Source organism: Arvicola amphibius, chromosome 14, assembly GCF_903992535.2.
Source record: "Arvicola amphibius chromosome 14, mArvAmp1.2, whole genome shotgun sequence".
Classification (NCBI taxonomy): Eukaryota; Metazoa; Chordata; class Mammalia; order Rodentia; family Cricetidae; genus Arvicola; species Arvicola amphibius.
The window spans coordinates 49,881,524-49,953,612 of record NC_052060.1 but is presented as its reverse complement, the minus strand read 5'-3'; the positions used below and the strand labels follow the sequence as shown (position 1 = coordinate 49,953,612).

Below are 72,089 nucleotides of genomic sequence, written 5' to 3'. Positions count from 1 at the left end.
GGAGCACAGCCCACTAAGCCATAAGCCAAAGCCAGACAGTGACTCACAGTTCCAGACCCTGGTTCTCTCTCCTGGCCAGGGAAGTGTTCGTGTTCTGAGCATTCTGAGCTGGAACAGATCCTCACATAAACACTCCCTCCCCTTCCACCCTAAGCAACTTGGCGGCCCAGAGACAATTGTAGAGAACACACTTTCAGATTCTTTTACATTAAGTTTCCAAAAATAAAGGCACAGACTTTCCCCTGTACATTTATTTGTCAGGATGGCTACAGGGGCACAGAAATCAGTATCATCCTGGGGCTGAGACTCTTCAGGCCTTGATCTTTCCCATTTCCATAAACATCATGGTGTGGTATAGTTAGCTCAGGATCCTATGGAGTTCTCTTGGCATATTTACACAGCTCAGATTCACACTGGTGCGTCAGGATGCTTTAAGGTTTGGAGAACAGGTTCCCCTACTGACAAATAGCATAATTAGGCGTAATGTCTTAAGTGAACATATTAACTTGGGCTTTTTACCGTGTGTAAACCTTGGCTTCCGCAATAACAACCTAATCTTGTAGGGGAGCCATCTCAGGCTTCACTTGAACACAGTCAATGCGTGTCCACCCAAAGATAATGCTCAGATTGGCTTTATTTATATCCTCCTTGTTAGTCATGCAGTCTGTGTGCAAACAAAACAACATTATTCTTATCTCCTCAGAAAGTTTAATTCCTTAGCAATTAAAAGCTGGTACAGAAAAGGGCCAGGCACCAGAAAGAGGCCCTTCCTTGCACAGCACATTCCCTATGAGTCGTTGGAGGGGACAGCCCTCACAGATAACTGTCCCCAAGTTTGCTGGATGACTGCACAGCCTTGTTTTTGAATAAATAGTTTACCCATGTAAGGATTAGCCTGCTGTAATCAAATAAGATAAAACAAGCAAGGAGCTCTGTGAAGTACCCTGTAGAAACTTGCTGTCCTCAGGCTCCTGCCAGAGCCCATTTTGCCTCCTGTTCCCTGTCCCCTCCCCTGTCTGGCTTGTCTGGGGAAGGGGGAAGATTGCCTCTGGGCCAGGCTGCTGCTATGGCCAAGAGTTCTTGGTAGGAAAATGGCTCAACCAAGCAGCTGGTAGAGGGAATTCTACTCGGCACAGGGATGGGTCTGACCACTTTCCTGGTCATCTTCGGGTCAGGGAACTTAAAAATAGTGAACCTGTACTGTTCTGCCAAAAACATGCTCTTTGCAAGATGTTAATGATGGGGAGATGGGGTGGGTCTGGGCTGTGTGGGGAAGTGGTAAATCAGAACGATTTGTACTTTCTGCTCAAAAGTCTTGCAAAGTCACAATGGCAGAAAAATAAATAACACTGTACTATACTATTGAAGGTCAAACCAGACAGATGACACTGACTTCACCTGAGACTCTTCACATGGGGGTCACCCAACTCTGTGGGGTTGAGACGCGAAGTTGCTTTATGCCCTTTCCTTCTCTGTACTGGGGCCTGCTAGGCGGGCACCACCGCCGAGCTGTATACCTGATTCGAAAGGCTGGTAGAGGGATTGCTAAGACTTGGAAACCTTTACCAGGAAGGGGAAACAGAGGCAGAAAGTCTGTTTCTCTGTATTTTGGTAGACACCCCTGGAGAGTGTTAAGGGGCCTCTTCACCCAGCTGACGTCCTGCTTGGTTCAGCCCCGCTGAAGTTTTACCCGACTGTCTAGCACCCAACACATCCAGCTGTTGGTTTAGCATCGCACGGGGCACTTACCACTGAAATATTTCCCTTCCATGGCTCAGTTTTATATAGACCAGTCGCAGTGTATCAAAACTAATCAGCAACTTTGGAAATAGATTGGATCTAAAATACGTGTGATTGTTACAGCAAGAGTAGATTTTAGGGCTAAAAAGAGGCTAGACAGATATAAACCATGACTGTACAGAAATTCTTTGGCGGAGACCTTTTCTCACTCCCAGGGAGACAGGAAAGAGTTAAATCATAAAGCCCCAGCAAGGCAGGTAGGAGAACTTTTAATCCCAGCTGCTGCCCCTGGGGGTGGGAGGAAGAGATATTTGATAGGCCAGAGCAGAAAGTAAATATAGAGTAAATTACTTCCATGTAATTGGGGAGATTATTTCAAGTAGATTGCAACTTGGAAATGGATCACTTCTTTTCAAAACGCAGGGTGACTTGTAAATTTCCCATCCTGGCTCCAAGGTGGCACGGAGGGAAGGGGCAGTCTCCGGCTTTGGAGGCTAGCTGCAACGGATACATTCTGTAAAGTCGGAGCCAAACGTGTTAATACTTGTGTTCCCCAGGCCTGGGCAGTCGTTGTTGGGAACAGACATGCCGGGAGATGTGCAATGTGGCCCACAGAAGGATACCACCTTAAATAGCTGAACTCTGAGCCCTGGTAGATAGAAAACAGAGAAGCCGTGCAATTAATGTAATTGCCCTCCTTCAAGGAAATAGCCAATTTGATTGGAAATGGGGTGGAAAAGCCTGAGAGAGGATCTGTGTGAGACACCTAAAGGAATTGTTATATATTAAAAAAATATTTATATATACAATGAATGAAGAGCCGCAAATTTCTATTCTGTTCTGGTGCCAGCATGCCCCTGCCTCTGTCAGTGTGACTGTCTTTGTAACGCCCATCTCCTCAAAGGAAGTACCAGAGAAGCTTGGTGAGGTTCATGGTCATATTCACCTCTCATTCAACTCTGAGCCATTCAGCTTTTTTTTTTTTTTGTGAACTGGGGGTGACTAGGTGCCTGCCTCTCAGGCAAAGGATTTTAAAAGCTCCATGAGAAGAAGCCTGCGAAGCCCCCAGCACTTACTTCTTCTTATGATTAGCATGAGAGGCACACCAAATAAATGATTTCTCACATGGGGTGATGTTTAGCCTGCCTACCGTTCTGTTTCTCGCGAAGTTAATTCTGTGTAGTGTCCAGAATGGAAAAGTACATTCCAGATATGGCCTGATAGTGCACAGTAGACTATTCTGTCCTTCACTCTAGGCTTTACACTTTAATTAATGTGATCGAAGATTAGAGTGTTCTACTTATGGCATTTGAGATTGCCTGGCACAACCCAACGGCCCCTGCCTCTCACACTCGATCCTTTGTTATTTCACTTTAGACTTAGATGCTGGCTCTTAAACCTTAAAATCACATTACATGCGATATTTCTATAGTTAGTTCCTCTTTTTGTACAAACAGCCCATGCACCTATACATACAGTCATTCATTCTAAAAACCTTTAAACAATGTATTTATCATGAGCCAACACAGTGCCTGTTGCTTGCCGTGATTTGTGAGTTCCTTGGGGTTCATGAAGATATGCACTATCTCTTGATATTCACGTCTCCAGGGTTTGGTACAAGGCTTGGTGGAAAGAGTGAATTCTTTAAATGTTTATTGTATCCATAAGTTTGTTTCTGAAAGTGTCTTATTGAGAGGGAGACTGTTTAAATCAAATGTTAGCCCTGTGTGTGTGGGTGGGGGGGAGTTGATTGGTTATGGGATGAGATCCCATGAAGCCCTGACTAATCTCAAACTCATTCTATAGGCAAGGATGGCCTTGGACTCTTGGTTTTTTTTTTTTTTTTTTTTTTTTTTTTTTTTTTTTTTTTTTTTTTTTTTTTGGCTCCACCTTCTGAATGCTGAAACTATGAGCATTTGTCACCACTGTTTTCTTAATGTCACCTATTATGATGGTTACTTTTAAATGTCACCATGCCACAACTTAGAATCATTTGAGGATTGAGTCTCAACTGAGCAATTGACTTTTTTAAAGTTGGTCTGTGGGCATGTCTATGGCAGATTGTTTTGATCGTAGGTAGATGTGGGCATAGCACTCTTGAGAGTGGTATCATTTCTTGTAGGAGGCCCTGAGCTGCATAGGAGAGGAGAAAGCAAGGTAGGAGCAGAGGCAAGCATCACAGGCATATTCATTTCTCTCTGCTCGTGATTGTGAATGGGAATGGAGGAGCCACTTGAGTCCTGGTCTTCATTTCCCCCTCAATGATGGGCAATCATTTAAAACTGAAAGCCACATAAATACTTTTCCTCTTCTAAGTTGATTTTGGCTAGCATGTTTTGTTTGTTTGTTTGTTTTTTTTGGTTTTTTTGAGACAGGGTTTCTCTGCAACTTTAGAGCCTGTCCTGGAACTAGCTCTTGTAGACCAGGCTGGCCTCGAACTCACAGAGATCCGCCTGCCTCTGCCTCCCGAGTGCTGGGATTAAAGGCGTGCGCCACCACCATGTTTTATCCCAGCAATAGAGATGAAACACACACACACACACACACACACACACACACAGACACACACACACACACAGACACACACACACACACACACACATCACTTTCCCCTTAAATAGTATATGTACTTCCTCCCTCCCCAGGGATATTGGGCTACTTAAAAATATTGAATCAAAACATGATTGCCCAGTTTTACTCAACAGTTGCTTCATTGACTCTTCTTGTTTTGGTTGGCTCATCTCTTTTTATCTGGTTAATATGATTGCCTTTGCTTTTCCTAGTCCTTGCTATTTTACCCATTGCCCATCAGCTACAATCGTGACTTAGAATTCACAACTCTTTAACTAGAAACTCTTACTTATTTACTTATCTATTTATTTATTTACTGTTTATTTAGTATTTGTTTTTTTGCGACAGGGTTTCTCTATGTAATCACCCTGGCTGTCCCAATACTTACTCTGTAGACCAGGCTGGCCTTAAGCTCACAGAGATCCTCTGCCTCTGCCACCTTAGTGCTGGAATTAAAGGCACTGTCACTGTCACCACCACTGCCTACCTGGCAGCTGTCATCTCTTAAGAATGCATTTTAAGAAATTAGATTTTTTTGAAGCTTCTTAGAGCAGAAGTCAGATGGCATGATGTAGACCAATAGTTACTGAATGAAGAAATGGAAAGTCTAATAAGGACACATATGGAGTCTAGCCTGGTGACACATATTGATGCTGTATTGATTCCTACAGAATGAAAGAGAGCTCTTCAGATTCTCTAGACCATGAGCAAGGACAGAGAGAGTCACGACGAGTGTGTTGTTGAGGATCCCATGGCATGAGCCAAGTGTTCTCTTTCATTCAGGTAGGCCTGGTTGCCAGGGGAGGACCACGGACTTCATGTGGCTGTGCACAGGTGATTGGACATGTTAGGGAGGTACATCAGACAAACCCAGCTTGTCAGCGTAGGTGACAGGGATTTGAAAAAAACTGGCCCTGCTGCTCATCAGAAGAGTAATCTACCAGGGTGCCAGAAGTCAAAATTCCACAGACTCTCAGGGATTTCTTGGTTCTTACTTCGGCCTTTGAGGTCTTTGCAGAGCCTTCCAGGATTTGGTTCTTGGCTTCTCAGATGGTTTTCTGTGCATGGTTGAAGTTGTGGGGAGATGGCTGAGGCTCTGAAAGCTCTTCATCTCACCTCAGTTGAGTGTTCCAGAGTCTGTAACAAGCTCAGATAGTTCAACACACTCCTGTACCACCACACTCAGAAGAACTTGGCAAGGTTCCTGAAGATAGCCCTTATTCTTAGGAGCATGAAGGATGGGTTTAAGGAACCATTCAGAAACATTATGGGCCCTGACTTAAAGCTAATTTTCCAAACATGTTCTAAGTTTTTACTCTGCTTGAAAGCTCATTTTTGCATATTTTGGAATGAAGAATGTGACTTTTTTTTGAAGTGGGACACTAAGAAACTCCCACGTTATTGTTAGGTACTATCCACTGAATCCTCCCTGGTTTGTCCAATACTGCTAAACCCTTTCAGTGTTAGATGAGGTGAAGGATGCCCCTGAGGGTCAAAATTCATCCTTCAGTGAGGCGTGTTTCAAAACATTATCCTGTATTCAACCATTGCAGTGCAGAAGAGAGTTCCAAGGGAATGTCTTCATTTTTAACATCATATTGGTTGGAACTAATGAATAACAGAATCTAGAACTACTCTGTTGAAAGAACACTAAGACCACTTACATTGACATGTGTAGAATTCCTTCATATACTATATCTTTCCTCTCCTTATAGTTCTTTGAGAAATGAATCCCTTTTCCTGGGTTAGTTTTCCTATAGTGACCAAGAAGTCTATATCTTTCTGCATGAATAGGATTGAAAAAGAGTGTCCCACAAAGCTGTTCGTGTTCCATTTGACTAGGAAATTACAGCACTCACTATTAGCAATTGCCCTGAGTGAGAAGATAAACAACAGAAACAATATGAACCCTACATATGAGAATGGTGTTCTCCAGTTCACGGATAAATGAATTAAATTGCACAGCTACATTCATAGCATGCTTAGATTATATGATCTCATCTATTTTTGTAACTTGCTCTAAGGACAGGTAATACTATTCCTGTTTAAGAGATGGAGACATCGAGACTCAGAAAGCAATGATTTACCTCAGTCAGCGGACACAGAAAAATCAGGTGTGGTATTAGCTCTTCCAGATTTTCATAACACAGACATAATCAGATGGCTTTTTGTGCTATTTTTATGTACGTTCTGGGTATATCAGGCTTAGAGCAGATTTGTTGATGTCAGATCATTTGGGTTCTAATTCCTGAGAAATCTCCATTTAAACTGATGACTTGTCCACTGACTGAGTAAAAATTTTCCTGGTAAAGAAATTTCTAAGTTGTTCTAGCTCCACTGTCATCTGCCAGCTTTGCATTTTGATGTATTAATGTGCATTTTTGAAGTTCTGCTTGTTATAGTCTTGCTTTAAGGAGGGTGTTGTGGTTGAAATGAACAATGACCCCCCCGAAAGGCTCTAATAGTTAAAGCCTTGGTCCACAGTTGGTGATGATGTTGGGGATGATTAGGAGTTCAGCCTTGCTGGAGGAAGTACATCACTAGAGGTAGTCTTTAAGCTCTCTCTCTCTCTCTCTCTCTCTCTCTCTCTCTCTCTCTCTCTCCTCTCTCTCCTCTCTCTCCTTTATGCTTCTACTTGAAGATGTGATCTTCAACATCCTGCTCATGCTTCAATGCCTGCTGCTGTGCCTCTCATCCATGATGGTCTCTTATCCCTCTAATACAGATGGCATGACTTTGAGGCTAAAAATAGCTATTTTAGAATATCAGATTAAACTAAATTTGTAGATACATTATAGGCACATCATCAGAAATTCTACTTTATTATGAAGATTTTTATTTTTTTATTTATTTTTTGAACATTTTGAACTATGATCATGGTTCTTTGTTACCATAAGTTTGAGCTGGACTTGGTGGTGCAGGTCTATAAGCAACTCAAAAGGTTGAGACAGGAAGATTGCAAGTTCAAGTCCTGCCTGGGATACAGAATAAACTCAGAACTGTCTTGAACTAATTAGTGACCTGGATATGGAGGTAGCTCAATAGCAGAGAGTTTGCTTAACACATATAGGGCTGAAGGTTCAATCCTTAGCACTAACAAAAAAATCACCACCTTGAAAAAAGGGCAAGGACCTTGAGACTCATGCTGTAGGTGCAATAGGGGTCCATGCAACCTCTGCTTCCATGATGCTCTTTAAAGACATAGCAAGTTACAATGAAACCATTATGGTGAGCCTTAATCCTACAGGACTGTAGAAGAAGAACAAGGAGTATATGAACAGTGGATACTGGGTGAAAGCTTCCATCTGCATGACAAGACTTTAGAAGATGCTAACTCTGTTAGCGTCTTGGATAGACAGGTGGGCATCCAAGCTGTGAGAACAGGGCTTTCTGTGGTTAAGCCTCTTCGTCTGTGGTGCTGTGTGAGGAGATCCTGGTAACTAATACTGTAGTGAAAATCATATGTAGTGAAGTGAGGGGCATGTGTGGTCTAGCCAGTTATCCAGGACAAGAGGTGAAAGGGCTCATAGAATAGGCACATTTTATAGAGCTGGCATAGTAAGAAAGAACGGCCTAGAAACAGCACAGAGGGGACAGAAGGGAGAAAGACACTGTCTTTTCCTTCAGTTGAATGTTGTCATTCCTTTTGTTGAAGTTGTCTTTGTCATTTAAAGTCTTTCTCCTTTTTGAATCCACATGGATCAAGTTAATAAGATGTGGGCTTCCAGCCTGAAGACTCTTCACCGCAACTTTCTAACTAGAGTAATAGGTGTAGTAGTTACTTACCTTTCTCTTTAGTTGGCTCTCCATCTGAGGGTCAAGTCCATCATGATGGAGAAGGCTTGCTGGCAGGAGCGTGAGGTGACCCGTCATACGGCACCATCACTTCGGAAGCGAGGAACATGCATGCTGATCCCAGCTACCCGCAACTGTTTATCTTCTTCCAGCGATGGCCTCCTTTGGCAATATTATGGCTCCTTTCCTGGATTTTAGAACATCAGTCTGAAGTGAGCTGTCAAGGTTCATGGCTGTTAATCTCATTGGCCATCACATCACTTTATGTGACAGACGAGAACACCTCTGTTATATTATATGCTCTATATGCTGAGAATTAGGTGTGAATTCCTCAGAATAGAGAACCACCAGTCACAGGGAGTATTCTCTTCCTTGAGAACTTACAGCGTTGGATTTGATTGGAACCGTTATTTCAAATTAGTTTCCTCCATCTTCCCTCTACCCGTGCAGGTCTGGGTGTGACTGACAAAAAGAGGCCACATTGCAGAGAAGGTATTCTGGCTAAAATAAGTCAGTGCTACCAATAGGAACTAATTTCTTTATATAAAGAATAAATTCTTGACCTGGAGAGATGGTTTCATGGGTATGAAGGACATAGTGCCCTTGCAGAGGACCCAAGTTTGTTCCTCAGCTCCTCTGTCTGGCTGTTCACACCTGTAGCTCTAGCCCCGGTGGATGTGACACCCTCTTCTGGCTTCTGTAGGTACATTACTCAGGTGTGGACACACACACACATACGTAACTAGAAACGAAAATAATTCTTTTTCTTTACTTTTGGAGGTGTATGTATGTATGTGTGTGGTGCGTGTGATGTGTGTGTGTGCTGTTGTGTGTGTGGTAAGTGTGTGATGTGTGTGTATGGTGTGTGTGTGCATGTGGTGTGTATCACTGTTCCTTTCTTTATGGAGAAGTGAAAAGGCCGTAGGTCTTGAGAATAACCAGGATTGCTAGATACTGTTAATTGAGTTTCCACTGAATATTCTGTGTTCTGAGTTTATGGGTAGAACTTCTATACACTGTGGCTAACATGTCCCAGTGGTGGGGTACTGTGGAGGCAGGGAGGGTTTTCCAGGTGGGAAGAAGGGCAGGGACCACCAAGTCTACCCATGGATACTGAGCTTGACCAGCCTGCCTTCTCTAGGTGTCCTGGGAATGTGCTTACAAGCTCAAATAACATTTCTTTTCTTTTCTTTTAACCAGATGCCATGGTGTCTGACATTCCATCTGTAATGATTCAGTCTTTTGGCTTTTCTTCTTTCTCTTAAAATGGAAATTCTCTGGGTTTGTGCAAAATGCAAAACCAATTAATGAATCTCAATGCAGTACATGGGGGTACTTGTTTTGTGGTCTGGAAAGGGAGGCTTTGGAAGTTCATGGGAGGGGATGGGGGAAAGCTACTGAGGGATGAATGGGAGAGTGCAGACAGCGGGGGAGGGATCGGAGACACAAAGTCGTGTGTGTGTGTGTGTGTGTGTGTGTGTGTGTGTGTGTGTATGTGTGTGTGTGTGTCCCCGGAAAGGTTTGAAGGGGACTGCCTCAGCCCATTCAGTATTGTTTAAAAAAAACTGCGTCCATTTGGGACTGGCATTGATGCAGTTTGCTGTTTCAATAGCTGAACTAGGTAAGATGTGAAAGGCAGGAGTCAGGGCAGGTGACTAGCATTGCAGCCAACAGCATGACTGGTGACATTGTGATACTTGTTTGGGCACAGAGGCCAGATCATGAATGGCTGACCTGCTCCTCCTCTTTCCCCAATTCAAATGTGAAAGACATTGTTTTTTATAATTCCTTATTAAAATTTGTTTATTCTTTAAGTAAAATTTGGTTTATTTGTATTCATTATTTAGTATGTCTGAGTACATGCCCACTGTGCACATGTGGATGTCAGATGCCCCATGTGGCTCCTGGGTGTGTGAGGATCCAATCTAAGTTCTCAAGCTGGGTAGCACGTGCCTTTACCTGCTACTTCATCTCTTGTCCCCGTTCCTGATTTCTGTGCTAAGTCAGAGAGTTTGCATCATGAAGGCTCAAAAGACCATTTTGTCCTAACATCTTCTTTCCTCTTTATGCATAGAAAAAGCTTTTTAGGGCAAAGACCACTGGAGATGTCTGTGTGCCTCTTCCGGGTGTAAGTCACTGGCCTCTCATTTCTTCTGGACCAGGATTTCGGTGCACAGATCTGGCAGGAATACGACCCTGCTGACTCTACTTGGGGAAGACAGGAGCCTTTGGCAAGTTCTAGGCGGTGGGCTGCTCTCCATATAAGCCAGCCTCTTTGCTTTTGGCCAAGGGAAGGTCTAAGCTCAGTTGCTCAGTGAAGTTACTTAGTGCTCAGGGGAGTCCTACGCACTTGGGCAGACTCATGTTCAGAAGCAGACCCTGGTTAAAAACGAACCGTGCAGGTGGGGTCCTGGGAGAAAAACGCAGAGCTGCGGACAGACAAGCTTGCACCTCTTCCTCAGGCGGCCATTTGTGTCCTCACGGAATTCACCAAATGGGTTAGTTACTGGTTCCCTGAACGACGTGAGTTTCAGCCCCTGCCTTGACTGAGTGGGAGCGCGTTTTACTTTTCTTCCGACTGCTTTTTCATGTTACCACAGGCACATTCAGCCCACAAATTTCTGTTATCTAATCAGGTGCATCGGTCCGTGCTGCCGACGAGAGTGGAGGAACGCCCCTCTGACTCAGATTTTGCACAAACAAAACTAAGCCTTGTTAGCAAAGGGAGGCAGAGCACCCAGGGCTGTTCTGATCAGATCTGCAGGGCAGTGCGAGGGGAGGTGAGGAGCTTTTACAGCAAGATAAGCACCAGGAAGCCCCAGCTTGGTATGCTAAATAAAATTAAAATGTCAATATTTACACATGACCTTCAAGGTTCTTACATGCTTGTTTCTTAGTGTTCAGGGCAGCCTGCGTTTTCTTTAGTTCGTTACCAACAGCTTGGAAATTCATTGTGAGGACATAACCCAAATGTTGTCCAAATGTTCCTTCCAAATGGCCATCCCCAAGTACCATTTTAAAGGCACATGACCTTTCTGTGCTGATGGGAGGTCTTGCCCTGCCTTCCCGCCGGCAGGGGACATTACCTAAAGATTCTGTCCACTAATGATGAAGACAATATCATCTGCTTTCATTTCTTGATTAAAAAAAAAAGACTTTTAAAGACAGGGCCTCATTTTATCCAGGGTGGTCTCAGACTTAATCTGTGGCCACATAGCCTAAATTGACCTTGAACTTCTGGTCCTCTAGCCTGTGTTGGGGGTTTAGGCAGGTACCATGTCTGTCTAGTTTTATGCTGCCTAGGATCAAACCTAGGGGGTGTGTGCATATGTAGGCATTCTACCGACCAGGCACCCCCAGCCCCATGCAAGCCCCCTTTATAGGCGTCCTGAAACCTTACTATTGTGCCTTGCACAGTCAACCTCTGCTTGTGTGCTGACACAAACGTATAAATGCGATCATAACGGTTGAAATGTAGTTAGAAACACAATTGAGAACATCTGTATTGTAAGCAGAAATAAATTAGAAATACTGAAGTGTTTTGTAGCTGTGAAAAGGAAGGAATAAAAAAATAACCCACAGTACCTGGATTAAGCGGTGATAAATAATGCATAAAGCAAAAATCTCATTACCCCCTGTGTAAACTCCTCCCTCCCAATGAAATATATTTTATGAATGTAGTAACGCTGTAATAACCAAAGCATTTGTTTTTTCCCCCACAAACTTTCCATTTCACAACTGTGAGATTGTTTGGATTTACAAGTGTGGCTGGAAACATCCCTGAGGTTCCTGGGGTTTGGTCTCTTCCTTATGACCTTCAACTCCGGGAGTTTGTGCAATGCCATGTTATCCATCACCTGCTTCGCACAGGTGAAAGTTTCCCCAAATGAAGCCCTGTAAGCCCAGACAGGGCTGGAGCAGAAATCCTGCCAGCCTGGAGGATAAGGCCTTGGGGTTCTTCCATGGCCTGTTACCCCACCTGCATGTGTCTACTGCACCTGGGCCTCTCCTGGGTTCAGGCTGCTGGCAATGAGACCCAGTGCATTTCTGAGGTCACCACAAGCAAGGTGACAGCTGTCAGATACGAGCACTTTGTTCAACTGACCTATGGGATCAGCAGAGTGATGGCCGGAACTGTTCCCTAGGGCACCTTACTCAGCCTAGCTGGGAGATAAAGGTTCTCTGCCCGCCTGGCTCATTCCTGCAGCCTGCTGTCCCTGCTCAGTTTTCCTTGTTCACTTTGTCTTTTGTAAGCCCATGGAGTGACTGGGGACACCAGGGGAAAGAGCAGCATCTGAAGGGTGAATGGTGGTGTCAACAATAAAAACCGGTTCTCCTGGGTGAGGCAAGGTGAGCACTAGATCTTTAAGATATACAAGAGCGAGAAACAGCCCAACAAGCTGGTTCAGCGACATTTTTTTATATAATAGGAGCCAGCCATCCTATGCCTACATGTCTCCTATCTTGAAAACTTAATGATTCCTTCTGAACTTTAATCACTGAATTACTGTATATCCCATCTGGCTTTCCGAAGTCCTTGGATGGGCTCCTGAGCTAGCCACAGAAATCCCTGCAGATGGGCAGGCCCGGCTGGTATCCAGGTCTGTCCCTGCCCAGTCCCAAAGGGATCACAGCTGAGCAGAATAACCCTATCAGTTCCTTTCCATCATGATGTCACTTGTGGACTCCTTTTGGAGTCCTAGTTAGAAACTCATAGATTCCCCCCTACACACACCTTGTGTGTGTGTGTGTGTGTGTGTGTGTGTGTGTGTGTGTCTGGCATGGGAGTTAGAAGTTATGCTACTCTTGCTATGGGTGACATTGAACATTGAACCAGACAACTCTTGCTTCTCGTTTAACTGGAAAATGGAGATAACACGACTTTTCTTTTTTTCTTTCGATAGGAGCTAAATAAAGTCGCACAGTAAGCGGGCTTTGTGTTGTTTACAGCATCAAATGGTGTGGCATGATTCGTAAAAGGGATGATTTCTCCGACCTGCATCCCAATACAGGCCGAGGAAGAAATGAAAGACAATTTCTAAAGACGGCTTTGAAAAAGAATCAAGAGCACCTGGCATCACTGTCCTTGGCTGTGATGGCAGCTGCTGTATCTGCGGCCACTTGTTCTTATGCGTTCACTAGAAGCACAGCCCACTGAAGCATCACCCAGGACCCAGAAGCTGGAGATCCTGTGTCTGGTGCTATCTCTGCTTACTCCAGCTTTCTTGTGAGTGCCTCCAGCATTTTGAAATCTTTATCTCATTTCCTCTGTTCCTAAGATAGAGGCACAAGCCATCTCCTGAGATAGTTGTTGGGGGAAACAGGATTGGAAAGGATTCCCTAAAATAGCTTTTAAGGACAAACTTCCGTGAAGGACGTAAATCATGCATGCTGTCCCCTCTGTGCAGAGAGTAGGCACGTCTCCACATACCCCTAGGATCTCAAGCTGATAACGCAGCACAGACCTATGGAACCAGGACAAGGCTACGGTTCTGCTCCTGTAGCAATCTAGGTCTCCAAGTCTGCTAGGGTGTAGAGAGCAGATTGCATCTTCAGGAAAAAGGTTAAGCGCCAATGTTTTGGACAGGAGGTGGTTTAGACGCATTTTTTTAAAAGTCCTTGAATTTACCTGATGGTTTTTGTGCCCTTGTGTAGACCGTAGCCCATTTCAGGTTATGAGTAAATTTAACACCACAAACGAGGTCATTTGAAACTCTCCATCGGTTGCTCCGCCTCCTCTGCTGCCCTTTCAGCCCGGATCTTCTTCACTAACGTGGCCACCTGTGAGGCTGCCCTTCTGATCACCAAGAGTGAGAGCAGTGCTAGTGGTTGAGAAGTGTTGTGAAACTTTCGCAGGACAGCTGTGGAGAAATAGAAGTTTCCAAAAACATCCATTACTATAAGGTAAGAGATTTATTTATTTGTTAACGCTTTTAAAGCAATAGTTTGTTTTGAAATAACTGCCGACGTATGAAAACTGCCTTTATGCTCAGCAGAGTTCCTTTGGGTCCCTCGCCCTACTTTGGTTTATATTTAATCTCTCCCATGTCTTGATGCAACCACCAGGAGTAAAGAATTAACTCTAAATACAACATTGTTAACCAAGCTGCAGGCTTCATTCAGGACACATCAATTGTATGGCAAATGTCCCCTTCCTGTCCCAAAGTCCTGCCCAGGAGCCCTGCATTGCTTTGAGCTATTCATTCTCCCTAGGTGGCTTCTCACTGGCTTCTGGTCTCCTCAGCCTTTGCAATCTTGGCCTTTTTCAAAGGGTATTTACTCACCAGTGACAGCGGTAGAATGTCGCCTAATTTACATATGCTTAATGTGCTTTCATGATTGGGATGAGGTAAAGCAAGACTACCACAGAGAGATAACGTCTCTCTTTTGATGGCCCCTGAACCAGGGATGCACAGGCAGCCTTAAGCAACCTGTTACTGATTACATTAAACTCAAGGCTTGGGTAAACTGAGGACTGCTGGTTTCCCCACTAGATAGCTACTGCCTTGCCTCTGTGCTAGATAAGTACTTTGAGGGAGTTATTTTGATTTTATTCAAGCTCTGTTGATTCTTTTTAAATTTCCCTTTTTATAATATAAAGGAGGGAATGCCTCAATTTCGTATATCTGATCTCTGGCACAAAGACTGGTGTACTTTGGATGCTTTTTTGGGTTTTGTTATTTTTTTCTCATTTAATGTTTTTTATAAAAGGCATCTCCTGTCCATTCTAGATATTTCTTCATTGTTGTGATCAGTTGCATAGTACCCCACATTCTGAAGACTCCCCCCCCCCCCAGTGTATTCGTTCTCCCACGCTTGGATGTGTGTTTCCAATGCTTTGCAGTTACAATCAATGCAGGAATAAATGAGTTCATGTAGATACACTTTTGTATTACTGGGGCCACAGACCCAGGAAGTGAGAGTACTAGGTCAAAATGAAATGTGTTAGTGCAGCCCACTGTTCCTGTACAGCTATTATGTCAATTCAAATTCTCAGTAGGAAACTATGGAGATAACAGTTTCTCTATAGCTTCACCAAGCCTTAGCAAAATGCACATCTATCTCCTTTTTGACTTTTTCCTAATTTTTAAAAATCAGTACTTTGATCTTTACTTCCTATATTTTTGAGATTTCCATGAATTCAAGGACTGTTTGTCCTTTTGCTCTAGTATGTGTTATGAATATTTCCCCTATTCCATTGTCATTATTTGACTTTGTATATGGTGCTTTTTGTCATAAAAATAGATTTTTAAATCATAGTTAGAGATCTTTTTCTTTACTGAAGTTAAAGGATAACTTAGTCATTTTCCGATGTATGGTTTCAGCTTTTATATTTAGAATCGTAATCTACTCTGAGTTTATTCTAGTGCTGCAGATGAGATATGGGTCTCATTTGATCTTTCTCTCCCAAATGACTACCTAGTAGTTTCAAACTATTTATTTAAAAGTTTCCCGTTGCTCCAGCGACTTTGCTCCTTTTGTGATACACAAAATTTCTTTAGATACTGGATATAATTCTATACCAATATTCTACTAGTATTTTTGTCCATTTAACTAATCTCTATTCCTGCTCCAGCAATACTCTTGTTTTATAAGATTTGCAGAGTTTTAATCTCCTATTATTTTTCCATTAAGTAAGAGAGTGATTTTTAGTACTAATTATCACATTGAGGAAATACTCATCATTTTCTATTTATATTCATAGCACTACCATTAATGTATATTAAATTTTTGTCAAATGATAAATTTTTTCTTAGCAGTTTTTCATTGAAACTATGATTGGTTTAAACTGTCGTCAGTTTGATGTACTCTAGAGTCACTTGGAAGGATTTAGGTTGGACTGTGAGCACCTCCATTGGAGATTATCGGGATTATGTCAACTGAGGTAAGAAGGCCCATCCACCGTAGGTGGCACCATTCCCTATGAAGGGATTCTTCTCTACCAAAGAGTGGAGAAAGTGAGCTGAGCACAGGAATGCATGTACAATTCATTGCTGCCAGCTCTTGGCTGTGGATGTCATATGACTCGCCGCTTTGGTTGCACGGATGGTTGTGGATGTAAAATGGTTGCTACCACCTTGCCATCTCTACCACGATGGACTGTAATCTGACATTTTGAGCCAAGTAAATCCTTTTTTCTTTGATCTGGTTTTGTGGGGATTTTGTCAGAGCAACATAAGAGGAAACTAAGAAAAGAACAACAAAAAAAAATCGTATTTTTCTCATATGTTTTACCAGAATGTATGTATGTGCTTCACTTTATGTGCCTGGGGAAGCCAGAAGGAGGTGTTTGATTCCTTGGGATTTATAATCACAGATGCTTTTGAGTCAGCACGTGGGTTCTGGGACATGAACCATAATCCTTTGCAAGAATAGCCAGCGCTCTCAACCACTAAGTCAGCTTTGCTCTGGAGAAGGGAGCATGGTGTTTCTCCCTCAGACACCGTTCCTCTGATTGCATCTCCCATGAGCTGATAACGATGGGCGATTTTCTACTTTAGCTCTTTCCCTTATTTTCTTTGTTTATGTTTGTTGTATTAAAAAGATTGAAATACTTTCTTTCATTTTGAGTGTTCTGGAACCATGGAGAGAACTTGGGACCAACTGATACTTGAGGATTTCTTCTTCCGTGAAATCATCCAGCTTGGCGATTGTTTTTGTAAAAGCATTCCTTGATATTCTTTTTTATTTTCAGCATGGAAATTGAATTGATTTCTAGCTCAGTTGGCTCAATGTGCTTTCTTGAGGATATTATCTGTCTTGTAAATTTATTTACATAGAGATTTGGGACTTAGACTTGTACTTTTAAAGTGTCTTTTCTTTCACTATTATTTTTCCTCTCCTAATAAACACCCCCTTAGTTGATGAAGCTAAACAGTGGTTTACCTGTCTTGTTAACATGTTCCCCAAGTTGCCCATTCTTTAATTATACTTGTTGTCTATGCAGCCATATATGAATTTCCATTTCCCGTTATTCTTACTCTCCAGTTGCAATATTTTTAAATTGCCACAGTGCTGCATTTTATTTTGGCTTTATATGCACATTTTTATGTTTTTAAATGACTGCTAATAAGCCCCTCTTTGTTGATTTTTTTTCCAGCTATAATTCAATTGCCTAAAGATCATTTTATCAGGGACAGTTTGTGGGCACAGACTTCTGTAAGCCTTTGTATATTAAATGCTGTGCTACATATTTCTCCTTTTTCGTATTTTTAAACCTTTAGAACAATTTTATTCAACTTTTGGCTTGTTTATATATTGCCTTTCCAAACTCTGATGCCAGTTGAATTTGTTTGCTGATAAGTTTTATTTCTCTCACTCTTTTATGCTCCCTCTCTCACTCTCTTGCTCTCTTGCTCTCATGCTGTTCCTTTTTTTGGCTTGGAAATCTTTGAGGATTTCATCTTCATGCTTTAAGTCTCATAGTCTTACTAATTTATGTCTTAGTTTTCTTCATTCTCAGTTAATTTTCTCGGTATCGACTGTGCTGTTTTGGCATGTAAACTCAGGCCATTTTATTCCTGGAAAGACTTCTTACATTGCAGCTTTTATGAGTGGTTGCAGTTTTCCTTTTCCTCCTTTGGGGAGTAAAATAACACAAATGCAGTGCCTGTCCACCTGCCATTCTGCACCACTGCCGTCCAATCCGCACTGCGCTTCCCTTGTGTGCTGTCGTCTGGTCTTGGCTGCTTTTCTGTCTCCCTCCCCTGTCCTCCCTGAACTTTTCATCTTCTGAGCCTGTTTGCCTTTGGGCACCCTATAATTTCTTCTGTATTTCTAAGATAATATTGTCTTTTCTTCCCACTCTTTTGTGTTAAGCCAACTTTATTTTATCTCTCCGTTTATTTTGTTCATTTCCACTCTTAGAGTTTGAATTTCTAATTTGACGTGGTTTCTCATATCCTTGGGTATTTGTTAGGATATATTGAATTCAGTGTGGAGGGAGCCTGGAATCCATTCTGGTGCATGATCTTTCAGGGGGAGCAGCTGGATTTTCTTCAGCTCATTCGTACGAAGCTTCTTTGTACACTTTTAAAAAATGTATTTCTGTTGCTTTGTTTTGTCATAGTAGCATGCTTTACATGGCACTTTTTAAAATAAGCCTAGTAAATATAGGTAATTTAGCACATTTTTGTCTGCTCCTGTAGTGCTAGTAGTGGAAGATTCATTTTATTAAGGTTTTTTTTTTAAACATTTATTTATTTGCAGTACTTTCAAGTGTGTGTGCATGTGACTGTTGAGTGTACAGGTGTATGGGCATGTATATATGTGTGTATGTGCGGTGTCACAAAAAGTATGTAGCGAGCAGAGGGCAGCTGTTAGTCATTCTCTCCTTTCCCTGTGTGAATTGGCAGGACTGAATTTAGGTCGTGAGCCTCAGCGGCACGTGCTTTTACTGGTTGAGCCACCTCACTGGCCCTAGTTAAAGAATTTTGAGTTTTCCAATTTCCTCACTCTTTTTTTCTGCTCTGCCATCTGATTCCTGAAGGGCCCATTTCCTTTCCCAGAAACCCAGAGTCTGAAAAACATCCTTTCAGAGCATGCTTGCTTATTTAACTATGTCTTTCCTTTCATTTGTGCATCTGGCCCTCTAAAGGGTATATGCTCTGAAATACCACTCAGACACTCTGCTCTACTTGGGATTTTTGGCACCTTTTTACACTTTGCATGAGACCGTGTGTGTGCGTGTGCGTGTGTGTGTGTCTGTGTGTGTGTGTGTGTGTGTGTGTGTGTGGTTTCTCTGTTTTCCTGGTAGTGTGTATTAGCGGGCCGTTGCTTGCAGCAACTTTGGTATTTACATAGAAGCTTGCATTTTCTAAGTCTTAGATCCATGTACTCAACTATGGGTCTCAAAATTACTAAGAAGAAAACTCAGTAGTTCTTCCCTACCTTAAGCGTGCCCTTTCTCCTCATGCATCGTCTAGTCCTTAATATTTTCTGCATTTCTTTATTGTGTGTGTGCATGTGTGTGCATGTGTGTGTGTAGGGGGGGCAAGAGGAGTTTATGAGCATGTCATGAAGCACATTTGGAGGTCAAAGGACAACTTTCAGGTGTCTGTTCTTTCCTTCTGCTCTATGGGGCCTGGGATCAGACTCACGTTGTTAGTGTCTCTACCTCTTAAGCCATCTCAGCAGCCTGCAGTCTGTTTCCTCGTCAAAAATAGTAGTGTCGGGCTGGAGAGATGGCTCAGTGGTTAAGAGCACTGGCTGCTCTTCCAGAGGTCCTGAGTTCAATTCCCAGCAACCATATGGTGGTTCACAACCATCTGTAATGAGGTCTGGCGCCCTCTTCTGGCGTGTGGGCATATATGCAGGCAGAATGTTGTATACATAATAAATAAATAAATAAATAAATAAATAAATAAATAAATAAATAAATAAATAAAATAGTAGTGTCTACTCTGGGACTCAGAGATTTAGGAGTCATCTAGAACCATTTATTTGCCTGACAAATCAAATTACCTTTTAATAAATGAGCGAATGTACTCATGGAAAATAAATAATTTCTGTTCTTTGACATTACCCAGCAAATGGCTGGGCTGATTGACTGTTGGTCCCTCGGTGTGGATATTGGGAACGATGAGACTAGTACTCTGTGCTCGCAACTCCACAAAGATTCGCAGGAATGATTTGACTTCTTAAAGTTCAAGATCTTGAAAGGAACTACAAAGACTCACTCATTTGATGACCTTTTACAAGACTTGTGGCCCAACAGAAGCCAGGAATATGTTAACTGATGGAACACTAAAAATGAACAGACAACTCTAGGAAGAGTGGCGAAGAAAAGGTTTGGGAATGACCGTGAACTTCATGGAGCCAACTGCGAAACCCCGTCAGCGTTCCAAATGGTGCACATTTTAATGGCATGGCCAACAGGAATGCGGGGGGGAGGGGCACGGAGGAAGATTCCTCCCCATTTTCTGTGTGCGCCACAAACTCTTGCTCTTCCTGAGAAGGAGGCCTGTGGACGCTTCCTACAGTTAGGGTTTAAAATGCCTGTCACAGAACACATATGGCTCCAAAGGACAAAACACAGCTGGGGGGTGCAGCGATATGTATTTATTAATGCATTGATTGATAAGATCTAGCAGTCAGACAAATTACTGCCACATCTTTAAGCAGCGGTGAAGGCAAGCAGGTTTTCAGGACCTAGGCAGCTGGTGTGAAGTACTAGGAAAAGATTTATGATTTTACTTGGTGACATAGTGAAGGCATTCTCAATACCGCAGCATTCTATTGCCTGTGCCCATAACAGAAAAACGTGGCTAAGTTTTAGTTAGCAATTGGTAAAAATCAAGACGAAATGATACTTTTTTTTCTTCTATCCAAATTCATGGCCAGGAACGCCAGGTTTGGACGCTGGTGGCAGCTGGCCAGAACGGGGACCCCAGTAGTCTCTGAATGCTTATTTCTCTATTTTTGTGACCTCTGACCTCAGCCCCTGAAAGATGAGCTTGAGGAGGGAAGACCAGCAGACTGTCACGTGACAGCTCACGGGAACCCTCACAAATAGCTCTGCTTTGTATTTGCATTCTGTCAGGCCAAGGCCGATCCATCAAGTGCTCTCTGCAAACCAGTCAGAAAAGGTTCTCAGGGCCGGGCCATTGCAACAGAGGGCGCAGTGATGGACGAAGAGAATGGGGACCCGGAAAGCAAATTCTACAACCTATAGATAATTAAAGACAAAAAGGAGGAACATCCCACTGGCGGGTAGGAAGAAAATGTCACAAACACAAAAACATAATAAAGACGGGTTTGAGTCTCGGTGCCTTCCCTTCGTGATTAATGCCTGGTCTCAAGAAGGGTGAGCCAGAGAGAGTGAAGTTCCTTTTGAAGTAGCTTTAAAAATGCCACAGCTTAAAAAAAAATTATTGTAACATCAATTTAAGAAAAAAAAAATCCTCCGTAGAATGTAAAGGTCAAGAAAGATTTGGGTGTTTTTAAATGCTGTCTTGAAGAAATTCTTAAAAGGTTAAGATGTCATGTAGTTTCAGAGTTACGGGCATAGGAGGGGGTCCAGGACAAAACAGACCTACCTCCGGGCCCTTCCATGACTGTGCCCATGCCAACAGTGGGCAGCAGGCAGCTGGCAGATCGCAGCGTGTCATGGTGTTACGGGGAAAAGACAGACGCCTCCTTTAGAGCCTTGAAAGCCATGGACGTGTTTCACCTCCAGAACTTTCTTCCTGTGACACACAGGCCACAAGATCGGCCTCCATCTGCACTTTGCAAACAGCATGGAGTCGCCTGTTTCCTGTGGCAACACTAAAATCATCACTTAAAACCACCCAGGAGTTCAGAGTGCCTGCTGTTTCTCTTGCCGGCTCTCGCTGGGCCCTCAAGGACTCACTCCTTCAGCGGTTTCCATGGAGAGAGGCACCGCGGCTTTCTAGGTGTCTGGGAGAAGGGAAGATCCAACGACTTCCACATTCTGCAAGTTTTCTGGTGGCTCCCGTGACTTGGGGGGTCTTGGTGCTCTGGGCAAAAGTGTCCTAGTCCTGATATAACTGCTATGGGATTTGGAGGGACATAGCCCTTCTCTTCTGGGAAATTGAGGATTGTGTCTGAGCAGGAACTCTGCTCAAGGGTCTGAGGGGGGTCACGTGATAATTAGGCTTCCAACCTGTCCCGCTGGCCACTGAACCCAAATCACTGGGTGGTTCTCTAGTTTCACATCTCGGCATGGCCTGAGAAGTGGTAGCGGCTTGGCTTTAGGCGGAAGCTGTGAAATGAAGAGCCTGTCTTACCCAACATCTCGCAAACTAGAATCTGCATCTGATAAGAAACCCCAGTGATGTGGGCACCAGTAAAGATGCCCACGGCTCCAGTAAGCACAGCTGGCTGCACACAAAGGACAACTTTCCCCATGGACTGATGACAAGAGGTCATTAGCCCTAAGAAGAAAAGGATTGCAGAGGGTCTGGCCTGTTTGGCTCTCACCTTGGCTTGACTCAGGTGGCATGGGTTCTCCGAAGAGCAAACGAAGTCACTTAGCCTGGCTCTTAGTTTCTTTGTGACGTCAATTGGTCTTACGTGTCAGGGCTGAATTTATAGGAGAGAGGGTTAGATTTTTGCCAACAGAATCTGGACGGCATCAAAAAGCAACGTGCAAAGTGCAATCCAGTGCTTGATAATCGAGTCTGCAACCCAGCATCTCGTGGATCATATGAGTTTTATTTTCTTGGGAAATGTGCAGACTGCATGGCTGCTGTTCAGGCTGCCCTAGCATGCTGCATTGCTTGCCATGCCTCTCCTTTGGCATGGTCCCAAAATCCCAGAGCCAGCTCAACTACTGTGCTATTTCCTGTTTCTTACTACTTCTTGCTATGTCTGATTGTGTGAATTTTATATTATATATTTTACGATTACACATACTAAAAATATATTCTTGTGTGTATGTTTGTGATGTGTGTCAATGCAGGTGTGTGTGTACTACCATGTACATGTGGAGGTCAAGGCCTTATTTAGGATGGGGTCTCTTCTTTGCTGCTCTTTGCTTTGCACACCAGGCTAGCTGGCCCATGAGTGTCTGCTGATTATTCTTCTACCTCCTAACTTTCCCCTGAAGGACTGGGGTTACAGACATGTTCTGTGGCAACTGGCTTTCTGAGGATTTGAACACAGGTCCTCATGCTTGCATGGCAAGCATTTTGCCTGCTGAGCCACCTCCCTAGCCCTGAGAACACATTTCTGTTCTATGATTTTATGTACTCTGCCTTTCCAAGTAGATCTTTAAGCCTATGGAGGGTAGATTCTTACACTCTTTCTTATACTGTTGCCCCTTGCCTAGGGAACTGTGTCCAGAAGTGAGATCCATTAATATCGCAAAAATCATGTCATTGCCAGTAACTATAAATTGGCTGCCTGCTGGTGCTTTGTGGTTGCTGGGTATGACATAGTTTGCCTTGCATGCTCTACACCGTGCTGTCCCCATTCTAAGAAGAGGATGCCAACGTACAGGGACTATCCGAATTTTGCAAAATCACATGGGCAATATGTGACAGGACATGCTTATGGACTCTGTCTGTGTGTCTTTATTGACACTGTCACTAAAGTGAAGGTCCTCTTTGTTGTCTGCTGAAAACATATCATAAAAGGATACCGGAGAGGAGGCTGGCCTTAGAGAGAGAGAGAGAGAGAGAGAGAGAGAGAGAGAGAGAGAGAGAGAGAGAGAGAGAGAGAGGAACAGGAGAGAGACAGATGAGCACCACTGGGAGAGTTGTGTAGATTGTTGCAACTAGCTTTTCCTGAAATGGAGTGGCTAACTTTAAATCTCAAAGATCTGACAGTCTCATATGGTTTGGAAAGTATCAAGGATGGAGAAGGGACTGTGTTTAACAGGAGGCCTCAGGGGCAACCAGGTCTGTGGCCTTATACATTCCTTTGTGGGGGAGAAGCTTTATATCATACAGCCCAGGGCAAGGGCCAGGTTTTCTACTCTGCTCCTTCTTTCTGATTGTGTGTGTGTGTGTGTATGTGTGTGCATGTTGTGTGTCTATGTGTGTGTGTGTTGGTTAGAGGTCAATGCCAAGAAGCTTGATTGTTATCCACTGTACTTTTTGAGGCAGTGTCTCTCCCTGAGCCTGGAACTTGCTGATTTATTGAGACTGGCTGGCTAGTAATCAATACCCAAGGATTGTCCTGTCTCTGCTTCCCCAGTGCTGGGATTAGAGATTTATCTTTGGCCTTTTACATGGGTGTTAGGAGATCTGAACTCGAATCCTTAGGCTTGCAAGTCTGTTCTTGACTGAAATATTTCCCTAGCCTGTTTCTGGTTTCTTAAAGGAACATATCTTCTCTGGTAATCATTGTCTGTCCCTTGTACTGTGGATGCAGAGCTCAGAATCTGCCTCTTTGGGAGTCTACTGTCAGGGAAACAACTCGTGCTGAATGGGCCCGGGATGCTCCTGTGCCTGCAAAAACCCTTTGCATTTGCAGAAGTCCCAAAATAAAACTGTACACGAAACCCCAAACCACAACATCCTTTCCTCGGGAAGAAGCAGGCCAAATGTGACTCTTCAAATCAGTCGTCAATGAGGGATTTTAATTCATGAACACAACTAGCAACATTGTAATGAACACAACTAGCAACATTGTAATGACCACAACTAGCAACATTGTAATGAACACAACTAGCAACATTGTAATGACCACAACTAGCGACATTGTAATGAACACAACTAGCAACATTGTAATGACAACAACTAGCAACATTGTAATGACCCTATGGAGCCGTTTTGTTTTATTGTTTCTCACGTGAGTGAGATTTCCATATGTAGGGAAAATCAACTGATAGCAGGAATCTTGGGCTGCAACGGAGTACTTTTTCCTCAATAGGTAACGAGTACCAAAGAACCCTTTCTAGCGCTCCAACTTCATATCAAAACATTTTAGACATACAGAAACCTCTGCTTCAGTTAACACAGATGTTCACTAGCAAGACCAAAGCGAGGGTTCTTATCGTTTCTATCAGAGCTGATCCTGTGACACTTGCATCCTTGCCAAGCTTCTTGTGAGGACCGTGGTCCTGCCATTGGAGCAATTTATTTAGGTTAAGGCATTGTCTCTTGAAGCAACCTATTAAAAATACAGGTTACATGGGCCTAGTAACAATTCCCACAATAACTATTATTTGAGCTGCATGAATTACTTTATCAGATTAATTAGCTGTCATCTATCAGACAATATGGCTCTGAGGAAATAAGGCATCTTTTAATGGACATCATTGTCTGAAATATGAAGCTGCTCTATGAGGGACGGGAATGCTTGGGGCCTATGCTGGGGTCTGGGAGACTAGAAGGCAGCCGAAGACACTGATTAAAAAAGGAGAGCAGAGGAGAGGAGGGGAGAGGGGGACATCAAAATTAAACTCTTTTCCTCTGCATAATTTTGCCTCATGTCACCTCAGGGTTGTTTTCTGTTTTAATGTCTTTAATAAAGCAGTGACCAAACTCGTCTTTTCTTCGGCCCATGCACACTCCCTCCCCTCAATGGGTCCTGCTTGTCTCAAAGAAACAAATATAGTAGTTGTCCTATTCATTCTTTCCAGTGTTATTGTCCGTCTATTGGTCTCCTGTCAAGGCCACACACTGAACTGCATAGCTCGGTCCCTTCTGTCTTCTTGTGGTGAAGTGCCTGAGTGTTGGATACCTAAATGTGGCCTTGAGATATTCCATATGGAATTCTTTTTTCTTCATCTGGATGTCTGGAAGCCACTGATTCCAGGACACAAAGAAGATGGAAGAGGCTCTTGGTGGCAGAAGCCTAGATGCCCAAGTCACAGCTTACCAAAGATCCATCTGGGTGTATCTGCTGTGACTGTATGGACTGCTAGCAAAATGCCATGGGCTGGGTAATTTATAAAAATGATTTTTTTTATATGCTGGAGGCTGAGTGTCTAAGATTAGGGTGTCATGCGCTTTATTATCTGGTGAGGGCTACTCTTGGCTTCCAAGGAGGCACCCTATGCCTCTGCCCTTGTGACTTGATTACTCCTTAAAGGTTCCACCTCTGAATACTGTTACCCAGGGGAGCAAGTTGCAACCATAATAATGTCTGCCTTGTGTTTGAGGCAGATGATAAATACGACCATACTGTACCAGGCAACTGGGACTTGGTGGTCCTTTACTGTGTCATAGGTTTGCTGCTGTGAGTTGTCATCTCTGCTGAAGTTTGTTACCACTGGGGTGCAGAACTATTAAAGCTGTGTGCAAAGCAGGACTTTAAATAATGGAAGAAGGATGACTGTCTCTGCCGTCTGTGCTACCTACGCTAGCTATGCCGTCTATGCCATCTATGACGTCTGTGCCGTCTATGATCTCTGTGCCCTCTGTGCCGCCTATGCCCTCCATACTGTCCGTGCCATCTATGCCGTCTATGCCAGCCACTCTAGTTTGCTGACACATTTTGATTCCTGTGTATTCTTCTTTAAACTCCAGCACCATCGTTTAGGGCAGATTTATTGGCTACAGTTTACAGAGCAGGGAACACCCAGGGAAGCTGATCAGCACACTTGCTGAAGTCAGGCTGCTGATGAGCAAGGCCCTGTGCTCGCAGTCTCATTCTTCCATGCACCATAGCGCTCCCTACCAATGTGCACGTCTATTCTCATAGCCACCTGGGGGAGGATCCAGGTCAGTGCTCGGAATGATAGCATAAGGTCACACCATGGGCTGAGGAAGAGACACAGCCTTAAAGAGGGATAAAAAAAATCATCTTTCTCTGCTACAAAAATGTTGTGAAAACGTTTCCTTTATCTGCATTCCACACTAAAAAATATGGAATTGATTTCATCTGATTTCCTTTTTCTGCCCTTCATTCAAAGCCTTGATTATGCCCCAGTTTTCTGCAAAGAGAGAATTCTTACTGCTGAGTTGTACAGTCTGCAGATGAGGAGGTTGTAACCGAATTTCAACCGTGGGACGTTTATTCCTCCATTGGTACAAGTGTGTAACTCCCACCGGGGGAATGCTTCCTTGGGAGAAAAGAGCATTCCTGAGTCTATAGAGGAAAAATAAGATGAAAAGTTGGCCCCTGTGTTGGGGAAGCATGTACCCTGAAGGGACAGCACAAAAGGGGAGAGAGAGAAGCTAAGTAGATGCCATTTTGTAAGGTTTTTATTTCTATTTTTGCAGAGAAGGTAACGTTTCCCCTGCCTAGCCACCATCCCTACTGTTGTTATTCAAATCCATGAAGAGAAATCACTAAGAAAGAGCTTCACAGTGACTGATGGGACACACATAGAGGATGTCACGATTACAGCTTCCATTAGAACAAAACCCACATATGACCACCCCCCCCCCCATTTGATCCCTCAGAAGGCCACAGTTTGGTAAGATGGGGTAAACCAAAAGGATCTGTGGTTTAGAGCACAGGCAGAGTCTGAGGTATTTCTACCCTTCCCTTTCTGGCTGAACAAGAGTTTGGTCAACTTAACCCCAAACTCGCTAAGCTCTAGAGACAACCCCACCCCATCCCGTAAAGATGTAGCTGGTCATTTCTCTCAGGGTTTCTGAGGATGGCACAACCACCCACCTCTTGTCTGGAGGAGTGTTAACCTTGATGCTGACCCAGATTCAGAAACAAAAGGAGAAAACTGAAGCAGCTACAAAACCAGACTGATTGATAATGCTTTTAAAAATACACCTGTTTGTGTGTGGGGGTTTGGGCATGTGGTGTTTACAAGTGCACAAAGCCATGTGAATTTCTCAGGTATTGTTTTTCAGATGTTAGCCCCTCCTTTTTTTTTTTTTTTTTTATTTTGAGGTCAAGTTTCGAACTTGCTTGGAGCTTACCCGCTAAGCTGTCTTGGCTGTCAGTGAGCCCCTGGACCTTCTGTCTCCATCTTGCCAGCCCTGAGATTAGAAGCGCAAGCCACCACCCCCAACTCGTTTACTTGGGTTTTAGGGATCAAGCTCAGGTCCAGGTGTTTACAAAGTAAGCACTTTAGTAACTGAGCTCTCTCCCCATCCCTGTTGCCTTAGTGTCGTAAATTAGCACCTGCTTTATGGGTTCAGAAGGTAAGAACAAAATCGGGTAGTCAGGGGAGACTGAAAGAGCTGAAAGGTGGTGATAGCGTGGGCCGGTGCAAGGCAGTGGCCAAGGAATTCAGTGATTTCTGCACGATGCGCTGTTAGCCTAAGCTCTGGGCCAGTTGTCAGCACCTCACAAACTGGGAGAGAGAGGGGAACTGTCCATTGAACAGGGCTGCAGATAGAAGTGGACATGTAAGATGAGATGGAGCCCGGGGTAGGCAGCCAGAGATAAACAACTCAGGGAACACTCTTATGAAGTTGACAAGGGGCCTGGCAAGGTGATAGACAAGCCTGAATTTGTCCTGTAAGACCACCCTTCATGGCTCACTGTGTCCATGTGTGTGTGCACATGTGTGCGTGTGTGCATGTGTATGCACATGTGTGTCTGTGTAAAGCCTCCAGTGTGATTTCTCAGGAATGCTGGCCACTACATTTTTGAAACAGGGTCTCCTCCTTGACTCGGAGCCTACCATTGTGCTCAGTTGGCCGGCTTGTGAGCTCGGAGATCCACCAGCAGCTGCCTCCTGGGGTTACAAGTGCATAGTGCCACACGACCCATTTAAACATGGGCTCTGTGGATGGAACTACGTCTTAGGGCTTGTAAGGCAGGCATGTTATTGACTGGGTCATTTCCCCAGCCCTGCTCTGGTTTGTAAACGAGCGTCTTACTACAGGAACTAATCCTAGGCACGGGAGGTCAGAAGCGGAGATTTCCGTACAGTTCGCTCTGGAAGTCATCTTATCCATTCGGTATCCGGCCAGTTTCTTGCCAGTCTGCTACAGAACATCCCTTCTCAGAGGAATAGAACCCTTGCCTCTGATACAGAAAGGAAGATGTGTGTTTTTGAAGCAACATAGATTCAAATAGCGATAACATGCTTCTTTTTTTGTGGAAAATAAAGCATCTCTATGTTTGAGTAAACAAGAAGAAAGCACAGTTGAAACGATGCCCCACCTGCCAAGCAAAACAGTTTTCTTTTGTATGCCGTGTTCTATAGAGCAGGGGCAGTGGAAGCCTGGACCTCTACAGAGGGAACTGGGATCTGACGGCCAGCGTGAGCCTCTGTGCCTGCTGCCAGGGCTTCACCTCACTCTTTATACTCCTCCTCAGCCTCAGAGAGACCTTCTGCAGCCACCGGACTGACAGGCCCAGCTGCTTGGCAGCAGTGTTCATTCTCTCCTCTAACAGCCGTCTTTGCCCTGGGAGTTAATTTGTGGGGATTCACGCTGGCCGAGTTAGGCCTAAAGTTGGAACTGAACTTCATAGAAGCTGAGCTCTGGTCCAAGTTAGGCAGAAATATTTACTGCAGCTTCCCCTTTCGGTCAGCGAGCTGTCATTTTAGAGAGAGGCTGGGATTTTCCATTGATGGAGCTTGCTCACACATCAGGGGTTCATCATGAGGAAACATAGCCCCTGTTTCTTCTCAGTGGCTTTTTTGGAGGAGAATAGCAGGGTCTTCTGTAGCCCAGCCTGTCCTATCTGTAAACTCACATTTCTTGTAGGTCCCAACACAGTATGGATCCCTTTTATTTTTAAGTGTATGTATGCATATGTATAGGTATAGGTATATGTATAAATATAGGAATAGGTATAAGCTTGTTGGTGTTTATGGAGTTCAGAGACCCAGAAGAGAGCATTGGATCTGGTGAAGCTGGACTTGCAGGTGTGAACCTCCCCGTGTGGGGGCTGGTGAACTTCAGTTCTCTAAAAGATTAACATGTGGTTTTAACCCATGAACCACCTCCCACAGACCTCTAATTATTATCTTCTCCTCCCCTCCTTCTCTCCTTTTCTCCATCCTCCTTTTCTTTCTCCTCTCCTCTCTTCCTAATCCTTCTTTACCTCCCTCTCCTTGTCTTCCAATTCCTTCCTTTTTAGAGAGGGGTTGTCTCATACATCGTAGGGTGTCCTTGAACCAACTATCTAGCCAAGGACAGCCTTGAACTTCCAACCTTCCTATCTCAGAAGTGCTGGGATAAGAGGTGCACACTACCACTCCTGTTTTTTAAAAATATTTATTTATTTTATTATGTATACAATGTTCTGTCTGCAAGTATGCCTGTAGTCCAGAAGAGGGCACCAGACCCCATTACAGATGGTTGTGAGCCACCATGTGGTTGCTGGGAATTGAACTCAGGACCTTTGGAAGAGTAGGCAATGCTCTTAACCACTGAGCCATCTCTCCAACCCTACCACTCCTGTTTTTATGTGGTGCTGAGAATTGAACTTGGGGCCTCGCACACACTAGGCAAACACTCTACAACCGAACCACACCCCTAGCCCTTCTGTGATTCCTTTTCTGGGTGTGCTGACCCACCATACCCCATAGAATCCATCACAGGATTCTGAAGGAGAGGAAGTTTTCTAATTTTATAGTTCACACTCATTTTTATTTTCATTCTTAACTCAGGATTTCTCAGGCTTGTTCAGGGGCTTCTGGCAATATACCCAGTCTCTAAGTCACTGTAAACCTGGTTCTACTTAGAGTTTTAGGAATGTAGCAATAGTAACAATCACAAAACAACTATTTCCTGGCTCTTTGTTAGGTACTGAAAGCTATGTTAAGTATTTTATTCACATTTTCTCTGACTCTCTGAACTTAACAGCTATTAATAGCTATTAAGCTATTAATATATATATATATATATATATATATATATATATATATATATATATATATATCTCACAATGTGATCACCTCTCATCAGAGTCAGCGTGACTGATGCTTCCCATTGCCCTTGGTGTTCCCTGAGATCACTACCCAAACTTGCTTTCAACTCTTGCTTGTGGTGGAAATTCGGTCCATTTAAACAATGGTATTGGGGTGACTAGCACTATGGGTGTGGTCTGCTCTGGGTACATGATTGGATAAGAACTGAGGACAGGGTCACACACTCTCTTGGACATGAAAGGATTCTGGAAGTGTTACCTCCAGTAACTCTTGCTTCGTTATTTGCCCTTGGGAAAGTATAATCCACGATACCACTTGGAGGCTCCATGGAGCAGAAGCGAGATGGAGACAAGGAGCCTGGCTTGCCCAATGACCTGTGACCCGTGAAGAGCTGGCAGGGTTTGAATCAAGACTGACTCTTCTGCTTTCACTACCCCACTTCCATCAGAAATGATCTGCCTCCATTTTCCCAGCTAAGTCATCAATGATTTAATCTGTCACTTCTTTTCCGAAAGGACTCAAGGTGGAAGAACCTAAGGGGAGACTCACTTCTATCAAGTATCTGCATGTATGGCTTGTTCCATTGAGACTTGGGGTTTAGCTAACAGTGTAATTAGATGCAAACTTAGTAAATTGATTGTGTAATACTATTGTGTAAAAGTGCTACACTTAAGTGTAGTATGCCTCTCGGGGTAGTCACACTTTGCAAAAGGGTGTTGAGGTTGCACTGCCTTACCTTAAAGGATTTACAGAGCTCTCTCAGTGGGATTTTGGGCATCTGGAGTTGAGGGAAAGCCCTCTCCATGCCCTGTGACAAATTTCACTAGGTGCTTTCTTTTATATATCTAGCCATTTGCATACCGTTCCCTCCTGACTCTCCTCACTATCTAATCATCAAAAGGATTCCTTTGGAATGGGAAGGTAAAGTTCAGCTCTGAAGTGTTCTGGCCTGTCTTTCTCTGAGCAACAAAACACCAGCCTCTTGCCTTTACCTACCCGGCTCTCCAGGGGATGTGAAGGCCTGTTTATAGGATCGCTTGGCCGGTAAAAGGGAGATAAGTCTTGATCCAACTTGCTTTCCAAGGTTGATAGGAAGATAAATGCCCACAAAGTCCTGCAAACCCTTGGGATGAAAGGCACTCTGTAAATAGAACATGGTTTAGGTTGATTACGTTTTGATATGGTGGCTCTCAAGCCTACCCCCAGACGGTGACGTGCTTGGGAGACAGAGAAGCTGGCCCCTCTGTCTCTACCCTGGGTGACTTCACCTGCTAGCAGCCTCCTCTTGATGTGTTGTCCTTTCTGGCCATTCAACTTAGCTTTCATTTTCTAAAAGGCTGGTGAGTCGTTTAGGTTTTCACTCCTCACTGTCTTCAGATTTAGAGGACACACATGCACCGTGTAATGGATCTCTCTTCTTGGGTGGGGATGGATTCAAGGACCAGACAGGAAGCAGACATTTGGGCATGTCCTCTGGGCTGAAAACGGTTCTCTGTGTGTGGCTGGCCTGACACACCGCAAGGATCGCCTCTGCTCAAGCCACCACGCGTCACAGTTTGCCCCTTTGTGACAGAACTGGAACTCGGCAAAAGCGAAACAAAACCACCATAGAAAAATACCCTCGGCTTCCAAATTAATTCTTCCAGCTTATGCTCCCAACTCCATAAAAATGTGCTTTAGCTTTTGAAGTTTTTATTAATATTTATAATGCCCTTTTGTGTGCCCTTGAACCTCACAGAAATAAAGCCCTGATATAAAATGCTTAGTTGCTGGGTGGATTGTAGTGTACCTAAACTCAATCATAAACTTTGAAGTTTATACATATGCATATATTTCGCTTTGCCTTGCTCTCCCTCCACTCGGGTTTCTTGATGTCGGAGTTTATATTTTAAACACTATATTTTTAAAGGCAGGTTTTTATAGCTTATATTTTAATTTTGAAAGTAATTTATACCTGTAAAATCTACAGATGTGCATATAGAAAAAGAAGGAAAAGTCCATCCTCAATGACCCATTTCTAAAACCCCAGTGCCAAGCAGCAATTCATAACCTTAAATCTTTTAAAATTAGGGCCCTGCGAGTTGGAGACATTGAAATGGCTTTAAAAAGCTAGGGACTGGTGGTATTCCCCCTTTTGATTTCTGAATATTCAAATGATAAAAATTGTAGAAAATTTCAAAGAATACAGTAAGTTGTAAGAAATTCATATTGTCTTCAAGGAGGAAGAAAGGTTGATGTGTTTGTTTGTTTGTTTTTCTCTTTGTGTGAGTGTTAATTCTAAGTAGAATTCACACCACAGAGGTTTCTGGCTTCCTTACCATGTCCAGATGTGGGGCTCCAATCTCTGCTGCTCTTGCTCTGGGTAGTATCTTGTCCACCCCAGAGCTGAGCTTCCCATTGAGAGCCACTGGAGTCTAATTGATCCAAACCATTCGTTCACATGTATCTTTTCTTATACAGCTATCCCTACCTGCTTTGACAACACAAGTCCTTTCTAACACAAACGGATCCTAACACCACCCCAAGTTCACTATCAAAAAGGAGTCCACATATAACACTTTAGCCTATGCCTTCCAGAATTTTCCTCTGCAAATACCAATGCACAATGGTACTTTATTCTCCGCCCCCACCCCCACGTGATAGGGTGACAATTTTCTAGGGTCAAAAATCTCCCAAAAATGTAATTTTGGATGAACGTCTGTAAAATATCCACTGCATGTTCCCACCTCTCATGTGTGATGAAGCGGGAGGTGGCTGAGGACACGGCACTCTCGCCTCACGCTCCTAGGGCGGAGGAGATCTTTCTTCACCAACCAGGAAGGAGACATGGACGCGCACTTGTTTATCGCTCCCTTCCTTCCTAGGGCAGAGCGACCCCTGCAGCAGCTGAGGCATCAGCTCGCTCACCCCACGCAAGAATCCTGTGAGGACCAAAGGCTTTAGAGGTTTATTTTCTTGGAATTGCTGCTTGATACCCCCATAAGGAGGACAGTTTCTCTATCGGGAAAGACACTTTTTTTTTTTGGCATCCTCCTGCCTCAAGGGTAGGCCTGCTGTCAAGGGGTGGGGTTTCCTTATGAAGGAAAAGAGGTAGGGTTGGGGTCCACCAAGAGGGCTTTTCCTCCAGTCAAGTTCAAGCAATCTCTGCGACTACATACAGCTGCGCGTCTCTTGGGTTCTGGTGTCAGGCTCTCATCTTCTTAACTCAGATGGTGGGAGGCAGTGAGTCAAGAGAGAAGAGCGTAATTAATTACACCCCAGTACCTCAGTGACTATGACTACAGTTAACATTTGTTTAGCATTTCTTCTGTGCCAGGGTGCGTTTTCTCCTGCAATAGACCCAGTAACCCCACGGAGAGCGTGACAGTTATGTCGCTAATTTATGCATGACCGTACTGAGGCATGGTGACGCCCTTGAGCCAGTGGTAGAGATAGGGTTTATTTCTAGTCTACCATTCATTTCATGTGAGAAACACCACATAACTATTCTGTATAATAGTAGCTTGAGTCTACAGGCTCTCTCTGGTCCTTTTCCCTTTATTGAATCTGTCATTTTCCTTCACAATAGTCTACAATAGCTATTAAATGCCTTTAAATACCATTTGTAGTGACCTTTTGGTTGTTGAGATTTGCTTTGAATGCTGTGAGGTCTTTTCTTATTTTCTTTCATGACTTACTCAGCTTTTGCGCTCTGAGGGTCCTTAAGCATCTGCTAGATTTGCATCTATATTTTACTTGGGTTTTATTTTAAAAGCATAGCTTTTACCAAATTATTTCACACAAAGGAATGTTTCTTAGTTTTTGTTGTTTTGTTTTAAAGTGGAAAGTTAGCTGATTTAGGACTACCTTTTCTTCTCAGGATTCTAATGCATACACTGACAGGGGCTTTGGTGTCTGTTTTCTGCAATGAGTTGGCACTTTTGTTTTCTGCAATGAGTTGGCACTACTGTTTTCTGCAATGAGTTGGCACTTCTGTTTTCTGCAATGAGTTGGCACTTCTGTTTTCTGCAATGAGTTGGCGCTTTTGTTTTCTGCAATGAGTTGGCACTTCTGTTTTCTGCCATGAGTTGGCACTTCTGTAGGCTGCTTTCACCCAAACTTCATGATACATGTTACTTTTTAGAAGGATGAATGCATCTTTGTCATCTATTTTAAAAAGTGTATTACATGACACTTTCATGGTTTACAAAAACTTATCAATCTTGAAACCTTAATTACACTATACCTACATTTACAACTTAACTTAGAACTATTTAAGGTGTTTACAGACTTTTCCTCATTTATTAACACACATTTTTTAGTATCTCAGTGAAGTGATGGAAGCAGCATCATCAAACTGAAAGTCTTTTCTGCTTAGGATATTTTATATTTTATATATTTTATATTTTTAGGAACTGTAAGGGGCAAATTATTATATAGTGTTGTGGTTTAACATAATTTAAAATAGTGTTGCCAGTGCCTAGTTAAGTTTTTAAAGTGTTTCGTTTATGACTTTTTTATTGAATGTATTGTCAGTTTTTCATTTATTCTTTCCAGTTGTTTGTTTTAAAATAATGAATTTCATTGCTTACAATTCTTACAGGTGCCTTATTATTATTCCACTGTCAGAAACTTCCAGGATAATATTAAATAATCATCAATATAATGGACCTTTTAACTTAGTTCTGCTTTTAGTGGGACTTTGTGCCGACTTTCGCTGTAAATCTGGCTAGCTTGTATCATTTTAGGACAGATAGTAAAATTTGAAACAAACAATTTTTCTGCCTATAAAAGTGTTTTCTTTTTAAACAATCAGGACAAAATGATGAGTTTTTTATATTTGATGTGTGTGTGTGTGTGTGTGTGTGTGCATGTGTGTGTGCATATGCGTGTGTGTGTGTGAATTTTCCGATTTATGTTTTCAGACATTGTGCCATCCTTGCATTCTCAGAGTAATGCGCCATTTGCCATGTGCCTTTCACATTGCTGTGTTCCTGTGAAAAGGACACTGACAACTCTTGGGTGTATTTGATGAAAGACAAAGATTTTCTTTTCCCAAAGCAAAGGACAAGCTTGCTTCCAGCCTTGGGGGCCAGAATGCTCTTCCTCTGAGCATCCTTCAGCGGACTTACGGTGCACTGTAATAATGGCAATTTCTCCCTCTGCAGCTGTGGTCAGATACCATTGCCCACTTTTTAAAGATCTGAGTTCCCTAAGCTCAGGTCTCTCTCCTATCATGCCACCCTCATGCCATTGCACGTGCAGGTGTCTACACAGACCCTCAACACATCCCTCTCCTAAGAATGGAGCAAGGCGTGGGTGCCCTGGCATACCTGCTGATGGTCACTCTGCTGCCAGAACCTTAGCACAATCCATAGTCACTCTCAGCCTCATTTCCTCTGCCACAGGGAATATTGGCTAGCTCGCAGTGGGTAAAAATGTGAGCCCTTGTACAATTCTTTGTTGTTGTTGCTGTTTTTTAAGACAAGGTCTGTGTGTAGCCCTGGCTCTTCTGGAACTCTCTCTGTAGACCAGGCTGGCTTTGAAGTCAGAGATCTCTGCCTGCCTCTGTCTCCCAAGTGCTGGGAAGAAAGTTGTGTGCCACCACTGCCCGCCCTTATATAGTTCTTATTGGATGCTTATGAGAAAGATTGGCTTTTAGCTTTTCTAGTGCTTTTGTTATTAGATCATAGCTGTGCTCACACTAAAGAAATGTGCAGGATTTCGCTCTTTGTATTGAAGTAGTATGTGAACTGTGTAATGTGTGAACTGTTCTTTCAAAACTCATTAATATTTACACGGTAGTTTTGACTTAGAAACTCAATTGAAATTAATCCTATCTGCATTGTTTCCCGATGCTAGGTGTCTATTTGAACTTATTCCTTATGACTGAGTTAATTTTAGCCCTGGAAACATCGATGAATTAAAATGTTTAACAAACTATAGTATCATATGGTACTTCAAAGAATGTCTGTTGTATCTATAGTGTATCTTATTTTAAACTTCAAGTATTTATTGTTTTAAACTTTGTATTTTCTTCCTTGCCAGGATAGATGTTTTATTATTTATGTTTTTATTTCCTTATGCTTTGAAAGATTATTTCTATTTTTCTAAAGTCTTAAATTTAATTAAGGTGAATTCTTTTATTTGTATTGCTTCTGGCCTAATAAAGACAGTATATGAATCTGCTTTTTCCATTGACTAGTATTCTACCTTATAAAAATTTATATGTAATTATTGCTTTTTTGTGATTCACGGTAATTATACCATTATAATTATATATTATATTATATAATTACATATATTATATAATATAAATATTATATTATAACCAATATAATAACTTGTTAATATTTTCTTTGACCTGATAGTCATGTTTGCATGTTTACTAATTTACAAGTAAAAAATTTTCTTTTAAAAATTATTATTACTTCTTTTTAGTTTGTTTTGTTATATTTAAAGAATATAGTCTTTCTACTTTTCCTTTACAAAATTTCATCAAAATTTTATTTTAAAGCTAATATCTGATTCATTTCTAAAAATGTTTTAGAGTTTTTTTTGGCAAAGTAATGTACTTTTGAAAGGGCATATATTATCTAAGATGATACATGCCTGTAATCCCAGAATTTGGGAGGTAGAAACCTGAAGTTCAAGGCCATCTTTAGCTCTATAGACAAACTGAAGCCAATCTGGGCTACAAGAAACCCTGTATCAAAGCATTGCTATTATTATCTGAAATTTACTTGTTAAGTAAATTTTAAGCACATTTGGTTTATCAGAGAATGAAAACACAGTGAAGAAAATTCCAGTTTCCTCCAGGATGCTAAAGAACTCTGTGCTTTATGTAGTTTAATGTCAGTTGCTTCTCCCATTTCTTGTATTTTGAAGTCTAATTTTTAAACATTCTAAATTTGCATTTTTGTTTTGTCTTTTGCCTACTCTTTGTGCTATTAATATTTCTAGTTGTTTATGCCTGCTAGATCTTTGCCCCCCCTCTGTGTGTGTGTGTGTGTGTGACTGTGTGTACAGGTACCTTTGCAAGGGTCTATGGCAATCAGAGGTCAAATGCAGGCATCTTTCTCAGTCTTGCTTTACTTACTCTTTGAGACAGAGTCTCTCACTGAACTTGGAGTCTACTGATTGGCTAGATTAGCTGGTTAGTGAACCTCTGGGGCCTTCTGTAACTCACGAGGACTAGGGTTATAGGCACATATGGCTCCATTAAGCCTTTAATGTGAGTATTGGGGGGAGTGGAGGAGTTGAACTCAGGTCTGTCTCCATGCTTGCCCAGAAAGCACTTTATCCTCTCTAGTCGCATGCCAACATTTTAACTTTTAATTCATATGTGTAATTTTGAAATCTAGCCTATAGATGGATTTTGTTTCTCAACCAAATTTGAGAGTCTTGATGTTTTAATAAAGAATTTAAATCTATTTATGTGTATTTTTATAGTAGACATCTTTGTTTTGATGTTATCTTGTTTCACGTCCTCCATCCTTCCTTCCTGCTTCTCTCTTTCCTTGCGGTTGTTCCCCCTTCCCTGCTATATGGACTAGATTTTCTTTGCATTTTCCTACTTACATTTCTCTGAAATTTTAATTAACATATGTAATCCTATATTCTTCTAATCATGCCAAGAATGAAACAATCTCTTGACCTTTTACTTTGCTAATAATATAATTAGCATTCGGCAACTATTTTCTTGTTATCTATGCTCATGAGAAAACAATTTTTAAAACATTTTTACCATAAAACAACTTGGGACCTTTTCTTCATTTTTAAGAGCTAGTGAGTATTGCTGAAATTATGGAACATGTTGCTACATAAATGTTCAACATCATCCATTCAAGACATCTTATAATAGAAATGAAACCACAGACGTCTCAGAGACTTTAGAGGACTTATTCTAGTTCCCCAAGCTTGAGCAGCAGTATGACCTCAAGTATTAGACCTCAGGGATGGGCATCTTGGGGCTGAAACCAGCGCTGTTTCTATTTCAATACGGACTTTGCCGTGGAGACGGTGCAGAAGCCTGAAGTCATTTGGGGCTAGAGGACAAGTGAGGAGAAGAGAAAGAATGTGAAGCATAGAGAAAGAAAAACGATAACATTTGATTTAGAAAAGGGGGAAACGTATGGCTGCAGCTTCAACAGAATACAAAGAAAATATATAGACGTTCCCAGCCTTACTGTGTCATCTAGGAGGGGTCTGAAGTTGGTGAGATGTTCTACTGTGATAATAAGTCTCAGACGAGGTCTTAGTCTGAGCCTCTTTGGGTGATTTGGCTCCTCCTGTACCGGGATTTTCCTTCTGTTCTCTTTTATTGAGTTTTAATAAGAAGCCATCTGGTGAAATATTTTGGACTTAGGTTGATATTTAACATGCAGAACAGGCTGGTTTCAAGAGTGACTATTTAGCCACCAAATAAAATAAAAAATAAAGGCGATAATTATAACCCAAATAACACCACGCTTTAATCTTTCTTGATTGACATAAAGATTCTGGTCAATTATCTTTTAGTTGAAAAACAAAATCATTGGGGAACATCATCAGTTCGGAAAAGTTCTGGCATGAGGAAGAGGCAGCTTTACTCCTCAAAATCAGAGATTCCGGGACTCGGCCCACTAGACCTCAAATATGCCTTATGGGAGTCAGAGGAGAGCGGAGATAGAGGTCAGCTCCACGAACATAGCTCCCAGAGCAATGACGCAACTGGCCCTTTATGTAGGAACCGGTTCATCAGTACAGTGTTTCTTTTACTTTTTTCTTAATTTTTTTAATACCAAAACGAATAACTATCTGCTAAAATATGGAGATTATTAAGATGAGATGCGCTAGAGAGCAGGCTTGTTTGAGTCTTATAATTTTATGTGCATTGGTGTTTTGCCTACATGTATGTCTGTGTGAAAGTGTCAGACTCTCCTGAAACTGGAGTTGCGGACAGTTGTGAGCTGCCATGTGGGTGCTGGGAATTGAACCAGGGTCATCTGGAAGAGCAGTGAGCAGTTTTAATCACTGGTGAGCAGTTTTAATTACTGAGCCACCTCTCCAGCATCCTCTCCCCCAGTCTTATAATTTTTAAAGCTTATTTATCAGGGGAGGGGTTGGTGTCCAGGTATTTTGAAGGACTGAATTGCTCTTGTTCATCTCACCCCTCATCCCATATCTCTTTTCGCATGAAAGAACATTTGGTACATAATGTTATTAGTTCCATTTGGAACATAACATCTCCAGTATACCTACTCAAGATCATATACAAAGTATTTTCCTAAACTGGAAAATAACCCATCCACATGTGCTTATTGATTGGCGTGGAGCCATCAGCCCTACACTTAGTGTCATTAGTCCTTTGGTCAATAGTCGCTTGTACTTACGGTCTGCATGACAGTGACATTTAGATATGACCCATTGTTTTCTGAATGACGGCATTGTTTTTAGCATGACTTCATGTGCATTTGACACTTGTAAAAAGTTGTGGCTCCCATCTTCCTGTTGGGTATTATTGTTTGCCTTTGGAATCTTTCTAATACATTTGCCCCTACATGTTCAATGCCGTTAGAGTTTTGGACTTATGTCATTCTCCCAGTAGAGTAGGACTGGCTACTGGGGCTCAGGGTTGAAAGTCACACGCTCTCCACATCATGGGATCTTGTTGCTCCTACTTCCTTTTGGTGCTGGATGACTAAATTCGAATGGAATGCCACTAGTGGACAAAGCAGTTCTACCAATTTGTAGGCTTCTAATTCAGTTTCAAAATGGAAATGATGGCTTGAGGCTATGGATTCAGTGGCAACATGCTTGTCTAGAAAGTGCAACCTCCTGGGTTCAAACCCCAGCACCATAAATAGATAAGTAATTGAACACTTGATGCTATAATATCAGCTTTTCTTTCCCCACACCTCATTGGTAAATACGTTTTCAAACCTATTTGTCACATGACAATATGACAAGGAAGGTCAAGCGTCGTGCATCACAGCTTTGTCTCATCAATATATTTGGTCCATTGCATAGAGGCCTGAATGCAAGGATGGTCATCCTCTGGCCTCAGGTCATGTGCCTGTGCTGACCTTGCAGAGTGGTCAGGCCAGTCACATGTCCTGAGGAGAGAGGCCGTGATTCCCAGCCTGGCTGCTCACCCGAGACATCAAGGAAGTATATGGGTTCTCTAGCTTCAGTCTGCCAACTGGATCAGAACTGAAAGAGTTCTGGAGTCTGACTTTTAAACCAGCTCATTCCTCAGTTCAATACTTCTGGATCCATAGTCAGGATAGCTACTTGTCTTGACTAGTGTGTGTGTGGATGAACATATGTGTCTGAGGTACTAGACAGGAACATCTTATGATACAATTCCCAGCATCCTCCTAATAAGTGACAGACGAGTTTGAGAGTTCCTCACGGCATAGGTTTTATGAATAAGGGCACACAGAGCTATCAGGGAGAAGTGAGACAAAATAGTTTTCATGGGGAGGGGGAGAGCAAAGCTCTTGATTCTTACCCTGGATTTACTTTGTTTTCTTTAAATTATGATATCATATATATATATATATAAAATCATATATACAATTTATATATATGAAGCACACACACATAGAAGATGGAAGAGCTAGATTACATATTGGCAGTATCTTTCTTCCTTGAGCATTAAAGAAAGCATCCACTAGAATTTATAAAGTTAGGGGCTAACTTAGGTGATAAATGTTAATTGATTAGTTAAAAAAGCATTGGTGGTATAGGCGGATAACAACATTAGCTGACATCCTGAGAAAAAACGTAGAGCTAACACATATGACAGATCACGTGATGGATCACAGAGGTCCCAGAACAAAACCCAACTCGACTGTGTGATTCTGGGCAACCCCATCTTTCAGCTTTTGGTTCTATGAGATAGGCAAAATACCTCTTCTCTTGCTCGTTCGTTTAAATAGTACGTGTTCGGCCAGGCGGTGGTGGCGCACACCTTTAATCCCAGCACTCGGGAGGCAGAGGCAGGCGGATCTCTGAGTTCGAGGCCAGCCTGGTCTACAAGAGCTAGCTCCAGGACAGGCTCTAGAAACTACAGGGAAACCCTGTCTCGAAAAACCAAAAAAAAAAAAAAAAAAAAAAAAATAGTACGTGTTCGATTAAATAGTACACAGATGGTGTCTTATAGTTGGTACCTAGTAATAACTTGTCACTTGTAGAGTGCGTAGTCAGTGTCATGGGTGAGTACTACCTCCACTCAGGATGCTATAGTTGGTGACAAGCAAGAATTAGTCAGTTGTAGAGTGCTTAGTAACTACCCTGGGTTAGTACCACCCTTACACAGGGTGAATCTTCTGTTTACAGGTAAACCTTTCTGGAAACATCCTTCTAGACACATAGACTTCCAGAGGTGTGCCTTTTAGGAGATTCTAAACCCTGATACTGGAAATAAGCCACCACAGGGTGGTTTTGTGTGTGTGTGTGTGTGTGTGTGTGTGTGTGTGTGTGTCCTCCTTGAATTCAAAGCCCTCTTGTAAGAAGTGTTTAAATTTGAGTCTCAAGGTCCTCTGACCAGTTTGATCTTCTTTCTACCCTCATCCGTCTCTCCTTCCATGTCCCTGGGAACCCCTGGCATTCCAGGTGTTGAAGGAAAAGATGAGCCAAACTCCAAACACCATTTGCCCCCCACTCCCCCCACGTGTGGTGCCTCTCGTGAATAGTGTTCAGAGAACGGGGCTCTTAAGTTTTCGAGTTCTGGCTGCTCTGCAGAAAGGAACTTGTTCAAAGAGGCGTTGGCAGCGGAAGCGGCTGCAGGAACCACCACCGAGACGTGGCAGCTGCATGCTAGACATTCCTTTCATCTTCTCCAGTCAGTGATGTCTAAAGAAAACCACTGTTGTTGCTGCTTTGGGTTCTGGTGGGTGACCGCGTCTGCGCATGCGTTTGTGCACGTCCAGTGCCGGCATATGTATTTGAGCTGCCATTGAAGACACCAAGTGGTGCTTATGAAATTTTAGCTCTGTAAACTGAAGTCTGACCCAGTTTTCCGCACTCTCCGCTTTCTTGACAGAGGCAATGCTCCACTCTGCTCCTGCACCCACCCTTACAGGACTTTCCTGCGCGCCACGGTAGAAAGGATTCCAGCAGCCCTGTCTCTGTTATGCACACGACACTCTTCATCACGTACCAGGATGAGGCTGAAGCACAGCCCAGGAGGAGGAGTTCTACCTCAAGCCCGCGGAACCTGCATCCTCTTGCCTCCCCCAAGCCTTTCCTGTTGATTGAATGACCTAATATCTGTTATGCCTTACTTGTCTGAGTTAGGACATCTCTGCTGCTGGTCAATATTGTGCTGAAGTGTTTCATGACAATTTGTTAACGAACGCTGCTCTAGCCCAGCATTGACTCCAGTCAACAGGAACAGGATAGCAGCTTTATTCTCCTGTCAATATGTGGGTGTATGCAGGAATCAGGTATGTGATGCTCTGAACTCACACAGGTGGTAAAAGATGTGTGATTATTGAAGTTGCAAAGAGATCTTTCACTCTTGGATGTTCTTTTAAAAGTAGTAGCACTGTCTTCAGTGAGAAAGGCTTTGAATGTCTTTCATATGCATTATCTTATTTGTTCCTATCCATATTCCCATGAACTAAGTGAGGTAGGGAATGTTATCTGGATGCTTTATGCTTTTGCCATTCGGTATGTAATTTCCTTTACAAAAAGTCAACCATTCACGTTTTTAGAAAGCACAATCGATCGTGAGAGCATACCTCACTCCATTTTCTCCTATATATGTCTAGAGGAGTGCTCTGGCTAGCTCTTGCTATGTAACAAATTACCCCCAAATTTAAGTTTTTATAAAATGTCATTTAAATATGTTACATTTTTTATTCAGTGGTTTAATAGTAGTAAGTTGGATAACCTCTGAGTCATGTGGGGTCACCTGAGATCACTTGCTTTGGTACTCAGCACTAGAACTGAGCTAGAGTTCCCAAGATGGGCTTTTTCTAGAGTTTAGTGCCTTGGCGGGGATGCTCAGAAGGCTGAAGAATGCCTGTACAGAGACTTGGGCTCCTGCAGATGCTGCTCAGAGAACCTAAGCAGATCTAGCTCCCTATCAGTCCTGTCATATTTGTGTCCTCTCTCTCCTTTTCTCCCTCTCTCCTTCTTTCTCCATGGGTCTTACCATATATCTCAACTTGGCCTTAAACTTGACATCTGCTTGCCTCATTCCATACCTACTAGGATGACAGATATTCATTATCATGCCATGTTCTCAAGACTGGAGAAAGCCACGGAACACACCCCAATTCTAGGGCTGTAGTATGTAGTGATGAGCTGCGGGCAGGGCTGCTTTTCATCCTGCCCAGCTCCCGGCCACCGGCTAGCTTAAAACCCAAAATAACAACACACAAATTGTATTCTTTTAAATACTGCCTGGCCCATTATTTTCAGCCTCTTACTCACATCTTGACTAACCCATATCTAATAAACTGTGTAGCACCACAAAGTGGTGCCTTACCAGGTAGATTCTAGCATACGTCCATCTTGGGCTGGAGCTTCATCGCGTCTGGCTTCTCTCTGAGGAGAGACACGGCAGTCTGCCTAACTTAGGTGAGGCGTGGCATCTGACTGAGCCATCTACCTCACTTCCTCCTTCCTGTTCTGTCTACTCCACCCACCTAAGGGGCGGTCTATCAAATGGGCCAGGCAGTTTCTTTATTAGCCAATGAAATCAACTCAAACAGAAGACTCTCCCACATCAGTAGTACGCATCCTGCTTCTCAGTGGAAAGGGTAGCAGAAACATGGCTGACATCTTAAGCTTCTAGCAATCCTTTTCCTGTGCTAGAGTGCCTTCATCCTAGGTAAAGAACTCCCATGTTCTCATCTTATAACAGCAGCAGGATCTAGGCAGCATAGGGTTCTGCCAGGAGATCCAGGATCTTATCCCAATCAGATGTGCACATGTTTCTTTAGGTATGTTCTTCTGAGTGTGGTTTCTTCTAATCTCTGAACAAGCAACATGTGTGCTGCCTTTTCTCCAACAAAGAATGCTGAGACAGGTGATGAATGCAATCAATGTTCTCACTCAGAAATGGAGAAAATGGGAAGTACAGAGGAGTCCTTAGTCTGTACTGTTTGAGTAATTGCTCAACATCACTGACTTCTTTGACTAGAGCATAATAATATAATATATTATAGAGAATAATGATATAATATATATGTAATATAATAAGATAATCATATCATTATTACCAATAATTAGCAGTTATTTTTAGCTTTATTTTCTTTTTGTTTTGTTTTGTTTGTTTGCTTTTTGTTTTTAAAACAGGGTATATCTGTGTAACAGTCTTAGCTGTCCTGGAACTAGCTCTTGTAGACCAGGCTGGCACTGAACTCAGAGACATCCACCTGCCTCTGCCTCCCAAGCACTGGAATTAAAGGCGTGCGCCACCTGCTTAGCTCACTTTTCTTAATCTATTGTATTTTATAAATGCTAAAATTAATCATTTGACACTTTTGGTATTCCTTTCAGACATTAAAATGTAGTCAAATTCATTATTTCAGTGGTGTGTGTGTGTGTGTGTGTGTGTGTGTGTGTGTACATGTATTTGAGACAACCTCATGTAGCCCAAGCCATTTCAAATTCACTATGTGGCCAACGATGACCTTGAACTCCTGATTCCCCTGTCAAAGCTTTTGAAGCTGCTCATGCAATATAATTCCCAACTCATCGGCTGTATTTTCTACTGTCTAGATCACCACAGGCCTTATTGCCAAAATTTTTGCCATTTCATAAGCAGGGCACTAGTAGTTACTATTAGTCTCTAGTAGTTACTATTGTATTATCATGTGATTAGTCTCCTGCGGTCTTTCTCAGGTCTACCTATCTTCATGAGCTTCTGTCCATCTTCTGGTTCTGAAACAGGTGGGCTGAGATCTTGTCAGTACTCCACTGCCAGGTATCAGACTCTGTTCCCAGTGCCTATCACTGCATAATAAGTTACTCTCCAACTTGACTTGCAGTCATCAATCACTCTTCTAGGATTAAGAGTTTATTGCTTGGGTCTCAGGCATAGATCTCTGCAGGGAACTTCTTCTGCTCTGTGACAAATTGACTGAGGCCATTCAGTAGTGTTTGGTTGGTGGGTAGGTTTATTAGGAGTGTCAGGATGGAGTCACCCCGACACCCACAACACCACTACACAGCCCATTTGTCTAGAAGATGGGTCCCAGGAGGTACTGTATGTCTCTACATGGCTCATGGCTTCTAGTAGGGTGGTTTTAGGTTTCCACATGGTGACGTGGGGTTCTAGGTTGAGTATTCCAGAAGGTCAGATTTAGAAACTGCCAATTTCCTAAGACCTGGAACAGCATCAACATGGCTTCACTTCTGCTCTATTTTATTGACCAAATAGTCACAGAGTTTATCTAGACTCATACACACAATAGGCCTCATCTGCCCACGAGTAGAGAAATAACTTCTAGTTTCTCATCCAATGTACAGGGATGCCCTATTCAATGAACCAATGCAAGATTACACAAGGTTCTGGCTCCCTGTCTTCCATGGCTTGATTCAGTTATCTTAGTACCAGTTTCTATCACAGACAAAATGCAGGTAGCGATACCTGTTGTCACTTAGTGGCTCTGGAGTGTGTGTTGTGTGTTGTGACTCTCATAAAAATAATTAGTATTCAGAAAGTACACTATAAATTGCTCCAGGAAGTAGAATAATGAATTACCATAACTAATTGGGCCATTACAAAATCTCAGAATTTTTATATTGAGAGACAAAATTGGGTCTCAGTATTATATAGTATTAGCAAGGTCATAAAGAAACAGGTACACACAGAAACCCTATACAGCAAACACAGAAATAAATGTTCTAACATGCATGCTCTCTGTCTTTCCTGTGTCAGGTAATATGTATTTCTCACTGAATCTTTGCAACACCCATTTGAGAAAAGCAGCATTATTAACAGCTTAATCATAGTTCTCTGAATCATTTTAGTTTTGGAATTTAAATTCTAACATATCCTTTGCATATTTATGCATAATACATGTTAAAAAGGATCTAATGAAAACTTTAGGAGAGTCTGTAGGGGTTTTGTTAAAGTTCTATGGAAACTGCCCGTTTTTACTTTGTACAAATATTCTTGCAAAATGAGATAAAAGCAGATCTGTGAAGATATCAAAGTGAAATAACTAGAGGGAGATTTTAAAAAAGATGTAGAGAAGTTAGAAGCAGCTCATTTTACTGACAGCAGCTTGACGAAAGATGGGTGGTTGCCACAGGAGGTGCAGGGGTGGGCTGGGAGCCAGGGATAAAGTGCAACCTCACAAAGACATGTTCCTCCCTTGGACAAAAGTTTCTTTTATTGTCTTAGGAGAGAATGGAACTAGAGACACTGTGTATATATATACATATATGTATATGTATGTATTGTCCATGTCAATGACAATATTCATGTATGACTCCAAGTAAGGTGAATGAAACACTAGATGCCACAAGCAAATCTACCTTCTGTAATGAGTTTTTCTCTATACAGCCAGCTCCCAAATAATAACACAACACTTATTATTAATTATGAGACTTAACTTTACCTTGGGGTATACCACTAGCTCTTATAACTTAAAATAACCCATTTATATTAATCTACATTTTGCCTTTTGACTTCTTACCTTTTTTTTCCGATCTGTTTGGCCAACTCTCTTCATGTTTCACTGGTATCTCTCTGCTCCTAAATTGTCTCCTTCTTCTTTTTCTCTCTGTGCCTGGAAGTCCCTTCTATACCTTGTGCCTAGCCATAGGCCATTTCCCCATTTTGTATAAATAAAAAATAAAGCATAGTAAAACTATATGCAATAAGAACAATTATCAGGAAAGAATTACATTTATAATGTCCAATCTAGCTATAGTTGGCAAATTCAGAGAAAATATTTCATTATCTATCCTCTCATAGTGAGTCAAAAGTTTTGTACCTAATTTACTTTCTATTTTAATGTATTAACAACCCAAAATTATCCTTTTAGGATTCAGAATATATTCTTAGATAAACAACTTAAACTTTGATGTTTCTCAACCTTAAACACTTTGTACCTCTCTTGTGAGTTTCTTTTCTGAAACTGGTAACAAGGAAAATTGTAACTATAACTAACTCATCTTTAATTCCATCAGCGACCCTAGAAGGATACAATGTTACCTGAGTAAACATGGAATGACAGAAGCAGCTGACTGGCTGCTTGGGCAGTCACTCAAGACTCTGTGCAGCATTGGGACATCTATCTTTTGCCTACAGGCTTTTTTGTGAAGCAGGAATTTTGAAGGACTACCTTATCTTGGCAAAGTTTGAGATTCACCTTCTTTTGTGTCCTACTTGTTCAATTTGGACAGTGTAGTGTTAATGGTTGAAGCAAGGGAAGTTTCTTGCCCAGTGGCTAACTTTACCATACTGAAAACAAACTCCACATGGAGTTTATTTGATTCCCATCATCGTTTTTTGAAGTAAACTGGTGCTGCTAATACTGGATGTGTCTCATCATGAAAAGCCTTAGGTTATTAAAACATCTTCAATGCCATATTCTGTAGGTCTCTGACGTGTTTGAAGACAGCCTGTCTATCTGAAAAAAAGTCTGAAAACATACATAATGTAACTACAAGCTTTATTGTTATAGATGACTACTAACCTGAATTTCTTAATTATCCTAAACAGTTTTTAATAATAGCATTGAAGGACTAGAACTTTATGTTACATTTGTAAATGATCTATATCTATATTTATATCTATATCTATATACAATGCTTTGAACAAGAGTAGAAACACACACATGGTATAACAAAAATAGTCTTAAATTTATAGTAATATACAAAAACCCTTATCAATATAAAATATTTGAGATGAATAGTTGTCTTTCTATCCTATATTCCTATATCCCCACTAAATGATGAAAAACATTCATATCCCACTGAATGACCAAAAACCACCATTCCACCTTTTGGGAATGTAAATATTGTATTCTCTAGACTGCTTCCTATTGACTGGGGGTGACAGCACTCCAAGGAGACACTAAGAAAATTGCAATAATGGTCAAGTTATAAGAAAATTAGCTTTAACATTTGTTGTCCATTCTCTGTGTAATGGGAGAGTACAAGGTTTGTCTGAAGTCCTGTGAGCCTGGACCATTTTACCTAGCTGCTTTGAAGTTGTTCTGAATGCAGAACTCTGAGGAGACTAGAACAGAGGCTCTCTGAAAGGCTGGATCACCTGGGCCACCCCTTTTCATTGGTGTCTGGTCCCCTTACTCTGAGAATTCATAAACTTTTAATGGTAACATACATACCTGCATTGACACAAGTATGGACTGTACATTGTACACAGCCAAAGATGATTTTTTTTGTTTTATATTAGAGAAGATAAAGGATATATGTCAACTTTATAAGTTTGTTTGGACTGGATAACCAACACTCTGTCCATGCTACATGGAAAGGATGGCATGTAATAGTAAGTCATGAAGACTCTGTAGCCAACAAGACTTATCATGGTTCATCTAGTCTCAGAGTTGTTCCTATGTCAAGATTAACATATAGGTCACCTGTCTTGTAGTTTTTCTAGGTTTATTTCTTTATGTCCATAGACAAGATTTTCTGGGGGTCTCCTCCAATCAAACCTGGCCTCTATTAATTTTGAAGAAATCCACAGACTTTCATTACCTGTGTAAAGAAAGGTATAACCTCTCACCAATATAATGCATTTCCTGAATTCCACTTTAAAGTTAAGACATCCCTAAAGTATCTAGGCTAGTTTAATTCAGCAGTTTCTTTTATAATCCCATGTCTCTCAGTCACTATTGTTCCCTCATCAGCATCCAAAAAAATTCAAAGTCAACAAAACAGCATACAGGATTCAGTCTCTCTGTGTGTTTCCCATCTTTATGTGGCTTATTATTTTTATATTACTTTACTCTTTCTTTAAAGACTTTACTTAATAACTTATTTTTAAGCTTTTTTTCTATATGACTATCTATACCCAGTTTCTTTTTTCTTAAGCACCTATATACATGGTAACCCATTTAAAGTGGTTTTGTGTGTGTGTGTATTGTGTGGACCTGTTTTACTGTGCGCCTATAGCATTCTCTGACTACATGAGCCAAACCTTAAACTGCTATACAGCAGCTATGCTCTCTGCTGTGTGTCTCTGCAGGTTGGCTGTGCCCCCTCCGTGGGTCCTTGAGAGTTGAACCTTAAGTCTGCAGTGCTGGCTAAGAACTGCATTTAACTGGGAACTGCATTTGACCAAGAGCTGTATTTACCTCACTTCTAGAAAGTTGGTGCCCGCACTGTGGCAGGTGATTCTTACTTAGCGAGCTGTTTCTACTTAGCATTCTGGCTGCTCAAGTCTCTGCTGCACACCTGTGCCTCTTCAAAGAGCCATGCCCATTTTTTTTTTTTTATTTTGTTTTGTTTTTGTTCCAGCTTTCTCAGTCCCTGTGTGGAAATTTGGGCCCCACATTGCCCACCATTTGTAGACAACATTTTCTTTGGGTCCCAACCAGCTTCCAAATAAAGACACAGAGACTTATTAATTATGAAAACTTGGCCTTAGCTTAGGCATGTCCCACTAGCTCTAATAACTCATTTATATTAATCTATGTTTTGACTCATAGCTTTTTACCTTTCTTTAATTCTATTTGTCTGACTCCATCAATGTCTTTTTGGTGTCTCTCTGTGCCTTGATTATTTTCTCCTACTCCCTCTCTGTTTCCTGCCTAGCCATTGGCTGTTCAGCTTTTTGTTATACTGATTGCAGCAATACATTTTTACACAGTGAACAAATATTCCAGAACAACTTATCAAGGAAGTAGTGAAGCATGTTAGAAAGAAGGGTTAGAAAATTTTATTTTATGTTAGAAAAAGACAAGTGTATGGGATTTTGACTTGGAAGGTAACAATTAATAGATCCTGGAGACGAAAAGAACCCAGAAAGGCAGAGGAATAATATAAAATTAATACCAAGTTGGGACATCAATAAGACAATTTTCAAAACCTCTAATCAGTTCTTTCTACAAATGTTTATTGAGCTTCCTTGTAGTGTTATCAAAAGCCCTCCTCCATATGAAACCTACATTCTAGGTTGGGAGACAGAGGCAACATACACGCTAAGGAAGCAGATTACATGGCTCGTTTTGTGCATGCTTGTAGAACAGAGTGCAAGAGAAAACTAGAGTGTGGGTGGGAAGACTTGACCTAGAAAAGAGGGAAGGGAAATGGGTGGAGGGGACGGGCTGTGGAGCTTTGTTTCCTACTGCATGGAGAAAATGAGAATGTTCCATAGGGCAGTGCGGGGCGACAACAGGAAGTGTAGATAGAGGCGCTTCTGCGAAAGTGGGGCTGGTATGCTCAAAGAATAATAAGAAACCCAGCATAGCAGGACCAGATTCCATGAGAGGAGAGTAGTGTGGTTGATGCCAGACCAAAGACTTCAGAAGATGTTGGTACGGAGAATGGTAGCAGTTAGGAGCAATGGAGAAGTTGGAGTTCTGGGTATAGTGAAGGTAGAACCAAGATTTGTTAGATGCTTAGGATGTAACGTAAAAGAAAAAGAGAGTTAAAGAGAATTCTTGGGGATTTTATCTATTTTAAACATCTTATGTATATAGGTGTTGTGCCTGTATGTATGTATGTCTTGTACCACGTGGATTCAGTGCCCACAGAGGGCAGAAGGGACATCAGATCATCTGGGGATTTTTAAGAGAATCAAGAATGGCCTGTGGCTAAAATGAGGACAGTGGGAAGAACAAGTCATTATGCTGGAAATGGAGCTTGGAGGACAAATTTAGACAAATCAAGCACTGGAAGCATCTTAGGGGTATCATGCTTGTTTCATGGGTACGTGAGTATAGGTGTTAGTGGTGGGAGCCAGGCTACAATCAGCAATTTATTATGTCCAGAATATCAGACTTTTCTATGGTGTAAAAAGTAAAAGAGAGACAAAGTCCAGAACATGGGCCTGGGGCTTCAGTGCCAAAATGAGAAGAAACATTGAGAGAAGCAGAGAAAGTAGACCAGAATGCTGACAACAAAGCCAATTAAACAGAGTCTTGGAAACCCAGCAAAGAAAACTAGTTCAAAGACTGTAGAGTGATCTGGTCCAAAGCTTCTGATTAACCGAATAAGATGAGAACTGAAATGATCATGAACTTAGCAAATAAGAATCTTTGTCACTTGATAAAAGTGGCACTTGTGGAGGAATGCAGATGAAGTCTGGTTGGAGTGATGTCAAAGAAAGAACGGGAAGATAGTGATTGGAGCCAGAAAGCCAGTCACTCTTTCAGAAAGTCTTTCTTGGTGATGCAAGAAGTCATAAGCTCCGATTGTGGTAGTAGATGTACCTGGAAGTTTAGAAAGGAAGGAGGAGGTGTGGTATGTTTTGTGGGGGTGAATAACAAGGTAAAGGAATTAGGCAAATAGCATTGGTCTGATTGCCTGGAAGCATGAAGAACACTCCCCAGGAAAAGCTTTTGTTTTCTGGAGCTTCTCTGGCTGGTTCTTTTCAAACCAGTGTTCGGGGAGAAAATTATTTTCTCCAACACTGAGAAAACCAGAGAAGAAGCCAGAAAGAAGCAAATGTGCTAAATTGTTGCAGGGAGTGCAAAACAAAGCCTTCTAGACCACCACAAGCGCTTTCCTAGCAACTCTTTCCCTGTGGCCTCCCTTTCTCCAGTCCTTGATTCTTCTCCTCATCTGTGTTGACACAGACACACCTATACTGGTGGTCTCTGGGTTTCAGGAAGCAGATGGATTGATTTCCTGTACCTGGTGGGTTTGCTCTTTTTTAGGTCAGGTTCTCCACATTACTGAGTTATGAGAAAGGAGCGCGTTTTCAGTGGCTGTGATGTGTTAGCTGGAGATCAGCTGATTACGCCTTTGCATATCTTCCTTCTGGGTCTGAGCCTGAAGGAAGAATCCATATGTGCACACGCTGTTTTCTGGGCTGGAGAAAAAGAACAATGGTGGTGTCACGTGACTGCTCACCACCCTTCTCCCTGGAACTGGTGATTGTCACTTTTGCTTACATTTTATTATCTAAACTAAGTCCATGGCTAAATTTGATGTCAATGGGATGAGAAAGTAAATGCTTCTTTTCAGAAGGAAAACAAATAATTTGGAACAATCATATAATTAGCTACAAATTTTTCCAGGTGTAGCAGGGGAAAAAAAAAAAACCCATCCTCAAACAACACAATGGGGCAAATTACCCCTTCTTGACCGTGATTGACAGCTAGGCCTCAGGGGTAACCTCAAGGAGATTAGACACTTTATATGAATTTCTGGGTATAATTTTATGTCTGGGCCTCAGGGTTATTTAGCTTTAGAATTCAGAAAATACCCTACCTTCAGGGAGTCAAAGCAAGCATTTCATCACAGATGTTATGGGCATTATAATGTAAAAGGAGCCATGCCCAATTTTACAGAATGCATCCTAGAAGCAGGAAGATCAAGTCCCATGTAGACCTGTCACTGGAGATCTTCTTAAGGTCCGCATTCTCAAGATCCCTTTAAAAATAATATGAAATCAGAACTAATCCCGGGGAAGGAGCTCTGTTCTCAAATCAGGAAGAGGAAAATCCAAATTTGGTAAAGAATTCGCTATCCCCTCCCTACCAGATTTCACACATTTTAACAAAGAGCTGGGACCGGTTTTCTTTGCGATGCTGTGTCACCAGGCTTCTGGGTTCATGACTTCTGATGCCCTGCAGAAGGCAATGATGCAAATGTTTGCCTAGCCATGGTCTCCCGGCAGCGAGGACGGAGACTGGCAGTGAAGGGCCCCCAACAGCTGATGCCTGGTCTGTGGGCCTCAGTGCTTCTGGATTTCCTCCCACTAACACAGGAGTCATGGTCTTTATCTTAATGAGCCTTTTCCTCCTTGTTTACGAATATGTGATTGTGACCAGCGACAGAGGACATACCAAGAACTTAGCCAGTGCCCTAACTGCGTATCACTGTGGGATTTTCTCCTCATAGATTTGTCCAATGACCCAGCTCTGGAGAAAACAGAGAGCTAATGCATTCCCAGTGGTCGCTCGCTTCCCACCGTCTCACCACTGGTGCCCTCATTAGGATGTTTTTCTTCCCTTAAGATTTTTTTTCAGTCCATCTCAGCCTCCCACCACAGTGAATTTACTGTCTGTGAAGGGGACGGGGTAGCCATCCCCTGAGACAGTATTTGGTTTATTTTTAGTGCAAGCAGCTTGGAAAAATTACTTTCTCTCTGTACCAGCAGTCCTTTCATTCGGGCTCAGAACTTGCCGCTTCTCATGCTGGCGAATCTGGGAGCAGATCATCTGTGCCTTCATTGGGAAGAGGGAGGCATCTCCATGTTATGAGGAAGAAGTTTCCCGGACACGCCGTTGGAAAAGTGGTTGCCTTTGCTTTGTTGGCTTCGGGTCTGTCAGATGTTTGGTTGTGTAAAATTGCAAGTTAGTCTGACTAAATTGGACAGATTGCTAGTAAGTGTCCCACTCCCCCAATCCCAATTGATCCCCTGAGCCATCTGTACTCCCTAAAAGTGTTATTATTACTATCAGGCTACATGCTCAAAGATTATTTCCCTTGGGAACACGCACCTAACCAACGAAAAGATGACTTTCCTTTTGGTATTTGTTTTTTTCACTCAATACCCTTTGTCCCAGTTCTGCTGTTTATTTCTTTCTTCTTACCTGAGGTCTCATTCACCGTTTCGTCCCTGTCCACTATTAGGCTGAACCACATGAAACTGCCAATATGCCAGCGCTTTTGGAGCCACGAAGGCGGCGGGGACTTCGCAGAGTGGAAGATGAACCAGTTAGAATGAAGTGGCAAATTGGGAAAAGTCTCATGCGAAAAAATGCAAATTATTTGACCAAGTCAGCTCCAACTCGCTAACACACAACAGGGCAGAGTGTGTATCCAAGCTGCAACATAATTCTTTGTAACATGGAGGGTAATTAGCATATTAAATGAGAAGTTAATATTTTGGAATACTGGAACAGAATTTTCCACTTCTAATAGGAAAAAACAAAGTATAACGGAGAAGCACGCACGGATGTTAATGTGCCAAGATTCTCTGTGTGTAGTGGCTGTGACCACCATTTGGCATATGCAATGTTCAGATATTTAGTAAAAACTCTGTTTCCCTCTCTCTCTGTGCATTTGTCTCTGTCTCTCTCTCCACTCCTTACCCTCTGCTTCTCTCATCTTTCATGATCAGACTTCTGAAAAACCCTCGGTCATTTTGGCCACATTCTCTCTTATTCATTGTGTCCCCTGTGATCTGGTTTCTGTTCTCAACACTACCGAAACTGTATTTTTTTTTTTAACCAAGGCCACTAATGACCTTGATTGAAACATTCAAAGGAAGCCTTTTCTGCTGTTATCTTGCTTAACTTCCTTGCCACGCTGGATAGGACGGGCTGTGACCCACTTCTCAATATTTCATCTCTTTCCCTGACTTTGTATGCTCTGTTTCTTGTGGCTGATGAATGGCCCGCAATCCAGGTTAGCCTTGGTGAGACACAGAACAAGCCTGTGTTTTGGTCACTGTGTATCTCAGAGTCCGGTTGGGTACAGACACGGAAATGTCCTTATCTCTTATTTGTGGCATAAACGGAAGAATGGACTGGAGGATTTGCAGCATTTTGCTAATTATTAGTCATTGCAAATACTTCTCTCTTTGGCTCAGGCCCTGCTTCCAAAAGTTCCCTACTGATCACAGCATTTACATTTCTGCGAATGTCTAGCTGGGAGGAGGCCACATCCTTCACGCTTTCATTCCTGATGCTGCTCAATAGTTGAGTGTGCCTGGTGGCTTCTTCTCCCACGACTTCTTGGAATTCTGAGCAGACATACTGCATCATCTGTCTTGTTTTTAGTAACTCCTGCCTCACAAGGGAAAAGAAGACGAATGTCCTTTCTCTCCCCAGGATGTATCGCTTAGAGAGCCACCAAAAAGCGTCCCATAAAGCCACCACTTGTTGCTCACTCAGACATCTGACCTGACAAAGGGCAAAACAACCACAGTAAAGCCTCGTGGCGAACAAAAGGAGCCCAGCAACATAGCCTGTGGCCCACGTGTGTGCTTTATGCAAGTGTAATTTCTGTTGTTTTTGGTTGGAAAACAGCTGCAGGTGTCCTCTAATTATAACCCCATTTTCACAAATATCAACTGTCATATTTAATCTGTTATACTCACCATATAGCCCACTGTTGCGGCACATTTCTTTCATTATACATTTAGTAGCAGAATTTCAAATGCTAGAGCTAACATCCAGGCTAGTCAATTAATGCATTATTTACAAGTTAAATGTTATTAAAAACAGGTTCTTAATTTGCTAATGATTTAGTAGACCCAAGGCAATATTCCAATTTTTTTTTTCAGTTGAAAATGGAAGAAGGTTTAGCAGAGTTGAATAGGAGGGGGTGTAAGGGGTATTTTGGCTCCCACACCATTGGAATTTCTTTCTGGCTTTTTTCTTTATTGTGTGTTGGTTTTGAGGCCTCTGTTAGTGTGTCCTACTGGAGAGGAAAGACCTAACACAGCACAAGAGCAGCACAGATGCTGTTGTGAAGGGTTTTGGAAAAGTCACCAGGCAGTTTGTCAGGACTCTGTACAGTTCAGTGTGTTTTAATAAGCCTCCCCCAGAGCTGCACAGCAGGGCGGAGAAGGGTAGAAGTCAAGGAGATGAAGTACCCTTCGCATCTCACCACTGCCATGTGGCAGAAACAGAATACATGTCTTTAAATATGCTGTGAAGATTTCCTTTCTGAGGTTCTGGGCTCTTGGAATAATTACCACATTCTGGATTGTAGTTTTTTTGTTTTAGTTTTTCTCTTCAATATCATTTGACATAGATTGTTCTTAATTCATGCCTTTCAACTCTATTGCTCCACAGAAGATTACTGACGTATGGAAGAGGACCTGGGAGACTTCTGGGGGGTGGAAAAATACTCAGGTACCATGGATCCAGTTGTGCCCCACACAACCATCTCCCCTGAACTTCTCTTGGCCAGGACTCTACCCTTTAAACCCCTTACTTACCTCCTCAGTTTTCTTTCAATTTCTCAAAAATTTAAGATCTCAAAGTTGAATGAAATCATGTTAATACTAAGTCTCTTCCACAACTATCATCCTATTCTCTTAGATAGAGTAATTTATTGTGTAGATTTAAGGTCTCCATACAGCAGGATGCTTTGATATACAAATACATACTGAAGTGGTCCCCGGAGTCAAGCAAATGAACATGTCCATGTCTCACATTATTCTTTCTTTCTCCTTTCTCCCCTTTCCTCCCCCCTTTTTCTTCCACTGTGATAATAATTTTTAAAATCTATTTTCTTGTTCTAATTCTTCTCTGAATTTGTCATTGGTTTTGTTTTTGAGACTGATCTTACTATGTAGCCAGTCTTAAACTCACAATTTTCCTGCCTCAGCCTCAAGAGCTCTGAGATTTACAGGAAAGAGTAGAATAACCTGTCCTGTCTACAGCCTTCCTCTGGAGTGATAGCAAGAAAGAAACCTGTGCTAGCCTGTGGATGGAGCTATAATCACAACTGCAACTAATTCTAGTTAGAAAACTGGAAGGCATGGGCTTTGGGTGTGATCGTCTAGGTAGAGTTACTAGCTGTTCAAAAAGAGCCTTGATGGTGGGTCTTTGTCTACAGAGTCTATGCAAGCATGCTTTATCCATAAACCCTTCATTTTCTAGCTTCTCTCCTTGTCTTTTGTTATGAGCTCTTCTTTTTCATCTCAGTGTCTCACATGGAAAGGGACTCTTTATTCTAGAAGACACCGAACACACTTTATATTATTTGATTCTTATCCAGTCTTGACCATTAAACAATTACATTTTTTTTCATAGCCCTTCAGTTGTGTTCATAGTGTTGGGGCTCAAAATCAGCCCCTGCCATCCTCAATGAGGTTAACTGCCTCTCTGGGCTGGTGACTCTACAGAGATTCTCGCCACTGCACCCTTCTGGTCAGCACAGGATCAGATTGCCCTTCGTTCAGAAACTTAGCTCTGTGTGGTCAGAAGACAACTCCATTGGGAGAAGCTGCCCTCAGTGGTCTAATGTATAAAAGGAATCTGCCTGCCGTAGCTTGACTTAGCTCCTTTGTTTCACTCTTGGCTGTGTGGATTTCTCATTGCTAACTTAAAAGTAATCATTGTGATTTGAATGTGAACTGGCTCCACTGTGTCGTATATTTTAACACCATGTCTCCAGCTGATGGACGTTTTGGGAGGCATGGAACCTTTAGGTCATAGGGACTGGCTGGCAGATATAAGCCACTAGGGGGCCAGGCTTTCTAGAGTTATAGTCAACCTGTCCTTGGGTCCTGTTCTCTTCTCTGCTTCCTGAGCCACCAAATTGTGAGGAGCTCTTGGCACAGTGGATAACAGTGGAAGACACTCTTCCCCATCATGCCAGGGTTGGATAGCAGTTGCCTCTGAACTGCAACAATCCTGCCTCTCAGCATCATCATTAAGACTCAGGGAGTTCTAAAGGGAAGGTGGCAAGGACTTAGGAATTAAGCAACTCAAAAGTCTCAGGAAATCCCTGAAACTCACTACATGCATAAGGTCTCTGCCCTCCCTAGGTAATGTGAGCAGGCAACGGTGCTGAAAAGGCCTGAACAGCTGTCTGCAAATCCTGCAGAGAAACTCAGGGTTCCAACTTTGTTTACATGTCAGTCTTGTTGGGTGGGCCTTTTGGGGTTTGGGTTGCCTTTGAGTCATTGCTCACCTATGTGTAACCCTCCACTTATATTTTCAGAAGTACTCCAGTAAACTCATTGGTTCACCAAGTTGGACTTTGGTGTAAATAGTTACTTTGGTCTGTTGTCTAGTTCCCTATCTAGGCTGAATAGATATATATGTCATATCTCCCCAGGAAAAATAGTACATATCAGGTAGATGATTATGTCTTGAAACCGTGGGACAAAATAGATACATTCCTTATTTAAGTTGTTTCTGTCAGGGATTTGTCAAAAAACACATAATATAAAAATATTAAGTTAAAAAAATCTTTTGTAATAAATGTTATATTTATTGTTAAGAATGTGCTAAAGTAGCTATTTCCAAAACCTTCTTTTTTGAGAAAACTGGTGAAATTTTGTCTAATCTTCCTGGTCCATTCCTCTCTCCCTACTGGGCCTTTCCTTCCTATCGGAACATCCTCCACGCTTCTGAATCTATGCAACTCCTTTGCTCAGTGATGGGGGTGGGAGTGGGAGGGGACCACAGATCCTCTCCTCTGCGCGATGACTTTCACTGTAGAGTTTATGGCACAGGTTCAGAGTTTCTTTCGGGTTTGGAGTTGAAAACTTTGAAGTTTTACAAATGTTAAACCCAGTATTCTAGAGAACACATAAGGGGAGCTAGTGTGCTTTGGATGGATGGCTTTAACTTTGATAAATCACACAGGACAAATGTCCACATAAGGCTGTTCCTCCTGACATAGAGTTGGACAGTGCTGAGGATTGTTGAAGGTGTGTGTGTGTGTGTGTGTGTGTGTGAGTGTGTGCTATACAAAGCACTCCAACTAAGATGTTTTAATCTTTGCTGTGTAAGGTAGGTATCTTCTAATTACTGTTTCATGCTTTTACTCTCTGCTTCACCTCCAAAACACCTCACTCACTTTGTAATTATTTAATAAATTAGTAGTCACAATTTGTTTAATATGCAAGAATTAAAAAAAAAACCCTGGAACCAAGCAGACCTGCCTATAATTCCTGTCTCCTAATGACATGTGTTCTGTGGCCCTGAGCAGGTGTCTTAAATGGCTGTGAAGTCTGAGCAAGAACAGCATTGTTCTTGCAAGGTTCTTTGGAGTTTTAAGGTTTCCCTATGTTGTGCTTGAATAAAGTCATTGCTTCATGTCTGTTAGATTGTGTTCTTGTTGTTCTGTAACATAAGACATGAAGCGTGTGTGTTATGTCGCTAAGGATAGTCTTCTTTCTCTTGTCAGTCATTCTGATGTCATTGCTAATCATGGCCCCTTTTGCTTCCAACTCTCCCAATTTGTGAAGAGTCCAGAAACAGAGAACAGGTTCAGCTGTTGCCTAGGGCTAGGGAAGGGTGAAAAGGAAGGCGCAGAGGTGGCTGTGGTTTGGGAGAAAACATGCCAGAGATTCCTTGGAGGAAGGCGCTGTCAGCGTCCTGACTATGGGGTAGATATATGAACTGACATAGGTGGGAAATTGAATAACACTAAACATGCACAAATGAGTGCAAGCGACACTTAGAAACCTTGAAAACGATTTGTGGATGCACTCGTGTCTGTACCTGGTTGTGATATTGCACAATTGGTTTTTTTTTTTTTGGTGGGGGGGTTAGTATTTGAGAAACTGGGTAAAACCCAAGATCTTTCTATTATAGCTCCATGTGAACATACAAGAAACTAAGAATAAATGGTCTAGTCAGAAAGATTTCAGGGTTTGGAGTGGCATATGCTCTTTACAGTAACAGGGCTCCTTGCTCCTTTTGAGCCAAGCCACCTCCTGCAATGAAGCACCATTGCCTCCTTCAAGCGTTTTCTTTTTCTTGGTTCTTTATTTTCTTCCTTTTTCTTCCTTATCCTTGGCATCTTTTGTTGACTTGCTCATTTGTTCAGTAGTATTTGATTGACGTGATTAGATACCAGGCTTGAGCTCTCAGAGCAAAGACTTGAAGGAAGTGAGAGCTGGAACCATTTCCCAACGTATTGGCTATTTCTTCCAGCAGAACAAAAGTTTTGTGAAGCCAGAGACCTAAGTTTTAAAAATATTTCATATCCTTAATGCCTAGGACATCCCAGGTCCTTCAACATGTTTTCTAGGTGAATGACTAAGTGGAACACTAAAGGTGGCATCTAAGGTTTGTGTCTAGTTATCCTTCTTATTCTTAGCATATTGCTTGTGCACCCAAGGTGATCAGAAAGTGTTGATTGTAGTAATATTTCATTGGTATTTTAATAAAAAAGTGTGCGTGAAGGTCAGTGCAAAGCAGCCACACTCGTCAGTCATACAGGCCAGGCAGTGGTTACACACACCATTTATCCCAGCAGCCACACTAGTTAGTCATAGAGGCCGGGCCGTGGTGGTGCAGGCCTTTAATCCCAGTACTAGAGAGGAATATAAGGCAGGATGAGACAGGAACTCGCTCCTTCAGTCTGAAGATTTCACAGAGGTAAGAGCTCTCTAGTGGCTTGGTTGCTTTTGCTTTTCTGATCTTCAGGTTGAACCCCAATATCTGTCTCTGGGTTTTTATTATTTGTGCTACAGTTGGTTGTTTTAGAGGTGTTCAATTGTTGAGCTTTTCTGGGCCATATTGTCTTCTACAAAATAAAACACTCAAGAATTACATAATTTAGTTTAAAAGGATCACAAGAAACTGATTAATGGGTTGAGTTAGTTCATAATTTTGTATTGGATCACAGTCTATAGCTGTCCCAAGCTGACCAAGGGTTGGATACTCCTTCTTAGTGAGAGTGTTGTCCTTGGATCTCTGTGACTGTTTATAATAGACAATGACTATTACTGAGGACATAGGCTGACTTGCATGGTTTGATAGCACTTCCATTGCCGGGATTATAAATGATAGCTAGTTAATAACCTTATTGATGGGGAGCTCAGAATTGGAAACTGAGGCTCACAGGTGCTCAGTGACTTAAGAATGGTCTGAATGGCAGGAGGCAGCAGAGCTGGAGGCTTTACCTTGGCTTCTTAGTTCTCAATTCATTATATTTGAGTATCAAACCCTTGTAACTGTCCCAGGGTGTTCCATTTGGCCATAGCATTTCTGTGACCCGCTGGCTTCTTCATTTGCCCACAGAGGTCCCTGTTGTGGTGCAAAATCTCCCGAGTGACAGGTGGTCAGATGAGGTTGAGTCATCAACACACACACACACACACACACACACACACACTTCCCAGAGGACAGCGTCCCCTAAAAAAATACCATGGCATCAGGGCACTTTTGGCCACCATTGACTTTGTCAGACAACAGTGCTGCTTGGTTTGAAAGACTCTACTGGGAGGCTGCAGACTTTTAAAACTAATTTGCTGTTTATTCAACTTTGCAATCACTTCCATGTACTATCTGTGCTTCACACACCGTGAAACAGCACTACACTGTGCAATTGAATTAGTCGTACAGTGACTCAAAGGCATTAAACAATGACTTTGATATTTTAAGTACTGACTAGGAGGGATTTTTTAATTCCTTCCTCATAATGAAAGCAACAGCAGAAAAAAAAACTCAGTTACACAACCCTGGAACACTTACTCTCTTTTCTATTCTGGGTGGACCCCACTGAGACAGGGAAAAAAAAGAAAAAGAAAAAGAAAAAAGAAACTCAACACAAAACAACAAAACCCTCCGAGCATTTAGTTTGCTTAATGGCAGAAGAAAAATTAAACAAGCATAGACGTGCAACCTTAATGACACCCAGCAACACTAGAATAACAGTTCCCAGCTTCTAAAACCTGTTATTTAATATAATGGGTAAATCTTGTGGGAGCTTTTCAGGTGTTGCTGAGTCTGAAAAAGCAAGGATGTGGTGAGGAGGGGTGGGGGCAGAGGCAGGGCAAGTGAATCCCTGCTACTCATTGAGAAGAGGCTTGACATAGGACCTAGGATCCTGGCAGAGTCCCCGAGGCTGTCGTTCAAAGATAGCCCGGTGAGGCTGGACCTGTCTGTGCTGTCAGCTCTCCCAGGATAAGATGACACTTTACACACATAGCCTTTCTGAAGCTGTACTGACAAAAAGGAAGAAGGGTGGGAGGGGGGTGGACTGAACAAAAGCCATGGCTTGTGAATTAGTGCCTTGGAACTATGAGCAGTAACTGGTAACAGTTCAGGGCAAAGCACCTAAGTGATGATTCACATCTGACAATAAATACATGAATAGCTGTTGAAAGCTTCTTTGATTTCCACAAAGAGGTTTAAACAAACATTCGTTTGTTCATTAGTCTTAAACAGCACTTTTATGGCAGAGGATGCATTAAAACCTAACGTATGTTTGTAACCAAGATAGTTGGTGGTTTTAAAGATGAGGATGCAAAGCCATGCATATCGTTTATGCAGAGCGGCCTTGAACTACCTGTAATGGAGTGAGATACAGTTATTATGTATTGATGCCGTGAATCTTCATCCAGCAGGAGGAAGCAGGCAGGGAAGAAGGAAGGCCGTGTCTTCGGAGATAAAGACTTAGAGGGGCCCTTTCTGCAAGTGGGATTGAGTTTGCATAAACTCATTTTGTACTTGTTTTTGTTGTTGCATAATTTTATTTTTTAAAAAGCAAGTGGCTTAAATCTGTTCCCTGAGGTAATTTATGCTAAATGCACGTTGCGCCACCATAAATCCCTTGCTTATGGCAGTCTCTGTTTGGGTGTCAGGTCGGTCTAGGTTACTGAGCAAATGGCCACTTCAAAATTTTTAGGGTAATTGCCTCTATAAGTCGTTTAGCGTGGGCCCTGTCAGGAATTCTCTAATTGCTGGTGAAGCTCTGCTCCCTCGGCCCTCCTCTCCTGCTGCACATCCCTGTACAATGGTAGCTACGCTCTGTGGCAGGATGCTCTGGGGTCTACCATCTTCTGTGGGCCCTCGGCTTGGTCACGATTACAACCTTTGATTATGAAAGTGTTGTGAGGCCCAGAAGATGGCTCAGTTGAGCCTAGTTTTGGCCCTGTCCAGTCTCCATCCTTGCCTGTGAAAACATCAGTTGTGACTAGACCGTGATAATGTGTTGTGGGATGTTTTGATTGCACTCTGACACTCTAGAGACTGACAATAAAGCTAAACCTTGAATCAGAGGGTGGAGTCAACATTCAGCTGGCCAGAATTAACCATGGAGATTTTGGCTGACCCAGATTAGGATAGCGAGGCACAAGAAGGAATAGGGAGGGGCTTAGAGAGATTCAAGGATCTTTACAACCTGGAAGTGTGGAAAGGCAGGGTAAGATCCTCTGTCCTTGAATCTATCAGGATTTAACCTCAGTATCTGACTTCTGAGTTTTATTTTTATTTTTTTCTTTTATTTAAAATAATTAATAAAAATTTTCATCTCCTCCCCTCCTCCTCCCCCTTCCCTCCCCTCCCCTCCACCCATACCCCCACTCCCTCCCTCTCCAGGCCAAAGAGCCATCAGGGTTCCCTACACTATGTTGAGTCCAAGGTCCTCCCAACTCCCTCCAGGTCCAGGAAGGTGATCAACCAAACTGACAAGGCTCACACAGAGCCCGTCCTTGTCGTAGAGACCAAGCCCATCGCCATTGTCCTTGGCTTCTCGGTCAGCCTCCACCTTCAACCACTTTCAGAGAGTCCGGTTTGGTCGGATGTTCCATCAGTCCCATTCCAACTGGACTAGGTGATCTCCCATTAGTTCTGTCCCGCCGTCTCAGTGGGTGAACGCATCCCTCACGGTTCTAACTTTCTTTCTCATGTTCTCTCTCCTTCTGCTCCTCATCAGGACCTTGGGAGCTCAGTCCGGGCTCCAATGTGGGGCTCTGTCTCTATCTCCATCCATCGCCAGGTGAAGGTTCTATGGTGATATGCAAGATATTCATGAGTATGGTTATAGGATCTGGCCTTTTTCGGCTCCCTCTCCTCAGCTGCCCAAGGAACTAGCTGGGGGCATCTCTCTGGACACTTGGGAACCCCTCTAGAGTCAAGTCTCTTGACAACCCTCAGATGGCTCCCTTAATTAAGATATATGCTTCCCTGCTCCCATGTCCACCCTTCCTATATCCCAAGCATCCCATTCCCCCAAGCTCTCCCCATCCTTTATTTAATACTAGAACAACATAAGTAATTGCTTCATCTGGCACTTCAATAATGGGTTGAAGGGAGAATAAAAAAATGACTTATTTCTTCCAAATTTTTAAAATACTTGTTATTGGTTTTTTTTCCCCACAATGCTGTGAGCAAATTCTACTTCTTTTCACCTCATGGGTATGGGCATGGATCTGTGCAAGGAAAGATGCCCTCGGTTTGCATGTTAGACTCATGACCATCAGCTTCTAGTGATATGTTTCCACCTATGGGAATTTTTCATTAAAATGCATCATAAAATATGTTAAATACTGAGCTCCTGAAGCCAATTTGTTAATTATCTTGCTTAAAATATGCTTCAAATATATCACAGTTGACATTATATGTCACTGATCGTGGAGTGAAATGGTAACACTTAAATCAATACATGTTTTAAATTTATTTTGCTTATTATGGTTGTCATAACATTTTGACATGGAGAACTGACATGTCAACAATGCTGCTATCAGGAAGTAAAGCAATGGCATCAAACTGTCTCCCCGACCCTGTTACTGTTTCAGGGCAAAGTGGGCCCAGGGGGGACATTGAGTACAATCTCCAAGGAAACATCTATTTATGAAATCAACATAGGTCATCACTGAATTCTGAGCTCAGAGCAAAAGCTGAGGGAGAGAAGGCCTCACACAAATTAGTTACTTTCTCTCCCCGATGACTGAACAGTAAAAGGAGTTCAAATGTGTTGGAGACTCTCTGTGGACCAGACCTGGACAAAGCTCGGCCTGACTTACTTAATTTCTTTCTCAGAGGCAAAGTACTTTATTCCCCATGCATAGGTGAGAAAACCAAGGGTTGCAAAGCAAAAGTAGCATGTATAAGATCTACACCTAGACAAAGCCATGCCCAGGCGTGACTGGAGGGCTCCCCCTTCAGTACGTGTCTCTACCCTTCGTCTCCAGAGCCACCCATCGTGATTCTCTTTGGTTTATAACAGAAACTGAGCCATCTTAACGTCCCTCCCAGAGTTCTGCCTTGTTCCTCCGCCGCTCCTGTCTCATACTGTTGGATGTTGATGTAGGATGATGATGCAAACGTGAACAGAGGGCTGGATTTTACTCCATGCTCCCACACACTTAGAAAGCTATCTTCGTTGTCTTTCTCCTAGCTGTTATCAAATACCCAGAAAGAGGTGATATAACGAGGAAAGAGTCTGTTTGGGTGATTTTTTGTTGCGGAGGGACAGTCTAAGGCAGCAGGGAACGCTTGTAACAGGAATAGGAGGCGGCTGGTCACATGACACCCGAGATCAGGAAGTAGGGTGCAGACAGGAAGTCGGGAGCAGACAGGAAGTAGAGTCAGGTTGTTAAACTCAAGGCCCGCCCCCAGTAAGCCATTTTGTCCAGTGAGCCTCTACCTCCTAAAGATCCTACACCCTTCTAATCTCATTTCAGCAGCTGAGGAACCAGTGTTCAAACAGCTGAGACTAGGGGGGAGTTTTACAGTTCAACACAACAGCAGCTAAATATTATTTGTCTCCACATGGTAGAGAGTGAAGGCAGGTTAAAAGCAAACAGCAAGATATGGAGTTTAGGAGTTATCATTTTCTGAATTTAGGATATCAAACTCTTCCTCCTCCTCCGCCCCCCCGCAAAGGCTCAGGGCAATTTTGACCGTATTTGAACAAAGCACCAAAGTAATGAGTTGGGCTCCTCCATAGAGTTATATTTCCCATGCTAATGAAAAGCCAGTGATAAGCTCCGGGGTCAGGGCGGTCTGATGTGGTTTGTGTGTAAATCCTTGTTTGGTACAGAGCGGGTGTCTAATCAGTACTCGTAGACCATGTTCGCTCACCCACAGCTTCCAACTGGCAGCTGCTTCTTACGCCTCGTCCTCAACTGTCTACAGGCTTGCAAGTCACAGAAGGGTCTACACTGAAGCCTTTATAGTCAGCTTCAGGAATTAAAACCAGTCACTCATTCGGGCAGTATTGTTTAGGTCTAATCTTAAAAACAAGGTTCCCTGGTAGGCACTACAGCCAGAGTGGACTAGAGAAAAGAGAGTAGTAGCCACCAGTCAACTGAGTAGATGAATACCTAATTGTCCTGTTTCTCCATATGAAGAATGAAATGCTATGGCTGCCAAAAATAGGACAGCTTGACCTATAGCGAGAATCTGTGACAGCGTCTTTTGGAGAAATTCTGTTTGAGCTGAAGTACGAAGAATGAATGAAAATGTCCAGGCATAGGGGCATGTGCCGACAACTCCCACTTAGGAGTCAATAGGATCCTCAAAATGAGGCAAATCTGGGATACAAAACAAGAGTCTGTCTCAAAAATTCAAGACAAAAGAGCAATGAATAAGAATACACCAGAGTAGGCTGAGCAGGCTAGCGGACCGGCCGTGGTGAGATTAGGGTGAGAGAGTAATGTCCGGAATGCCCCCTAAGAAGCTGCTCACGGGGTTCCAAACAGAAGCCCCATTAATTTGTCTGCAAGTTTCAGGATGGAAGAGAATACAGCAAGATGAAACTTGGTTGTTGTTTGTTTTCTGAGACAGGATCTTGCTATGTGGTTCAAGTGGGCTTTGAGCTTCCTGTATAGCCCAGGCTGACTTCTAATTTGTAGTGACTCTCCTGTCTTAACCTTGCCTTCTGAAATTACAAACATTCATGCACCACCATGGCCAGGTACTCTCTCTCTCTCTCTCTCTCTCTCTCTCTCTCTCTCTCTCTCTCTCTCTCTCTCACACACACACACACACACACACACACACACATTAGCTAAAACATTTTGGTGCAACAATAAAAGATACTTAGTGGTCCAGTAAACAGGAAACTCTAGAGGTAGGATGGCTTCAGTCATGAGTGAATCTTTATTTCCTTTTGGTTTTCTGAGTTCGTGCTCCTATACTATGTCTCTGAGGCTCATTCTTTGTTTCTGTTCTATCCAAAAAAGGAAGACACATAGTAGACCATGTTTCATGGAAGGCTTGAGATGTGCGTCACCATTCTTTGGCAGTGTTGGTAACAACCCCAACTCCAACCCCACACTGTATTAAAGAGGTAAGAATGACTTGTTTAGCTGGCCTTGGATATATGGTCTAATTGCAAGAAAGACATTGTTTTCCAGAGGCACAGGGATTAAGAAACTTGGGCTCAGGTCTGTTGGGAAGTGTGGAATAGCTGTGGCGAAGGCATGTCCCACTACAAGACTGAATGGCTAAAGTCAGGCCTGGATCATGGGATTTGAGATTTACCCAAACCCCAGAGAATCAAGACAGAACTTTTGGCTGGTTGTAATATCTTTAGATTGGTTATTTAGGGCCATCATCATGAACCCTACCGTCATGTGCTCATGGTTGCTAAGAAAACAGTAATTGTTATATAATTGAAAAAAATCATTAACTTAATAATAAAAACAAATTATTTTTTCTAATAATTTTAGCTATTGTTAATAATAGCTAATAATAATAACAAAGTAGTCACTGTGCAAAGAGGTTCACAAGTATTACCCAATTTTCACTATAACCCTGACATATGGGTCCTTTATTACCCCCGTATTCCTGGGAGGAAAGCAGCTACTGGAAGTTTAAATAATTTTCCAGAGGCCCATAGCTGCAAATAGCAAGACCATATTTTTATAAATAAAATACACTGTATAATTGCAACTAAAACTTTATGCTACTCTAGGTGTAGGGGACACTGTCATTATGTACCTGCCAAACAATTCCAGGTTCATACTAAGACTCAAAAATCCCTCAACTGGCAAAACTGGGTAAAATATATCATAGTAAAAACAACTGGTTTTATATATATATATATATATATATATATATATATATATATAGAGAGAGAGAGAGAGAGAGAGAGAGAGAATTTCATACAGTGTATTTTGGTCATAGTCACCCTCCACACCTCTCCCCAGTTCCTCCAAGATAAATTTTTATTTCCCCATCCACTTCCAACTTCATATCCTCTTGATTAATTTAATGACCACCAAGAACAATTGTGCTACCCATATGCTCAAGATATGTGTGTGTGTGTGTGTCTTCTGAACATAACAAGATCACCACATTTATACACTAACATCAGCTGCGATCTTGCCCAAGCCAGTCAGCATGCTAGCACAACATGGGGAGGGGCCCATGGGCCCCATCCCTACCTGATAAACTCTTTACAAGGGATGGTTTCTGAAGAAAGGAGGAGTCAGGAGTCAGTTTCTGGAGAAAGGAGGAGTCAGGAGTCAGTTCACTTTAAGGGTATGATTTCTGCTGGACTGCTGCACTTCAGTGGCTAGCCTGACACTCTTGAGCATATGGGTAGCACAATTGGACTTGGTGGTTACTATAATTAATCAAGAGGATATGAAGTTGGAAGTGGGTGGAGAAATAAGGATTGATCTTGGAGGAACTGGGGAGAGGCGTGGAGGGTGACTCTGACCAAAATACATTGTATGACATTCTCAAAAAATTAGTAAAAATATTATATTAAAATATACTAACATAAAATTTGCTAGAAGAGTTTTTGAATATATAACTGATAGTGATCATATTGCAATAATTATTTACAATTTTCTTCTATCACTTCAAGCAGTGTACCTGTAAGCGTTAAGCAGCAAGTCTGCATTTTGGCCTCCACTTGGCTCGTCATCACCTCTAACTACTTTCTGCCTCTCTGAGTGTTCCAATTCTAGTATTTTCTATGAAGAATCATAGTATTTCTTTTTTCTGTCTGGCTCATTTCATGTAGTTCTTTATACATGTATCAGAGCGTCATTTCCTCTTCAAGGTGGAATAATCCACCACAAAGTTGACAGGACTATTTTTGCTAACAGAGTGATTTATAAAATACTTAAGTTTAATAATTGAATTTTAAACGACATGCTGCAAAGTCTGGTGACCTGAGTTTGGTCCCTGGACCCACTTGATGGAAGGAAAGAGCTGAAACCCACAAGTTATCCTGTGATTCAACACTTGTGACATGGTACACATGTGTACTCATGTACACACACATAGAATATATGAATAAAATATTCATTCAATGCTAAAATATTTTAAGTAAGGAGTATATGCTGTAGTGTTCCACTATTCTCATAATATCTTCAAATCTTAAATTCTACAGCACTGTTTCCCCGATTGCCGTGGCTGTCCAACTTAGAGAGTCCTGGTGCTTGCAAATATGAACCCTCTGATCTGGGTGGGCAAGGTTTTGAAAAATTATAATGAGCCTCCATAAGAAGATTGTTCCTGTAATCTTTCTCTCCATCATCTGTTATCCTATACTTTATATGTTAAGTGCTTAATCCTTATCTGGGTTTAAATTTAAATAAATACTTGCAAACCTGCACCAAGTATTTACAGTACTTGATGCACTATGCTAGTAGACAGATATCATAGGTAGCAAAAGAAGTGAGGCCTTTGTTGTCTTGGAGACCCCCCCCCCCCCCGCAGAACAGCAGGAATGATGGCGAGAGTTGGAGAGTTGGTGGTCTTAAAAAAGTATTACCTATCCTTTCTAGTCTCATAGCTTTTTGTCTCGAAAGGATGTTTATATATGTGAGCTCATTAAGTGCCCGAATGTTTGGCATTCATTTACATTTTAAAACTAATGGCAAGCTAAAAAGTAGGTATGGAATAGGACTGGTTTAAAAAAGCATATAAGTTGACGGTAAGATTTTTAAGGTTTGATTTTTATGGGGTGGAAAATGATGAATTTATTCCTTCAGAATGAATTTGTATCTAAAAACAGTTGGCATAAAGGGCCTCGATGCTAAGCCTAGGTGGGAGATGCGTAGTTCTTGTCATGGTAGTTTATGACCCTGAATCTGAGAGCCCAGAATTTAGGTTAAGAGGTGTCTTCAAACAAGAGATCCAGAGCTCTTTTCTCTAGTCGATACTGAATGTTCCTGAGCATTGGTGGTTAGCTGGGAAGACTCTGACAGAGTCTCAGCATTTCTCAGTGGGTTTTCTGAGTTCACCAAACTTCCTGTCACCAGAAGCTGATGCACACTCTTGGTGGTCAACAGTGTCCTAGTATAGAAGAGGGTACGGAAACACAAGCTGCCACATGGACCTCAGAAGTTTCCATCTTGTTGTGGAGTTGAAAGTGTGGGCCACCATCTTCATTTTTTTTTTTACAAGCCCTCCCATTCTGGAGAGGAGAAAAAAATGGAATAAAACAGATGTTTAGTCAAAATATGGGGCCTTTCAGAGCGTTCTATTAAACACTTAAGCATGTCATTGCCAAGTAAGGCTTGAAGGGGTCACAGGCAGCCGATGCATCATTTAGAGGACACACACACACACACACACACACACACACACACACACACACACACACCGTGCTTATCAAAGTGCCTTTTGTCAAACATTTGAAGAGAAAACCTACCACATCTGGACAATCCTATCCAAGAAAATGGCGCAGAATGCCGAGAAGACTCTTGGTGTGGGAGGAAATTCCAGTTCAATCTGGTTTACAGAAGCTTCTACAATGTCTTTTCAAAGGGGTATCAGGATTCAAGCATTACATCATCTCAAGAGCGTCTCATTGGCTGCCAGGCTGGAGTCTGGTTCTCTTTATCTAGCCCTTTCCCAGTCTGGATGGTGCCTATACCGACTGTGGGAGTGCACGTCCCCTGCTTTGTGTGTTGGCACTCAGCATTTGGGCAGAAAGCACTTTAGGAGGCTTCTTTCTGAAAACCCTTCACCCCAGTGAAGTTTTTTATGCTTATAGTGTCAAAAAAAGTTATTTCAAATGGCTTTGTTGCTATGTAATTGCAAAAACAGCATCACTGAGAGAAATCATTCAATAAAAGCCTTTGAAAAAAAATCGAGCGCCTCAAGCCATTATATGATCACCTTCCCCACACTTCAGTTTCTCTTCCAGCCACGCTCCTGGGTTCTGGATCAGCATTTGTGTCAGATTATGTACTTTGCCCTGTCATTACGGATGGATATTAAAATTGCAGGCTTTATAAATAAGCAATCACTTAGAAAATACTGAAGTAACCTTCTAGGGCTGCCAAAGAGTAAGTATTTTTGTGAATAGTGACAATTTTATTTGAGTATTTTCCACTTTATCTATGAAACGGCATTAATATAGCTGGTGATTTCAAAAGCATACCACGCTGGATTGGCATACTGTCTTCCTGCAGGAGAGCCAGGAAGACACACAGACAGTTGTGGGTTAGACTCAAGACCTTGGAAGTTGTGGGAGTTAGGGAGCGGTCTTGACTTTATACCGCATTTGCGTTCTTCTAAGGCTGCTATAGGGCATATATATTTTTCAGTTTCCAAGCGAAATTTGTCTTTATTTCAAGCATTTTTGTTTTACATAATGTTCTTTGAGGTTAATGAGGAGGACCCTAGGAACTGAAAAGCCAGATTAAGAGTGACGAATATGGAGACAGGAAGAGTGTCCAGCATAGAGAAACACAGAGATCAGGATATGTGCCCTCTGGTCTCACACTTTTTGTCAGAAGGGCTGATGATGGCTGAGATAGAATGGCCCAAACACACTAGGGAGCAGCCAGCTACATCTTGGGTTATCGGTCAAGACATGCTTATGTCCCCTTTCGGTTTCATTGGCGACAACTGACCGGGCATTAGGATTTGGTTCCCCCAGGCTATGAAGTAGAAGGTGAGAGAGTAAAACCCAAAGGCTTGTCTGGACAGGGGACAAGAAGAAGCAACAGCATGGAGCCACTATCTAGAGAGTATCAGTCATCCCTTTATGCGCTTGCCTTTTCGTGGCTGATGATTGGTAGCTGGCTCAGAATGACAATCTTGAATACAATAAAATAATTACCTTTGCAAGAGCTAAGCTTGCACTTTATTCCCTGGGCTAACAATACTCCCTTGTTATTTGTGACAAGTGCAACTGTTTTCTTTCTTTCTTTCTTTTTTTTTTATTTAGGTGAAAAAAGTAAACTTTTATTTCAAAATATGATAATTTCAAATAATGGAAAATAGGAAAGAAACATGGGTAAGGCCACTGTATGAGAAGTTGGGGGTACTGTACGAGTCTCCTGGCTTTAGAGACCCACTGTGTG

At 42.2% G+C, this 72,089-nt stretch overlaps 1 long non-coding RNA gene across 3 annotated transcripts; it reads left to right on the top strand.

The window, feature by feature from the left end:
* Positions 1-13,875: 13,875 nt before the first annotated feature.
* On the top strand, positions 13,876-59,178 carry LOC119800860. 3 transcript variants are annotated; one of them, XR_005283098.1, is made up of 5 exons: positions 13,876-14,010; positions 42,324-42,726; positions 52,093-52,308; positions 53,541-53,766; positions 54,017-59,178. It is a non-coding gene; the product is annotated as an uncharacterized LOC119800860 (long non-coding RNA). The 3 variants fall into 3 exon arrangements; XR_005283099.1 differs by having other exon boundaries at positions 53,538-53,766; XR_005283100.1 differs by lacking the exon at positions 52,093-52,308 and having other exon boundaries at positions 53,538-53,766.
* Positions 59,179-72,089: the final 12,911 nt, after the last annotated feature.